The following is a 72,089-nucleotide window of genomic DNA, read 5'->3' as shown; positions in this document are numbered from 1 at the left end:
AATCAGCAGCATCAAAGAAAAAAGTAAGATAAATAAATAGAACTGATCCTTATAAATGGATAATTAAGGAAAGAAAAAGCACATTTTAAAATTGCTAATAAGCATTCCAGAAAGATCTTAGAATATATTATATCCAAAAACTGGTGACTGTTCATCAGGCCCAGAATTCAAACCACTAAAATTAGAATAGGAATCAGTGGACTCTAAGAAGCCTGACTTCAAATAAAGAATGGAATGACCCTAGGCAAAAAATAGAAATAATTAAATGTTAGAAAAAATTTGGAAGAATAATTAAATGTTGAAAGAAATTTCTTCTTAAAGAGAAGGGTATTTAAAAAGAATGTATTATTTACCAAAAACTAAATCTAAAGCAAATTAACGTGCCTCAATTTCAAACAACTGGAGTAGGAGAAAGAAAAATTCATTTAGCTTGATATTTAGACATCAATAGGAAATGGGATCCTAGCAAAATTAAAAATTTTGCAGTAGAATATATATATGATCATTACAATGTAAATACTATTTATTGCTTTCCTACATTTAGGATAAATCTACAGACAAAGCAGAGAAAATAATGTTAATAGCAAAAAGAATATAAATTTATCAATCTTAAGTATTTGTAGTAATTTTCTATTCCTGTATAACAAATTAACTAAAATCTATCAGCTTCTAATAGACCCTCTCACAATATGAGGACCTACGTTTTCAAATCCAGCAGGAGAATTCTCCTCTAGTCTCATAGAGTCCAACAGTCACAGGAGTGACTATCCCATCATATTCAAAAGTCTGGCCCACACGCAAGGGGAAGGGATTACACATGGTATAAGAGGAATGAAACCTTGCTGCCTACCTCCTGGTTTAAAAATGAGTATGGGCTGGACTTAGTGACTTGCTTTAAAAGAATAGCATACGGAAAGGACAAGAATAGTAACTTTAAGATAGAGAAACCTGACAAACACTACCTTAATTAATTGATGAACGTTAACATCAACAGGGATGTCTTACAGCTAACATGTAATCTCTGATACGATATGATGTGAAAGATATTTCACCTCTGATTTTCTTCCCCAAATCCCAATACAAGTAGGAGAAAAATCATGGGACATCCTCCAAAATACCTAACCAGTATGGGAAACTATCATGGTCATTGAAAATAAGACTGAGAAACTTGTAGACTATAGGAGAATTAGGAAATGTGGTAACTAAGTGAATTGTGGTGTCCTGAACTGGAACATAGAACAGAATAGAAAAGAGACATAGCAGAAAAACCAGTGAAATACAATGAAAGTCTGGAGTCCAGTTAATAGTAATGTACCAATGTTGGTTTCTTAGTTTTGACAAATGTACCACAGCTATATAAGATGTTAAAAGAGAAAACTGTACCATCTTTGCAGTGTTTCTGTAAATCTAGTTATTTCAAAATAAAAAAGGTTATTTTGAAGAATTTGATGTTTTAAGTAATAGAAGTTAAGAACAGGGAGAGGTCGAGAGTCACTTGTATTTACATCTAACATAGTAAAGAGGAAAGGAGAACTGCTCAAACCTGGCAGAGCAAGAAGTTAGACACAAAAGAATATCATGTTGTTATGAATATTTTATTGGTTATACAAATATAACCAATAAAAGAGATCATTTAACCACATTTTTGGAGGAAGATGAGAAGAGAGAAGCTGAAGAGCAGGGTATGTGCATATAGCAAGAAGTCGGTAATATTTTAAAGCTTTTATACATACATAATATAAATATATATATATATATTACTTACAGAAGTAAACTACCAGAAGTGAAAGCAAACTGTTCAAAATAACTGGTTCTTCTCATATGTTGCTGATGGGAATGTAAAGTGGTATGACTGCTTTGGAAATCTGTCTGGTAATCTCCACTAGACTTCTATACACATATAACTTATGATTCAGTAACTCCACTCTTACTTATATTTCTAAAAGAAATGTCTGCATATGTTCACCAAAAAGATATCTACAAGATTGTTCATAGCAGCACTATTCACCACAGCCCAAAGCTGAAACCACCACACAGATGTCCATTAATAGTAGAGTGGATAAGAAATTTTATCATGTCCAAAAGCAGACAAAACTAGTCTACGGTGTTAGAAGTCAAGACAGAATGAGAGGAGATAGAAATGGGAAATGGTAAAAGGGGGGTTTCTGAGGAACTACAATATTCTACTTCTTGATGTGTTACTTACCTGACTAAGAGTGTGTGTGTTCATCGAGATGTTCAGGTATGATTTGTGTACTTTCCTGGATATAGTTATAATAAAAAGTTAAAAAAAATATTTTTAAGAGGTTAACATTTAGGAATGGGAAGGAGTAGGGCAGGCACATTGCGGCTTTTTTATTATAGATACTTTACACTAGTATTTTACTTTAAAAATACACATGTATTTATTCATTTGAATTTTAAACTGAAGCCAAGAATTATCTGGTTTACTCTTGTATATCCAGTATAAAATATTGTGCCTACCACGTCGTAGACACTCCATAAAATATATATGGAATGAATGAATGAATGCATGAATAAGTGGCAGCTTGCGAATTACTGGAGATTCTGCAAACAAAGAGCTGGAGAAGAACATGAAAAAGTTTCAACAAAGAGTGAAAAATTATACATATGTATAATTATCTTGGAAATTAAACACATAAACACATATGTATTAGACTTAAAGATATGAGGGGAAATTTAGGAATGGCATTAAAGCATAAGATTAACAGAATACATGAGTGTAATACACCCTGATTTAATGGCTTATGCCTTATCATGCGATATTTTGGGTTTAAAAATTCCTACAGTTCGTGTGTGGTCAAACATTGGAGCAAGTTATCAAAGTAACTCCTTTCCGGGGATCTTTAAAAGAGTAGAAATTCCTTTTTGCCATCAGAGGTTTAAAAGTGGCTCTACTTCCCTGGGTAAATAGACCACAGAGACTTCATCTTGTATTTGTTTAAAACTGTTCCTCTAATTACCATTTGGTTTAAAAATTTAGGAAAATATTTTTGAAGACATATTACTAAATTCACCTTAAAACACTGTGTCGCACTTGCTGCTCCTAAAGCTGGCTTGTTAGCTACCTAGACTGAAAATTCCACCTTCATTTTCCAGGTTTCCGTTCCAGCATATCTTGTCCTAACAACTGTTAAGTAATACTTATATCCTGGTTGATTGTGTACTTGTGATTTTTTGGCAGAAATGCAGCTTTGTCCATTCTGCACATGTCCTTGCGAAATTCTTCCAAACATTTGCCCACTGTCTCCTGATTATCTTTTCGATAAGCACAGTTTATTTTAGTAACATGGAAGCCCAGGGAGAGAGACAGGGAACCAGGATTGGCACTGGCTTGGCATTTGTGCATAAAAGCTTGACTAAGGTACCTCATCTTCCTAAGCCTTTATTTCCCCAGCAGTAAGATGAGTACTGACTCAATACCTTCCTTTTCTGAATTTCAATTCCGTGGAAAATCTTGTCATCATAAAGGGTGAAACATGATCTTCTTTGGCATATGTATCTGGGTATCATCACATAATTAGCTAATGCCCCACCACTCATGTAAAACAGCTTCTTATGCATTGTTATGAGAGAATCTCTGTTCTGCTTCTTGGTGGCTTGGAGTCTTCATATTTTGGGAGGGGGATGTGTAATGCCTTTTTCTCTTCCAAAGTCATCCAGCTACTCCTGGCCTTATTTTTCTCCCCACTAAGACCTGTGGTCCCACAGTACATTTTTTGAAGAGGAAGAAAAAATGTTCCCTGAAACTGAAAATTAGTCTTACTTTCAGAGCTGACTACTTCCTTTCAACACTTTGGCTTGTCAAATCTGGCCTATATTTTCTGAAACTATTTTTCCTTTTTATTCTTCTAAGTAACCTATTGGAAGTTTTAAAACTCATCTACTCAGCTTTTTGTCCACAGAAAAACATTGCTTGATAGTTTATGAGATTACACTCAAACTTTAAAATGTCAGATTTTAAAAATCCCAGAGTGGTAAAGCCTATTAATTTTAACTACTGGGAATACACGTATATTTGTTTTGCTTTGTTTAGTTGACTGGTTTTAAATAAAGAACTCAACTTTCAGAACTAGATGGAAGTTCATCTTATTTTTTAAAAGATTAAAAGGAAAATCTAGATACTTCCAACTACACTGACTTTAACAATAGTTCAGGCTATGACCTAGGAGCATGGCTCACTCCACAACTACAGGTAACACCATAAAGAGCAAAGGGGAAAGTGCTTCTCCTTCTACAAAGCATATGTCCTTGCATGAGTCACCTAACTTCCTGAGTTTTCACATCCATCAAGTGGGGATATTATTAAATTCCATCTACACAGACATGTTGAAGGATAAATATAGGTTCATAAGTATTAGAATGGTGTTTCACACTATAGAAATATAAGGGCTGTACTGAAAGGGTACAATAAGAGCATTGATGAGAACCAGGAGCATAGTTTTGTTCCTAATTACTTAAACAGCAATTTTTCTGACCCCTCTGGGCCTCAGATTCCTCATCTGAAAGGAGAGGGCTAAATTAGACAATCTCTGATTTCTCTATCAGCTATGAAGTTTTATGACTGAATAACTGCAAGCTGGGCAAATTTACAATTTGATAAGTGTGTGAATCTGGGTGAAATGACTATCCTGGTATTACATAGCTGGCTAGGGGCAGGGCTTAACGGAATGTACTTTCCACTTGGCCATTGTGGATAGCTTGTCGATACCTAACACTTCCTAAATCAGTCAACATATATCTAGTAAGGCCTTACTACATGTCATGCAATATGCTAAGCTCTAAATTATATTTAAAACTTGCTAAAAGTGACATATCTCTTCCATTTCTCTCTCATCAATACAGACTTTCAAAGTAAAGCAAAAGCAAAACCATTTGAGGAATAAAAATCACTAAGTACATCTAAGTGCACCTATATCTGATGAGTTTAAAACCCAATTCCCTGATATTTCATTAGCTAGCACAGATGTTTTCTTGCTTTTTAATCCTAGTACATTTATTCAACATGATACATATTTCTTCACTGTTATACGTCTCCGTCAAACAATACAAGTGCAATTCTTGCACAGTAACTTAAATAGAGCAAAAACAATTATTTAAAAGTAATCTCCAATTTTATAGCAATTTACAGGAAATATGGGAATATATACACACACACATTACCTATTCATATAAATTTATATTCATGTGTTTAATTTGCTTTACGAAACTAATGGAAAAACAAAAGTAACAAATGTGTTCAGAGACACATTTTAGTGTCTACCTATGAGTAGAATAGCTTTTTTTGTGATTTCTATATTATAAAAATATTAAGGAAGAAATATTAAATGTCAAGGTTGGTTTCATAGGAAATAGAATAGACTCAGGTAGCTTGATATCAGAGGAAACCCCTTAGTCCCCCATAAATGTTTTCCAAACTCTTGCTAAGATCTGACATTCCTTCTGAATAGAACCAAACCATCTATCCACAAAATGCAAAACTTTCAGGAAGAAGTAAAGCACTTCTATTTTTAAGTTGCTGTTAGAAGCTAAGAAAGGCAGGGTTGCGAGCAGATAGCCAGCAGAACTCCCATAGGCCCTGGTGCCAAAGAAAGGTGGAAATGGACACTTTCCCACATAGAGCAGAATCAGGAAGAAGTGAAAAGCTTCATAATTTTATCCAAGATTAGGTCATAAAATGCTTGCAGTATCAACATTTAAATAGATTTAAAATGTACCTCAAACTTGCAAATCAGGATCTACAGTGATTTGCATACATATATTTGGGGATTGCTAAACTCTGTGAGAATTTAATTTTCATGTTTTCATGTTGATGCTGAATGTGAGGAATATTTGTTTTGCAAATTAAAAGCCAAAAATTGTCTTTTGTAGTGATACTTCTAATTGGAAGACATTTTCAGAGTTCCTCAGGTTAGTATTTGTTAAATATGGGTGTTTAGAGATCTGTTAATAGCCTGAAAGGTTTTTGTCCCACCTTAACACAGATCGCTCAAATTTGACAATGAATAAATAGGAAAACTTAAGAAAACAACTGCTAGAGGTGACCTAGCTATTTCCATTCAATCAGAATCTACTAGACTCAGAAAAAGAGAGGCCAGAGGGTTTCTAAACCTCCACAAGTAGACCTTCAAGAAATACTCAGCATTAAAAAAAGAAAGAAAGGAATGTTCAGCATAGGATTGTGCAGAGGACTTAGAAACCCACCTCAGAAATGTGATAGGATCGGAAAGCTAGGCTAAAGGGAAAGGCTTCTTTGGAGAATAGTTTGGAGACCATAATTTAACATCCTAAAGTTTACCGGGATATATGCTTCAAGACCCAAAGATGCTTATTCGCAGTGCTAATACATGACCACTTAACAGAATCATTTGAGACAGCTGTATGAAAATACAGAGGCTTAACCCAGCCCCAGACCTACTGAATCACAATTTCTTGGGCAGGGACCTGAAAATAAACTTTTAAAAATTAAGCTCTCTAAGTGATTCTGATGCACATAAGAGATTAAGAACTACCACTCAGGTTTAACAGGTAATAATACGACAACATGCACTTGTCCCTGAATAACCCCATTTCTTCTTCCTCATTACCATTGCTTTTAAAATGACCTACAAAATAGGTGCAATTCAGGATAGTTAAGAAAGAATAGTTTCTTTAATAAATGGGCTGGGAAAACTGGATATTCATATGCGAAATGAAATTGGACCCTTACTTCCCTATATATAAAACAATTCAATATAGATTAAAGACTTAAACATAAGACCTGAAGCTGTTAAGACTACTAGAAAAACAAAAGGGAAAAGCTCTATGACATTGATATGGACAACAGTTTTGGAGGGAAAAGCTTCATGACGTTGTTCTGAGCAATATTTTTGAGATATGACCTTAAAAGCCAGGCAACAAAAGCAAAAATAGAAAAATGGGATTATACCAAACTTATAAGGTTCTGCACAACAAAGGAAAAGCCCAACAGAGTACAGAAATAACCTACAGAATGGAAGAGAATATTTGCAAACCATACATCCAATAAGGGGTTAATATCCAAAGTATATAAGGAACTCCAACAACTCTATAGCAAGAAATCAAAAAACCTAATTAAAAAATACGCAAAGTACCCAAATAGACATTTTTCAAATTAAGACACATAAATGGTCAACAGACAGATGAAAAAATGCTCAACATCTGTACTAATCAGGGAAAAACAAATTAAACCACAATGAGATATCACCTTATATCTGTTAAAATGGTTAGTATAAAAAATATGAAAGATAAGTGTTGGTAAGGGTGTGGAGAAAAGGAAACCCTTGCACATTGTTGGTGGGAATGTAAATTAGTACAGCCATTAGGGAAAACAGTATGGAAGTTCCTCAAAAAATTAAAAATAGAACTACCATTTGATCCAGAAATTCACTGCTGGGTATATATCCAAAGGAAATGAAATCGGTATGTCCAGGAGGTATCTGCACTCTCATGTGCACTAGCACTATTCACATTAGCCAAGTTATGGAATCAGCTGAGGTGTCCAGCAACAGATGAATGAATAAAGAAAATGTGGTATATATACACAATGGAGTAAAAAAGAATGAAATCCTGTCATTTACAGTAATATAGATGAGCCTGGAGGACATTATGTTAAGTTAAATAAGCCAGGCACAGAAAGACAAATTCCACATGTTCTCACTTATGTGTGGAATCTAGAAAAGTTTAACTCATAGAAGCAAAGAGTAAAATGATGGTTACCAGGGGCTGGACGGAGGGAAAGAGGTATGTGGATATCTTGGTCAAGAGATTAATTGTACAACATGGTGACTACAGTCAGTAACAATGTATTGTATCTTTCAAAATTGTTGAGAGTAGATTTTTTTTATTTTTTATTTTTATTTTTTTTTAAATTTTATTTTGTCGATATACATTGTGGCTGATTATTGCTCCCCATCACAAAAACCTCCCTCCCTTCTCCCTCCCCCCCCCCAACAATGTCCTGTTTGCTTGTCATATCAACTTCAAGTAATTGTGGTTGTTATATCTTCTCCCCCCCACCCCGGTTTTGTGTGTGTGTGTGTGTGAATTTATTTATTAATTTTTAGCTCCCACCAATAAGTGAGAACATGTGGTATTTCTCTTTCTGTGCCTGACTTGTTTCACTTAATATAATTCTCTCAAGGTCCATCCATGTTGTTGCAAATGGCAGTATTTCATTCGTTTTTATAGCTGAGTAGTATTCCATTGTGTAGATGTACCACATTTTCCGTATCCACTCATCTGATGATGGACATTTGGGCTGGTTCCAACTCTTGGCTATTGTAAAGAGTGCTGCGATGAACATTGGGGAACAGGTATACCTTCGACTTGATGATTTCCATTCCTCTGGGTATATTCCCAACAGTGGGATAGCTGGGTAGTATGGTAGATCTATCTGCAATTGCTTGAGGAACCTCCATACCATTTTCCATAGAGGCTGCACCATTTTGCAGTCCCACCAACAATGTCTGAGAGTTCCTTTTTCTCCGCAACCTCGCCAGCATTTATCGTTCAGAGTCTTTTGGATTTTAGCCATCCTAACTGGGGTTAGATGCTATCTCAGTGTGGTTTTGATTTGCATTTCTCAGATGCTGAGTGACGTTGAGCATTTTTTCATATGTCTGTTGGCCATTTGTATATCTTCCTTAGAGAAATGCCTACTTAGCTCTTTTGCCCATTTTTTAATTGGGTTGCTTGTTTTCTTCTTGTAAAGTTGTTTGAGTTCCTTATATATTCTGGATATTAATCCTTTGTCAGATGTATATTTTGCAAATATTTTCTCCCACTCTGTTGGTTGTCTTTTAACTCTGTTAATTGTTTCTTTTGCTGTGCAGAAGCTTTTTAGTTTGATATAATCCCATTTGTTTATTTTTCCTTTGGTTGCCCGTGCTTTTGGGGTCGTATTCATGAAGTCTGTGTCCAGTCCTATTTCCTGAAGTGTTTCTCCTATGTTTTCTTTAAGAAGTTTTATTGTTTCAGGGTGTATATTTAAATCCTTAATCCATTTTGAGTTGATTTTAGTATACGGCGAGAGGTATGGATCTAGTTTCATTCTCCTGCATATGGATATCCAGTTATCCCAGCACCATTTGCTGAAGAGGCAGTCCCTTCCCCAGTGAATAGGCTTGGTGCCTTTGTCAAAGATCAGATGGCAGTAAGTGTGTGGGTTGATTTCTGGATTCTCTGTTCTATTCCATTGGTCAGTGTGTCTGTTTTTATGCCAGTACCATACTATTTTGGTTATTATAGCTTTGTAGTATAGCTTAAAGTCAGGTAGTGTTATGCCTCCAGCTTTATTTCTTTTGCTCAGCATTTCTTTGGCTATGCGTGGTCTTTTATTGTTCCATTTAAATGTCTGGATAGTTTTTTCCATTTCTGAGAAAAATGTCTTTGGAATTTTGATGGGGATTGCATTGAATTTGTATATCACTTTGGGTAGTATGGACATTTTCACTATGTTGATTCTTCCAATCCAAGAGCATGGGATATCTTTCCATCTTCTTGTATCCTCTCTAATTTCTCTCAGCAGTGGTTTGTAGTTCTCATTATAGAGATTTTTCACCTCCTTGGTTAACTCAATTCCTAAGTATTTTATTTTTTTGGTGGCTATTGTAAATAGGCAGGCTTTCTTGATTTCTCGTTCTGCATGTTCACTATTGGAGAAAAGAAATGCTACTGATTTTTGTGTGTTGATTTTGTATCCTGCTACTGTGCTGAAATCATTTATCAATTCCAAGAGTTTTTTTGTAGAGGTTTTAGGCTGTTCGATATATAGGATCATGTCATCTGCAAACAGGGACAGTTTGACTTCATCTTTTCCAATCTGGATGCCCTTTATTTCCTTCTCTTCTCTGATTGTTCTGGCTAGTACTTCCAACACTATGTTGAATAGGAGTGGTGAGAGTGGGCATCCTTGTCTAGTTCCTGTTCTTAAAGGAAAAGCTTTCAGCTTTTGCCCATTCAGGATGATATTGGCAGTGGGTTTGGCATATATGGCTTTAATTATGTTGAGATACTTTCCCTCTATACCTAACTTATAGAGGGTCTTTGTCATGAATGAGTGCTGAACTTTATCAAATGCTTTTTCAGCATCTATAGAGATGATCATATGGTCCTTGTGTTTGAGTTTATTAATATGGTGTATCACATTTATTGATTTGCGTATGTTGAACCAACCTTGCATCCCTGGGATGAATCCCACTTGATCGTGATGAATAATTTTTCGTATGTGTTGCTGTATTCTGTTTGCTAGTATTTTAGTGAGGATTTTTGCATCTATATTCATCAAGGATATCGGCCTGTAGTTTTCTTTTTTGGTTATATCTTTACCTGGTTTTGGTATCAGGATGATGTTTGCTTCATAGAATGAGTTTGGGAGATTTGCGTCCGTTTCAATCTTTTGGAATAGTTTGTAAAGAATCGGTGTCAATTCTTCTTTGAATGTTTGGTAAAATTCTGCTGTGAATCCATCTGGTCCTGCGCTTTTCTTTGTTGGGAGCCTTCTGATAACAGCTTCAATCTCCTTTATTGTTATTGGTCTGTTCAAACTTTCTACGTCTTCACGGTTCAGTTTTGGGAGCTTGTGTGTGTCCAGAAATTTATCCATTTCCTCCAGATTTTCAAACTTGTTGGCGTATAGTTGTTTATAGTAGTCTAGAATGGTTCCTTGTATTTCAGATGAATCAGTTGTAATATCGCCTTTTTCATTTCTAATTTTTGTTATTTGAGTCTTCTCTCTTCTTTTTTTTGTTAGCCATGCTAATGGTTTGTCAATTTTATTTATCTTTTCAAAAAACCAACTTTTTGATTCGTTGATCTTTTGAATTGTTTTTTGGTTTTCAATTTCATTCAGTTCTGCTCTGATCTTAATGATTTCTTTCCGTCTGCTAACTTTAGGTTTGGATTGTTCTTGTTTTTCTAGTTCTTTAAGGTGAAGTGTTAGGTTGTTCACTTGCCATCTTTCCATTCTTCTGAAGTGAGCGTTTAATGCAATAAATTTCCCCCTCAATACTGCTTTTGCAGTATCCCACAGGTTTTGGTATGATGTATCATTGTTTTCATTAGTTTCAATAAATTTTTTGATTTCCTGCTTGATTTCTTCTTGGACCCATATGTCATTAAGTAGAATGCTGTTTAATTTCCATGTGTTTGTATAGTCTCCAGAGTTTCATTTATTATTAATTTCTAGTTTTAATCCATTGTGGTCTGAGAAGATACATGGGATAATTCCAATTTTTTTGAATTTATTGAGACTTGATTTGTGACCTAATATGTGATCTATCCTGGAGAATGATCCATGTGCTGATGAGAAGAATGAATATTCTGAGGTTGTTGGGTGGAATGTTCTGTAGATATCTGCCAATTCCAATTGGTCTAGAGTCTTGTTTAGATCTTGTGTTTCTCTACTGATTCTTTGCCTTGATGATCTGTCTAATATTGACGGTGTGTTGTTCAGGTCCCCTGCTATTATGGTATTAGTGTCTATTTCCTTCTTTAGGTCTAATAGAGTTTGTTTTATAAATCTGGCTGCTCCAACATTGGGTGCGTACATATTTATGATTGTTATGTCTTCTTGATGGATCAGTCCTTTTATCATTAAGTAGTGTCCCTCATTGTCTCTTTTTATGGTTTTTAGTTTAAAGTCTATTTTGTCAGATATAAGAATAGCTACTCCAGCTCGTTTTTCTTTTCTGTTTGCATGGTAAATCTTTTTCCATCCTTTCACTCTTTATGGGTGAGGTGGGTCTCTTGTAGGCAGCATATAGTTGGGTCCTCCTTTTTGATCCAGTCAGCCAGTCTGTGTCTTTTGATTGGGGAGTTTAAGCCTTTTACATTAAGAGTTGTTATTGAAAGCTGTGGATTTATTCCTAGCATTTTATTGGTTGTTTGGTTGTCTTAGGTGTCTTTTGTTCCTTGCTTTCTGATTTACTGTTTGGTTTCTGTGTTTGTTGGTTCCTTAGATTGTAGATAGTGTTTTTGTTTGCTTGTTTTCTCTTCATGAATGCCATTTTTATTATACTAGTGGGTATTGATTTTTCTTGGGTTTTTATGGCAGTAGTAGTTGTTTTTCAGGAACCAAACCCAGTACTCCCTTGAGAATTTCTTGTAAGAGTGGTCGTGTGGTAGTGAACTCCCGCAGTTTTTGTTTGTCTGAGAAATATACTATTTGCCCTTCATTTCGGAAGGATAGCCTTGCAGGGTAGAGTATTCTTGGCTGGCAATCTTTGTCTTTTAGTATTTTGAAAATATCATCCCATTCCTTTCTAGCTTTTAGGGTTTGTGATGAGAAGTCTGATGTTAGCCTGATTGAGGCTCCCTTATACGTAATTTGACGCTTCTCTATTGCAGCTTTTAAGATTCTCTCTTTGTCTCTGAGTTTTGCCAATTTGACTATGACATGTCTTGGAGAAGGCCTTTTTGGGTTGAATACGTTTGGAGATCGTTGAGCTTCCTGGGATCTGAAGATCTGTGATTTTTCCTATACCTGGGAAGTTTTCTGCCACTATTTTTTTGAATATGTTTTCAATGGAATCTCCATTTTCCTCCCCTTCTGGAATACCCATGACTCGGATATTTGAGCGCTTGAGGTTGTCTGATATCTCTCTCAGATTTTCTTCAATGTCCTTGATTCTTTTTTCTTTCTTTTTGTCTGCTTGTGTTATTTCAAACAGCCCATCTTCAAGTTCAGAGGTTCTCTCTTCAACTTCGACAAGCCTGCTGGTTAAACTCTCTGTTGTGTTTTTTATTTTGCTGAATAACTTCTTCAGTTCAGCAAGTTCTGCTACATTTTTTTTCAGGACATTGATTTCCTTGTACATTTCCTCTTTCAGATCCTGTATACTTTTCCTCATTTCATCATGATGTCTAGCTGTGTTTTCTTGTATCTCATTCAGTTTCCTTAGAATTATCACTCGAAATTCCTTGTCAGTTATTTCAAGGGCTTCTTGTTCTATAGGATCTAGAGTTTGAGATTTATTAACTTTTGGTGGTGTACTTTCTTGATTTTTTGTATTTCTGGTATCTTTTTTTTGATGTTTATTCATTGTGGCAGGGCGTTTCACAGTCCACCAGTTTGAGACTAATGACTAACTAGTATGTTGCTGTGGTTGCCAATTTCATATGGCTACCTCCGGGGCTGCTCAGTTGGCCTCTAGTGCCTTGTGTGTGTGGTTGCCTCGGGTCTTGGGCTTTTCCGGGTAGCCACCTTTCTGGTTCAGCTTGGACTCTGCTGGGCTGGTGGATCACGTACCACAGGGTGTGTGATCTCTGTTGAGCTTTCACTTCCTGTGCAGGACTTCTCCCTGTTCCTGTGCTATGGCCCAGGCTGTTGGATCGTGCAGTGGCGACCCCACAGGGTGTGTGGTTTCTGTTGAGTCTCCGCCTCCCTGGCCGCACATCTGCCCACTCTGTGCGCACTGTGCTGGCCTGGGGCGTGTCTTCTGCACCCCTCGTCTATCAGCTGGGCCTTCAATACCCTGCTCGGCACTGCCTTGCCCAGGAAGTCTACCAGGTTTCTGCTAGGCACAGACGACCGGTCGCTCTGGGTGCCTTTGTAGCACTGTGTAGGTCTTTCTCGGTACTTGTTCACCTTTGTATCCCCCTGGTATAAATCGAGTCTAGCGCCCTCCTGCAGCCAGCTCTCCGGCAGGTTCAAGTGGACCTGGGAACTCTCCTACCACACTATTCCCAACCAGAAATTGGTTAGGCTTTTTTCCGAACTGGTGGCCGCAGAGATGGTATCTGCCTCCCAGTAACAGGAAGTTTACCGGGGGCGGAGTCCAGGGTGTGGTGGAGTGACAGTTGGCCCGCCCATACTTCCTTGCCCTCCCGACACTGGCCAGGGATGCCCCACGCCACCAACCCTCCAGAGAACCACGGAGGGAGTGGGAGGGGAGGCCGGCCCGCAGGCTCCGGAAAGCCCCGCGCCAGGCCAAGCAAGTGGGAAGGCTCAGTGACGGCTGAGCCGGGCGGAGCTGCCAGGACCTGGGAAAATGGAGGCAGCCCTGGGGCGGTGAGTGGCCTCGTGATGCAGGCAGGAGCCAGGTGGGTGTCAGCCCCCAAACAGAGCTGGTCCAGGGGTCACTCACAGTGCTGTGCCAGGTCGGGTGCTCACTCTCTGCCTCTGGTTTGCGCCTTCCCCATTCTCAGCTGCTGCCGCCTCGGGCTGTTCAGTCGCAGCGCGGCTCGGGCGCTCCCAGGAATCTTCTTTAATGCTGACCTGAAACCTTGAATCCTGAATAGGGCAGCTGGCCGCCTTCAGCGCGGCCCCGGCCTCCGGGATCCTGTCTGCATCCACAGCAGCCCTGGCGCCGTGTTCCCTGTTTCAAGACTCGCTTTTGCAGCTAAGAAACAGTTCTTTTCCTGCTCCACACTTCAAAGCTGTTGCCTGTAAATGAGGGAGCCTCTCCTGCCGAGGGCAAAGTGGTGGTCACCCCCCACGACCGGCCACCAGCAACGGTCCTCCCTTAAGAGATGGCAAGAGGAAGGTCCACAAGTTTCCCGGCTGCCTGAGGCCCAGTGGCCGCCTTTTCCACCTCAGCTACTCCGCGCCAGCTGCCGCAGCCTCCGCCATCTTGAAACTGAGAGTAGATTTTAAGTGTTCTCACCACAAAAAAAAAAAAAATATGTGAGGTAATGCATATATGTTAATTAACTAGGTTCAGCCATTTCACAATGTATTCATATATATCAAAACACCACGTTTTGTTCCATATATACATATACACACGTTTTATTTGTTGATTAAAAAATAAAAATTAACGATTAAAGAAAACCCACTTTAGTTTTGATATTTAGGTAAAATAATGATAAACTAATTTGTTATAAAGGGAATTTATAGAATGCTCTGAGAATATTCTAAATTTTGCATGAAAAGGAATTGTATTTCTTTGTTCTTAATAATCTGAGATCATAGAACTACCCTAGAATTCACCAGAAGGAAAATAAACAAACACATCATCATATATGATGTTGCCAAAAGTCTTTAATTACATTTGTTGTTTCCTAGCATTTTATATACTGATACAGTCTCTAACTCCATTTTTTAAAAAAGTGATAATTGTTTCAGAATATCTAAAGCTAAGAAATATTTTTTGAATAGAAAACTGTTTATTGTTTATTTTTAAATTTTATTTTATTTTACTTCTCAAAATACATTTTACTTGATTTTCATGCCCATATACCTGTTCCTCTCCACCCTTTCCTCTCCCCCTCATCGTATCTGTGCACCTGGCTTAAGCAGTTCAAGGAATTTTTGTGGTTGTTCTGTCTTCTTCCCCCACCCTTTATTTGTTTGTGTTCATTAATTTTTAGCTCCCACAAATAAGTGAGAACATGTTATTTCTCTGTGCCTGACTTGTTTCACTTAATATAATTTTCTCTAAGTCCATCCATGTTGTTGCAAATGGTAGTATTTCATTCTTTTTTAAAGCAGAATAGTATTCCATTGTGCAGATGTACCACAGTTTTCTTATCCACTCATCAGATGATGGACATTTGGGCTGGTTCCACCTCTTGGCTATTGTATATAGAGCTGCAATAAACATTGGAGTACAGGTATCCCTTCGGCATGATGATTTCCATTCCTCTGGGTATATTCCCAGCAGTGGGAAAGCTGGGTCATATGGTAGATCTATCTGTAATTGTTTGCGGAACCTCCATACCATTTTCCATAAAAGCTGCACCATTTTGCAGCCCCACCAACACTGTGTGAGAGATCCTTTTTCACCATAACCTCACCAGCATTTATCATTCACAGTCTTTTGGATATTAGCCATCCTAACTGGACTGAGATGGTATCTCAGTGTGGTTTTGATTTGCATTTCCCAGATGGTGAGTGATATTGAGCACTTTTTCATGTGTCTGTTGGCCATTTGTATATCTTTCTTTGAGAAATGCCTGTTCAGCTCCCACTCTGTTGGTTTTTTATTCTGGTGGTTGTTTCTTTTGCCGTGCAGAAGCTTTTTAGTTTGATATAATCCCATTTGTTTATTTTACCTTTAGTTGCCTGTGCTTTTTGGGTCCTATTCATGAATTCTATACCCACTCCTACGTCCTGGAGTGTTTCCCCTATGTTTTCTTTAAGGAGTTTTATTGTTTCAGGGTGTATAATTAATTCTTTAACCCATTTTGAGTTGATTTTGGTATATGGTGAAAGCTACAGGTCTAGTTTTGTTCTCCTACATATGATTATCCAGTTTCCCAGCACCACTTGTTGAAAAGGCAGTCTCTTCTCCAGTATATAGCTTTGCTGCCTTTGTCAAAGATCCGATGGCTGTAGGTGTGTGGATTGATTTCTGGGTTCTCTATTCTATTCCATTGATCCATGTGTCTGTTTTTATACCAGTACCATGTTGTTTTGGTTATTATAGCTTTGTAATATAAAGTCAGGTAGTGTTATGCCTCCAGCTTTATTTATTTATTTACTTATTTGCTCAGGATTGCTTTGGCTATGTGTGGTCTTTTGATGTTCCATATAAATGTCTGGATAGCTTTTTCCATCTCAGAGAAAAATGTCATTGGAATTTTGATGGGGATTTCATTGAATTTGTAGATCACTATGGGTAATACGGACATTTTCACAATGTTAATTCTTCCAATCCAAGAGCATGGGATATCTTTCCATCTTCTTGTGTTCTCTTTAATTTCTCTCAACAGTGGTTTGTAGTTATCTTTGTAGAGATTTTTCACATCCTTGGTCAGCTTTATTCTTAAGTATTTTATTTTTTTGTTGGCTATTATAAATTGGCTAGCTTTCTTGATTTCTTTTTCTACATGTTCACTGGTGGAGTATAGAAATGATACTTTTTTGTGTGTTGATTTTGTACCCTGCAACTTTGCTGAAATCATTTACCAACTCTAGGAGTTTTTTTATGGAAGATTTAGGCTGTTCAATATATAGGATCATATCATCTGCGAAAAGGGACAGCTTGACTTCATCCTTTCCAATCTGGATGCCCTTTATTTCCTTCTCTTCTCTGATTGCTCTGGCTAATACTTCCAACACTATACTGAATAGGAGTGGTGAGAGTGGGCATCTTTGTCTAGTTCCTGTTTTTAAGGCCTAACTTGTAGAGAGTCTTTATCGTGAAAGGATGTTGAATTTTGTCAAATGCTTTTTCAGCATCAGTAGAGATGATCACATGGTTTTTGCCTTTGCTTTTATTAATGTGGTGTATCGCATTTATTGATTTGCATATGTTGAACCAACTTTGTATCCCTGGGATGAATCCCACTTGATCATGGTGTATAATTTTCTGTATGTGTTGCTGTATTCTGTTAGCTAGTATTTTATTGAGGATTTTTGCATCTATGTTCATCAAGGATATTGGCCTGTAGTTTTCTGTTTTTGATTCATCTTTTTTAAAAAATTTATTTTATTGAATCAAAATCGATTGTACACATTTTGGGGGTTGAACATTGAGATATGTTGATTAAGTCAATATTACTAGCATATATATTGTTACAAATCGTAATTATTCTTTATGCCTCTTGTCCAATCTCTCCCTTTCCTCTATTCCCTCCTCCTCCCCCTTCTAATTACCCTAGATGTCTTCTCTCCTGAAAGAATAATGGTTACTCTGTTAATTTGTTGCCTAGATTATCTGTCCAATGCTGAGAGATGTGATCAGGTCCCCCAATATTATAATAGAGCAGGGGCTTCTTCTGTCACTCTGAAGTGGGTTTTGTGAAAAGAGATATCGTCTTCTTTTCTTTGTCTCTGCTGGTAACTCTTGTGTGAATGCACTCCAGTGGTTGGCAGACCATCTGTGGGGTGGTTGTGGTATCTAGCCGCTTTTGCAGCCACCATGGTTATTGTGGTAGGCCACCTACGTGGAGGGGCTTTTTTTGGTATGCTCCTTGGCACTGGCAGTAGGCCTGGTTGTGAGAGGGGTGGCTGGTCCCCTTCTCCATGCCTTGGGTCACCAGGAGAGACCCAAGGAGCTGGCTTGGTGTACCTGGTTGTGGGAGAGGGATCTGGTTCCCTTCTCCATGCCCTGAGGCACTGGGGCCATGTGCGTGGTTGTGGAGAGAGGTCTGGTCCTCTTCTCCTTGCCTTGGGTCCCCAGGTGGGCTGCAAGGTGCTGGCATGGTGTGCCTGGTTGTGGGAGGGGGGATCCAGCCCTTCTCCATGACTCAGGTCCCTAGGTGGGCCCTGAGGCACTGGTGTGGTGTGCCTGGTTGTAGTAGAGAGGTCCCCTTCTCCATGCCCTGGGTCCCTGGCTGGGCCTTGAGGTGCTGGTGCGGTGTGCCTGGTTGTGGGAGAGAGGTCTGGTCCCCTTCTTCATGCCTCGGGTCCCTGGGTGGGTCCTGAAGAGCTGGCACAGTGTGCCTGGTTGTGGGAGGAGGGTACAGTCCCCAGCTCCATGCCTTGGGTCACTGCGCAGAACCCAAGATGCTGGCTTGGTGTGCCTGGTTGTGGGAGGAGTATCCAGTCCCCTTCTTTGTGCCTCTGGTTCCCAGGCAGGCCCCAAGGTGCTGGTGGTGTGCCTGGGCTGAAACTAATTTTTTGTTCTTTTCTTCTAACATGGGGAACTTCCTGTGTGAACCAGTACTTGAGCTGTGTGGTTCTTTAAATTGATACTTTGCTGTTTCCCTAGGGAAGGCTTTTTTGCAGATCAGGGTTTAATGGTCGATCTTATAGGTACTTTCGGATCTCCAGAGACCCGGTGGATCTGTGTTCTGTAGAATCTCTGATCTAGGCATGAGTTTTTTCATCAAACTGCACCCCATGCAATTCTGCATTCCTAACCATTCTCCTGAGTGGTCCTGTGCTGATTGGGGGGCAGGTTGGCTGTCCTTGCTGTGTCCCAGTGTGCTCCCAGTATTCCCATCTCACCCACTGCCCAGGCTCCAAGCACTTCCCATGGGGCAGGCCCTGTGCTGGTCCCTTGTGATGACTCACTGGTCTCTGAATGGCTCTCTTTTTTCGGCTGTTCTGACTCCTCACTCCTGCATGGGTCCCTGAGAAACCTATTAGTGGTCTTGCTGTCCTGGGGGGCCACCACGGCCCTCTTCTCTCCTGCTGTCTCCAAGTAATCCCATCTGAAGGGCACAGCTGCAGCTTCTGCCAGCTCCTGCTCCATGTGCTCATCAGCTCGAGCCTTAAAGCAGCTGTGGCCCAAAATGCTCAGAGCAGCTTTTTCTTTCTCTCATCATAGTTTCTCCTGCCTTCATGAACTCCGTAGGTCTCTCCTCCTCTTCCCCTGAGCTCCAGTGGCCCTAGCTTGGCTGATGTTACATTTTTATAGTTGTAAATTTGGTTGATTTGTGGGAGAGAGTGATGCTGGGAACCGTCTATTCTGCCATCTTGACTGGAACCTCTTTGATGATTCTTTGTCTGGTTTTGGTATCAGGGTGTTATTTGCCTTATAGAATGAGTTTGGGAGAATGGGCTCTGTTTCAATCTTTTGGAACAGTTTGTAGAGAATTGGTATCAGTTCCTCTGTGAAGATTTGGTAGAAATCTGCAGTGAACCCATCCAGTCCTGGGCTTTTCTTTGTTGGGAGCCTTTTGATAACAGCTTCAATCTCTTTTATTGTTATTGGTCTGTTCAGATTTTCTATATCTTCTTGCTACAGTTTTGGTAGCTTGTATGCATCCAGAAATTTGTCCATTTCCTCCAGATTTTCAAATTTGTTGGCATATAGATGTTTATAGTAGTCTCTAATGATTCCTTGTATTTCGGAGGTTTCAGTTTTAATATCACCTTTTTCATTTCTAATTTTTGTTATTTGGGTCTTCTCTCAGTTAGTCTTGCTATAGATTTGTCAATGTTATTAATCTTTTCAAAAAACCAACTTTTTGTTTCATTATCTTTTGTGTTGTTTTTTGTGTTTCTATCTCATTTAGCTCTGCTTTGATCTTAATTATTTCTTTCTATCTACTAACTTTAGGTTTGGATTGTTCTTGTTTTCCTAGATCTTTAAGGTGAAGTGTTAGGTTATTTATTTGCCATCTTTCCATTCTTCTGAAGTAAGCATTTAATGTGATAAATTTCCATCTTAAAACTGGTTTTGCAGTATTCCATAGGTTTTGGTATGATGTGTCATTACTTTCAAGAAATTTTTTGATTTCCTGTTTAATTTCTTCTTGGACTCACATGTCATTAAGTAGAATGTTGTTTAATTTCCAGATTTGTATAGTTTTCAGAGTTTCATTTATTATTGATTTCTAAGTTTAATCCATTGTGATCAGAAAAAATAAATGGAATAATTCCAATTTTTTTGAATTTGATAAGACTTGCTTTGTGACCTAACGTGTGGTCTATCCTGGAGAATGTTCCATGTGCTGATGAGAAGAATGAATATTCTGAGGTTGTTGGATGGAATGTTTTGTAGATATATGCCAAATCCAATTGGTCTAAAGTATTGTTTAGATCTTATGTTTCTCTTTTGATTTTTTGCCTAGATGATCTGTCCAATAATGAGGGTGGGGTGTTCAGATCCCCTGCTATTACGGTGTTAGTGTCTTTCTCTTTCTTTAGATCTAATAGTGTTTGCTTTATAAATCTGGCTGCTCCGACATTAGGTGCATATATGTTTATGATTGTTATGTCTTCTTGATGGATAGATCCTTTTATCATTATATATTAGCCATCTTTATCTCTTTTAATGGTTTTTGCTTTAAAGTCTATTTTATCTGATATAAGAATAGCTACTCCCGCTTGTTTTTCATTTCTATTTGCATGATATATCTTTTTCCATTCTTTCACTCTTAGTCTCTGTGTGTCTTTACAGGTCAAGTGAGTCTCTTGGAGACAGCATATTGTTGGGTCCATCTTTTTAATCCAGTCAGTCAGTCTGTGTCTTTTGAATGGGGAATTTAGTCCCTTTACATTCAGAGTTATTATTGAAAAGTGTTGACTTACTCCTAGCATTATATTGATTTTTTTTTTTTTTTAAGATGTCTTAAGTATCTTTTCCTTTCTTTCAAATTTTCTGTTTGTCTTCTGTGTTTGTTGGTTTCTTGGGGTGGTAAACTTTTTTTTTTTTTCCATTTTGTTAGCATTTTTGTTTTGCTGGTAGATATTGCTCTTTCTTGTATATTCATGGTAGTGATGGTTGTTTTTGTGTCATCAAACCCAGTACTTCCTTGAGAATTTCTTGTAGGGCTGGTTGTGTGGTAGTGAACTCCCAGTTTTTATTTATCTGAGAAATATACTATTTGCCCCTCATTTTGGAAAGATAGCCTTGCTGGATAAAGTATTCTGGGATGGCAATTTTTGTCCTTTAGTGTTTTGAATATATCATCCCGTTCTTTTCATTAGAAACTCTAAAAGCCAGAAGAGTCTGATGTTATTCTGATTGGGGCTCCCGTACAGGTGACTTGCTGCTTCTCTCTTGCACCTTTTAAGATTCTCTTTTTGTCTTTGAGTTTTGTCAGTTTGATTATCACATGTCTTGGAGAGGACCCTTTTGGGCTGAATGTGTTTGGTGATCTTTGGGTTTCCTGAATCTGGGGATCTGTGACTTTCCCTATGTTGGGTCTGCCACCAGCTGACCCACACAGCCCTTGCCTTGCTATCGGTCCCTCCCCTGGTGTCCCTTCTGGTGGGCAGGCGGATTGCCCAGATTCCTCTTTCCCCGGTCCCCGTTGGGAGGAGACGGAGGAAGATGAGCCGTGGAGAGTGGTGAGCACAGCCCCTGGCCCCAACCAACCCATTAAAGAACACTCAGACGTGGCGGGGGTTCTGTCAAGCAGTTCCATTTAATACCACACAAGCACTTGTTTTTATAAGCATATGGCAAAGGGGGGTGCGAAGGGGATTTCATATCTGTAGCCTATCATTTTAAAGGTTAAGCAATCATGCGCCTGGATCCAATGCTTTGCTGTAGCAATCAGGCAGTGAGCACAAGCGCGGAAGTGCATCTGGGCCAATAAGGGCTATGGCAAAGTTCCCGCTGACACTCCCACCTTACTTCCTCCTGGCGCCATCTTAGGCTGCCACGTTAATGCACCCTTGTGGGCCCATAATGGCACCGCTTGTAATGTCACTTAAGGTGGCGTTAGTTTTTAAGGCCTGACATCCCTATACCTGGGAAGTAGAAAACTAAGTTTTTATTATATATGGCATTATTGATTACTGGCAAGGATTATGGTTTAAGTTTTACTTTTAAATTTTTGGATGGATTAGAATTTCCCTCATGAGTTGATAAGTTTCTTAAGGTACAATCATTCCTTATTATGTTTTTGCATACTCAGAATTTGTCTGACATGTATAAGACACAAAAATTGACGTTGAAAGAATAAGTCGTAAGAGGAAATCATAGTTTAAGAATGCAGCCAAGAGAAAAAAAAAGTTAACGCTGTGTAATCCAGTTTTAGTCAGATTTCTGACTATTTATAACAAGTGGACGTAAACAATCATGTTGGTATACACCACCAAATATCATCAGTTTGATCTGTTTAGCAAAACCCTCCACAGAGAGATGGGATTGTATTGTAGTTATTTACTTACCAACCTCTCTCCCGTACAATGAAAATTCCTTTTTCAGACTTCATTGTATTCACAGTGCAGAGTAGACACTAAATATAAATGTTCATCAAATGTATGCATTTATAAAAAAACACAAATAGTTTAAAATCCTCTTAGGACTTTGTATCAAATAGTATATGCTTCTTGTTAGCTAAAAAACAGAGCCATGCTAATTTAAAAATAGTTCCTTACTAATAAATAGTTTTATAAATGATAATGAGTCCTTTTTTTAACATGGTTCAGCTTGTCTATAATTGAGGCCATCAGATCTCACAACTCCAATTACCAAATAAGCAATGCCACCTCAGAGATGTGAGGGAATCTGAAAGGCTTTGATGGAGCTGATTACCAAGACACTGAAGCCAGCTGAACAGATTGGTAGCTGAGAAGGTAAGTCTGTATCTCAGCATTTCATTTCTAAAGGAAATCGTATGAGATAACTTCTAAGTTTGCATTTGCTAAAAAGTCTTTAGATTTTTAAGTGTAGTGGAATGAATTATGTCCCCCCAAAACTCACTGAAGCTTGAATTGCATCCCCCAAGTTTTATGTATTAGAAACTTGGCCCCCACTGTGGCTGTTAGGAGGGTGGCAAATACTGTTATGGTAATTGAAAGGTGGAACCTCGAAGAAGAAAATGGTGGTCGGGGTGTGGTTCTGAGGGCTTTAAAAGAAGAGAGGAGAGTCTGACTTTCTCTCTCTCTGCTCTCTCTCCTCCCACCATCTTGCAATGTGAGACCCCTGGGTCACTGTCACCACCACCAGATGGACTTTGGACTTTCCAGCCTCAGAAACTGTAAGCAATAAATTTTGTTTTCTTTATAAATTACCCAGTTTCAAGTATTTTGTTATAAACAACAGAAACAGACTAATACATTAAGTATTCATAATCTCACCATCCAAGAGTTATTACAAGAAACACAAAAGATATATGCCTTTCCACAAGCAATAGAAGAACAGAAAGCAAGGAGGAAAATTAATAAGAATCTGTTATTTAAAACAAATTCCAAATGGACTTTTGGAAATACCTCAGTGAGAGGAGAGTCAGTATTTTCAGTTTTTTTCAAATGGTTTCTAGGTTACGTGAGCTCCTGTGGATGAAGCAGTATTGAGAGCCTTGTTCTCATGGCAGCCCAGAGGGGTTGCCATAGAGCAGCTGGCACAGGTGTTCCATGAATAGGCTGTAAACATGTCTGGATACAGGTATGCTTGTACTGAGCTATGAATCTTCTTGGGTCGCTGCAGCATTGGATCATGTTGCCTTTACCGGTCAAGCTTTATCTGTTTATCCCAAAGTGCCCTAGAGATGTTAGCTTTTCTTTTTTCCTCCTGCCATGACAAAAAGAATGAAAAACACTATAGCACATGGCACAGATAAATGAGCCTGTTAAACCTGAGTAACAGATGTGACTTGCTGTCTACTTTGATCAAAGAATCTTCGTACGAATTTTCAGGTACATCTGATTGCAGATTCATCCACATAAATTAGCTTTCCATCATGCCCCACAAAGCTGAACAAATTGAATTGCTTAGTTGTTTGGGGAAAAGAAAAGAAAACCACTTAATTTTCATGACAATTAGGGTCCTTTTGCTTACTGGGGATACTTCTGGTTCTTCATTGTAAAGCCATGCCATCTTCATAGAGGAAGGTAGTTATTTTTATACGATCGAAAGGCATACAACATAAAAAATAAAAACTGCTTTAATTTGGATAGAAGAAAGGAAAGCCAAAGTTCTTGATATACACCACCTGAAATGACTGTCTTCTGTCTGGAAAAGACCTGCACTGTCAGATTAGGCTTTAAGTGTTGAGAGTTGACACTGTGCTAAGTGCTTTATGAACACTGTATGAATTTTTCTCACAAAGAGTAACAGAAGAGGTGTCATCTCCTTTGTACAGATGAAGGAGCTGGAGTTCACAAGACTAATTTGATATAATTTGATTTATTCTGAGTGGTCTCTAAATTCCCTCAGGTACAACACCTGGTTGATCGAGCCATTCCTGTAGCTTATTATGGGTCCATGTCTGTAGGACTAGAGCAGTGATTCTGCCCCCTACCCCATCAGAATTATCTCTTGAGCTCTGAAAATACAGTGAATGTGAACATGCTCAAGCATCTTTATTTTTTGAAAAGGTCCCCAGGTGGGCTGCCTGTTTAAAAACTAGGGCAGTCCATCATCAAGAGTGGTAGCTGAAGAGTTAATTAAGATGAATAATCAGAAAGTATTCACAGTCAGATATAAGAGCTAACACGGTTTTGGTAGCAGGCAAAATTCTCCCAGTGATTTTTTTAATATGGAGTAATTATCAGAATACTCCATAGTAGAAAGATTCATGAGTGAAGACAAGTTCATAAGACTGTGAAATGAGGAAAATAAAACTAAGGTAGTTAGTTGTTTTTTAATCCTGCTGGCATATTAGACTTACTTTGGGACAGTTTTTTAAAACATTAATGTCCAGGACTCACCACAGATCAATTAAATTAGAATCTCCTGGGGTAAGCATGGATGTGGGTACGTTTTTTAAGCTCTTTGGTGATTCTAATGTATAGCTGTGGTTAAGAATCACTATCCTAAGGCCTAAAAGTGAGGTCCCACCTGTCACTTGATAATTATTAGGCAATTCTTCTCTAACTTTAGCCTGTATAGGAATCCCCTAGGAATTTTGTTAAAATTTTTAAAAACAAAACTGTAAAAAATGTACTGGGTTGGGCTTCAGATTCTGCACTTGCCACAAGCATGATGATTGGTTTGAGGGGCATCCTTAGCAGCAAGATTTTAGAACACTGGTTCTCAATCTTGGCTGCACATTGGAATCAGCCAGGGAGTTTTAAAAAATAAACCAACCATATCTGGGTCCCACCCATGGGGATTCTGATTCTACTGATATGGGGCATGGTCTGTGTCTCACTACGTGACTATGACAAGTGTATGTCTATGGGCAACTGTAAGAACCCTGCCGACTTAGCCAATTGTTGGGTTAGGGTCATAGCTACGCTAATTGTATGGTTGGGGTTACTGTTGGACTGCTGCCAACGTACCCAATTGTCTGGCTATGCCAATTGTATTGTTAAAACAATCCATAACTGAAGCCAAATCATTTCATTATTTTAGTTATACTAAGTTTCCATTTGTATTGTCAGGGCTAGGGCTCACAGACCCTACAAACCCATTGTACAGACTGGGTCACCAGACCCCTCACATGCCAGGCTGGGTCATAGACCCCTCACATGCAGGTCCACACTAGGTAATTGGGAAAGATCCTGGGAGCCATTGACAGACAACACAAGCTCAGTCCTCAGCTTCCTCAGCAGCGGCAGCTTAGAGCAGATCCAGCAGCAGCGGAGGTGGCGGTTTCCCTGTGGCGCACCTGGGGACATCCTGGGGGACAGGGGGCTCTGTGGATAAGAGTGTTTGTCCTTTATACTCAAGTCCATAACCCAGGACGCCTAGGTGCACATGCACAATTACATTAGACAATAACCAAGGAATACCTAGGTGCACATGAATAATTACATCAAATGCCTGGCAAGATTCTAAATATCTGAGGGGCCCTGACCATTTTCCTTCATTTTTCCTACAATCCACCCCTTCAGTGTCTCTCACTGTGCAATCTACACATTCAGAATCTTCCATGATGTTCCCTCAGTGAGGATATCTGACCCTTGTATTCACATATTACATATTCCATCCCAAAAATATTTAGCTTGTTGCAGCATCAACTTAAAAGTCCAAAGTCTCATCTGAGATTAAAGGCAGAACTCCAATCAGCTGTAAACCTGTAAAGGTCAAAAATTTATCTACTTCCATGATACAGTGGGACAGACACTGGGTACACATTCCTATTCCAAAAGGGAGGAATAGAAAGGAAAAACAGGCCCCAAACAAATCCGAAACCCAACAGGATGGACATTAAGCACAGTGGGGCATCTGGGCCCCCAAAGCACTGGGCAGACTCGCTCATACAGATCCACCAGGTGCAGCCCACTGAGCTGCCCTGGTGCCTGTGGTTTTTCCAGGCTGGTGCTTCACGTTGCCAACAGCTCCACAGTTCTGGGCTCCTGGCGGCAGTCCCGCCGTCCTGGCTCCGCTAGACATATCCCCAGTGGAAGACCTCTGCAGCAGCTCCACCCCTGCATCAAGTCTCTGCCTGAGTCACCCAGCTTTTCATGCATCTTCTGAGAACTGGGTGGAGGCTGCCAAACCTCAACTTCTCTCACATTCTGCCGGCCAGCCTGCAAACTTAACACAACACGAACACCACCAAGGTTTCCAGCTTCTGCTCTTCAAACCTGCTGCATGAATCACACTTTCAGCTGTCCGAGGCAGGGTTGCTCCAGCCAGAGCAACTGGAATGCAGGGAGCAATTTCCAGAGGGCAGCAGCCCCCTAGGACTGTCCTCTGGAAAAACTCATTTCTCCTAGGCCTCAGGCTTGTGATGGGAGGAGCATTCTCCCAAACTTCTGAAATGCTCTCAGGGCCTTTCTCCCATTGTCTTGGCTATTAGCATCTAGTTGCCCCATCCCTGGCTCCTGAATTACTTGAATCAGCTCATCATACACCCGCCATTTACTCAGTCTTGGGCAGTTCAGCATTTGCCCACACAGTTTGAACAGCTGCATTCACCCATTTCTTCAAGGAGTGGCTGCCCTGCCCCTGTGCATATCTGTGGCTATTCTGTAACCACTGTCACAGAGACAGGAACGTAGTAATGGAGGCTAACTTTACCAGGTGAAAACATACTTGAAATTCTGCAGGGGCACCCATCCTTGGGTCCTCTGCCAGTCTGCACGTGGCACTCCTTTCTCAGGTTTATATGGCACCTAGTGAGCCATCTGCTTTCTCAGGTTTATACAGCACCCAGCAAGCCATTGGGTTTATGCAGCACCCCGTGAGCCTTCTCTGGTTTAAGTGGTACCCAGTAAGCCATCTGTCTTTGGACAAACACAACGTGTTTACTACATCTTCTCCAGAGCACATCACACCATCCACCCCTAGGTCCCATAACTGCAGCAGCCAGGCAGCGAGGGGCTCTCCGTTTCTGCCACTTTACTGTTTCCCCAAGCCAACCAATTCAACCTGGGTGTGTGGGATATAGGTAGTGAACTGGGTCAACTGTGCATTGCCTACCGGTCCACCCGGTCCCATAGGCTGCTCATGCTTCACTTTCTGATGAACAACAGGTTGTTCCAGGAGTCACACAGTCTCCCCCAATTCACCATCAGGTTCATCATTGTCCCCGGTGTCGGACCCGTTGCTGTACTTCAGCCTCCAGGGCATGTACTCGCATTTCCAACCTGTTTGCTTTCTGCTGTGAATCTCAAAACGGTGCCACTTCATGGGCCTTCTGGTCCATGTTGGCTCACAATACAGCAAGCAACAGCCAGAACCTGGTCAACAGGAAAGCGGCCACCAGGCACCAAATACTCAAGGATGGACATATTTCCTTCTCCTCCTCCCAAGGGGCTAATGGCTCCTTTATACCTGCTTGGCATCCTACCCATGATGCCAATTGCCAGCCTCTTTTACCTGCCCAGAATCCTGCCAACTATACCAATTGTCTCGCTATGTGATTATGCCAATTGTATGTCTATGGGCAACTGTAAGAACCCTGTTGACTTAGCCAATTGTCTGGTTAGGGCCATAGTGATGCTAATTGTCTGGTTGGGGTTACTGCTGGACTCCTGCCGATGTAGCCAATTGCCTGGCTATGCCAACTATATTATTAAAGCAATTCATAACTAAAGCCAAAATGTTTCATTATTTTAGTTATACTAAGTTTCCATTTGTTTTAGTCAGGGCTAGGGCTCAGACCCTTCAAACCCATTGTACAGACTGGATCACCAGACCCCTCACATGCCAGGCTAGATCAGACCCCTCACATGCAGGTCCACACTAGGTAATTGCGAAAGATCCTGGGAGCCGTTGGCAGACGACAGGAGCTCAGTCCTCAGCTTCCCTGACAGCAGTAGCAGTGGCTTACAGCAGATCCAGCAGCAGTAGTAGCCTCCCCAGGGGCATCCCGGGGGCAGGGGGCATGGTGGGTCAGAGCCGTTTGTCCTTTATCCTCAAGCCCATAGACTAGAACACCTGGGTGCACATGCGCAATTACATTCGACAATTACCAAGGAACACCTGGGCACACGTGAATATTTACATCAAATACATAGCAAGATTCTGAACATCGGAGGGGCCCTGACCATTTTCCTTCACTTATAGTCTGGGTTTCAGATTTTTAAAACTCCTCACGTGATTCTAATAGGTAGCCAAACTTGAGGCCACTGTCTTAGAGAGCTTACAATAGTGTAGATTAAAACAACAAAGAGCAATTAGTAAGCTATGAATGAAGAATTAGAAAAGCACCACCTACAGCTGACAGGCTGCCTCTACAGACAGGACCTCATGGCCTACAGACTAACATCTAAAAGTCGGGATTTTGATTTTTTTTTTGTTTTAGATTTGGAAGCTCTGCCACCACTGGGTCTGTGTTCCCCTATGGTAGCAACCACAGGTGGAGCTGAGTAGGACCTGCTCCTCTAGAAGGTATGTGAATTTTTCATTGTGCCAGGCACTACCTGTCCCATTTCTGTTATTTGTAATACCTGCCTTGCCCTGTGGGCAATCGAGTTGGAGAGGTCTGTGTTATGCAATGCCTACTGCACATTGACTCCAGGTCACTTGGCAGCATCTCCCCAACATAGTTGCCTCTAATCAAAAGTGACTGTACATAAAGTGAATAATTAGCCTCCCCAATTTTTAGACATTGCCCTGGTATATGTATTAATGAGCTGCCCTTCCCCATAGCTGATACTCAGGAATATTCAAGGGCACACAGCTAGTATGGGAGCCTATGAAACAGTTTGTACACTGCAGCTTCCAGCCCAGTCCCCTACATTCTTAACTTCTGTGTTTGAGGATAATAGGAACTATCTGACAAGGTTATGAAAATAAAATTAGATAGTATACATTCAGTATTTGTCAAAGTGCCTAGCTCACAGTTGAGTGTTAGATCAATATCAAGCTATTATGGCCCATTTTGCACCTATGCCCTTCACTTGTGCACAGGAGCCGGGTATACCCAGTGAAGGTGGAAAAGCTCTCTTTAGACAGCTAGACTGTAAGCTTCTTTAAGAGATTATAAACTTGGAGCAAAATTTTCTATCCTACTAAAGTCCAGGAAATATTTTATGCATTAAACGAATGAACCAAAAACAAAAAGAAAGTGAAAAGGTTCTGAACTTAGGGCCGACCCCGTGGCTCACTCGGGAGAGTGCAGCGCTGGGAGTGCAGCGGCGCTCCCGCCGCGGGTTCGGATCCTATATAGGGATGGCCAGTGAGCTCGCTGGCTGAGCGCGGTGTGGACGACACCACGCCAAGGGTTGCCCCTAATCCATCTGGGGAGAATTTGTCATCTGGCATTTCCTAATTGTGTCCAGTACCTCATCTTTGCACTGACCGCCCTCTGTGGCCTTTGTTTGTCTCTCACTAGAGTGAATTCCCTCAGAAACAGTAGCTCTCTTTTCTCTAGACTCCCAGTAGATGGGCTTTCACTAAGTAATCAATAAAGCAGAACTGAAAGAATGAACAAATGAACCCATACACACTCATTCCAGAAAACACTCGGTAATAGGGGCCGGCCCATGGCTCACTTGGGAGGGTGCGGTGCTGATAACACCAAGGTCACGGGTTCGGATCCCTATATAGGGATGGCCGGTTAGCTCACTTCAGAGAGCATGGTGCTGACAACCCTTACCGGTCATCTTAAAAAAAAAAAAAAAAAAAAAAAAAAAAAACACTCGGTAACTAAGGATTGCTTGCTTTATATTTCTCATGTGGTAAAATCCTCCAAAACCTATGTCACGGCAGTTTATCAATGACAGAGGATGTTGTGTTATTGGTTAATGTTAATATAAATAAATCCCTGTGCATGTGGAACTACATCTTTCCACGTTCCAGTTAGCCAAAATAGAGTTTATTTGTGTAGAACCCAAAATTTATCAGTAACAACAGTAAGCTTCTTGATTTTTCCAGAACTGTGCTTTGCAATTTTGCAACTTAGTGGATTTAAATCACTTTACACTTTCCCTTTCCAAGCATCTTTCGTTTCCATCTTTCTTAGGTCTTTCAAGAGAGTAGACATTTTCATAAGTTTCTGAAGAGGAGAGGCTGAACCTATTTTGAGAAGTATCAACCAACCAAGCTGATCTAAACAGAGTACTATTTAGCCAGTTAATATTTTCACAGAAATTATTCCAATATCAAAATAAAAATCTATAGAATGTATTTCAAAAAAAAGCAATGAGCTTTCCATTCATTTGATCATAAAAAAGAAATTATCTCAAACTACGCAGCCAGTCTAAATTATCTCTAAGCTGGTCTGGGCATTCCAAAAAGATATTTTTAAAATGCTCACGACATCCTCATGCCTTGTCTAATCATTGGATTTTTTACCCTATGGTTATCAAATAAAAAGAAAATAAGCTAAAATTTCTTAGCCATACATTTACAATTGTGTTTGCATTTTCTAAAATATCTCTTAGAATTATAAAGGATATTCTTCTTGATCAATTACAATGATTCCTTTTCTCTCCTAAGAGTCCATTAAACACTTGAGGGCAATCAGCCATATTGTGTTTGTGTTGATTGATTATGTGAAAATTCTCCGAGGCCCCATTTTTAGCCCTAGGCAAGCTGTAAGTCTTACTTTAAATGAAGGTTTTCAGAAGAATGTAACACTAACAGTTTTTAGATGAAAGAGTAGATATTTTGTCATCTCATCCAACTCCATTTTCTGTATGAGAGAGCCTGAAGATATCTCAGGAGGGCCTGTTGAAGGCTGCTACAGAGAGAACTAGAGCAAGACCCCAGAGCCCTGCCACAGCCCTTGCCCTTTCCACTCCAGTACACTGCATCTATCGGTTGGGAGAAAGTTCTCCCTGGGCTTCTTGTGCTCCTACTTGTCTTGGTGAGTGTGTCAAGACTTTAAGACCCTGAAAACTCTCTAACCCGGGCTATTTTTTTGTGTTGTTTATGCAGCTGGTAACCACAAGAAATGAGGTAACAGCTCTTTTTGAACAAAGACCAGCCTTGCTTATTGCTTGCTACAAAAGCTCAGTGGGTGCACGGCATCCATCTGGCACACAATGCATCACCCCTGTGGGACTGGGGCCAGGGGCAGGCAGTGCAAGTGCCGATGCGATGCTCATGCTGCTTGCACTGCCGTGAGTAACAGAGTCCTTTGGTTCTGATCCAGGAATCTCATGTCTGCTGCCAGTATCCATGAAACAGCAACAGGCTAATTTAGTAACCCATAAGAAGAGTAAAATCAAATCCCAGGCCTGACACTGTCTGATTTTAGCTTGAAAATTCATGTTTAGAGTTTATCATCATAGCAACTGATTTGATTATAATTACTCAGAACATATAAGTTGGTCAGTATGAAAACAAAACTAGGGTAACAGTATATGTTCCACTCCTCTTAATTCTAATAAACTCTTATGCTAATTGGTCATAATCATTCATGTCACTGAAGAATTTATATTTCACTGAGCTTAAAGCTAACCAATATATTCAGATACTTAAGAGTTAAAGATTTTTGGTTACAGGTAAGTACAGAGTTAATAAGAAAAAATAAAATATGCTGAAAGTAATTTGTCAAGTCAATGAGTATAAACCATAGATAAAATAAGCTTCAATTTATCTCTCAAAGACTTGAATACAGAAGTTGGGTGAGTTGACAAAAAGTTTCTGGCTAAGAAAATTGCATTTTTAAATGCAAATCTAAAGCAATTTAATAGAGGTTTAAAGGAAATTTAAAAAGAAAGCAAGATAGTTTGTATTTAGTGGAACTTGTATGTTTCTCAATGAGCTCTCTAAAGAAATTATTTAAAGTAAAATAAGTGAAAAAAAAAAAAAGAATCCAGCTATTTATAGCATATCTGAGATTACAGAGAGGGCTGTCTATATATCAAGAAAAAAAAAAAAAAAAAAAACCTTGTGAATAAAGAACTCCCAATTTGCTATCCATGCTTCCTGCCTCATCATGATTTCTTGCAGAGGTTTCCCTAGTGCCTAGCTAGCACGGTGTCTGGTTCACAGGATGGCAAGAAAGAGCTTAATATAACAGGTACAGGCACAGTTTCTAAATTCCACGTTAACATCTGGAGTTAAAATTTCAGCCTCTCCATTTCCAATCAGCTAGATGACCTTGGGCAGGTTACTTATTCATTCCGTTCTTCAAGTACAGCACAGGGTTACGAGGATTATTGTGTTAACAGATATGAAGCACTTAGGTACCTGGCACATACACATAGTAAATAACTAATGAACAATTCCTAATATGCTGGCCACTCAAACAAATCTTAAAATTAGTTTTATTCAGTTTAAAAGTTTGAAGCATAGAATTTAAAAGTGCAGTGAGCCTCAGACATAATGAGATTTAGTCTAAACTCTTCATCTTGTAGATAAAAAATTTGCCCCATGGGTCAGCTGTTAAGAATGAGGCCAGGTCTGCTCCTTCAATACTTTGATTATACAGGGCATCACATAACCACTGGCTCTGTCTTCAGTATGAAAAGGGAAATCCCCCATTTTTCTTGCCTTCTCTGCCAACTGCCCCAACCATTTTTTATTTGAAAAGATATGTGTGTGCATATATGCCCACACACACGTTTTATCTGAACCATGCTGTCTACCTGCAGGTATAAAGTGCTGAATCCAACACTGACATTTTAAGACACAGGGTATTTAAGTTTTAAGTTTTGCCACGCTTTCTGTAAAGCTAGGGCTAATGCCGAAATCCTGCCGACGTAGCCAATTGTAAAGCTACCCAACTACGTCAGTTGTCGAGTAAGGCAAATGATAACTAAAGCCAAAATAGTTCATTATTTTAGTTATACTAAGTTTCCATTTGTATTGTCATGGCTAGGGCTCAGACCCTTCAAACCCATTGTACAGGCTGGGTCACCAGACCCCTCACATGCAGTTCCACACTAGGTAATTGTGAAAGACCCCAGGAGCTGGCAGCAGATGACATGAGCTCAGCAGCAGCGGCAGCCTCCCCATGCCCCCCCCGGGGGGGGCATCTCAGGGGTGCGGGGTGTGGGGGGCCAGTGTGGATCAGAGCCACTGGTCCTTTATACTTAAGTCATAACCCAAGACACCTGGGTGCACATGTGCAATTACATCACACAATTACCAAGGAACACCTGGGCGCACGTGCATATTTACATCAAATGCTCGGCAAGATTCTGAACATCTGAGGGGCCCTGACCATTTTCCTTCACTTTCCCAACACTCTCCAAAAGGAAAAAGCACTTACATATTGGGATACAAATAATAAAATGAAGGAGATGCTAAAATTTCAGTACTGACTAGCAATTTATACTTGTATTCTTCATTCATGTTTCATGTATTCTTTCTAGCGTCTTAATTTCTTGAAAAAATATCTACATTTCCAACATTTTAACTTCTAAAGCATATCACATTTTTAGTTGGGGCTGCCAAACAGGCTATTTTAAAAGCACAATATGCATTTTTCCAGAAGCCAAATTCAAAGCTGCATGTATTCAATGTACATTAACAATGAATGCCTGTGTATTAACTATAGGTTCTGAGACACATCACCTCTCATTTCTTGCATTTACTGTCTGAAGTGGGAGGAATGATTTACCAAGGAAGCAGCTGTGAGAACAATGAACAAATCTGAAGCCAAGTGACTTCAGGAGTTGAGCAGTAAAATATGCTGTGTAACTAACAATTATATCAAGAAATGAAACTTCATATATGACAGGTGTGCTCCAAGTTGATTATTACAATGAAAAATAAAAAAACCTAACCGAAATGAAAAATGCTATATTATTAACAAAATACACTACAGGACATACATTCTCCTCTCCCCCTACTTTTCTGGAAACAAATTAAGAGATAACTGAGACATAAAAACCTCATTTTATTCTCTTGATGGCATCCTGCTTGTTTCCTTCTTCACTTTCTTCATTGTTAGAGAATGACCATATGAAAGTATCCAAATAACAATGTTAGTACATTCATGAGTCAATCTGCTTGGCTATTCTTCTTTGTGTCAATGATTCCACAGTAGATGTTCTTACAATAATTGCATATGCTTGGCTATCAGAGAACAAAGAATGCATGGATTTATTTAATAAGTCTGACTGACACAAAAACTTGTACCATTAGGGAAAAAAATGCAGATCAATGTCTTGCTGATGAAGAGTAAGCAATCTTTCTATTATTGGATTCAAGACATTTGGCACAAAAGCATTTCCTTCTTCCTTGTGACCTAATGCGTGTTTAGAGAAAAAATCATAATTAGGTGCTCTTCATTACTCAAAAACAAATTAGGTATTTATTTCTGAAATAAAACTTTTAAGCCAAGACGGAAGCAAGCTTTAAGAGTCTACTTGAATCTTCTCATTCACTCAAAAAAATTTGAGTGATACCTTCATGATAAATGCAAGTTCTAGGAGCTGAGGATATAATCATAGATACAGCAGTGAAGAAAACATACAAAAATCCTCACCCACATGAAACTTATTTGGTAAGACAGAAAATTTTTAAATAAAATGTTAAATATCACCAAAAGGTATGGAATAATTGAAACAGAGAAGGCAGCAGGGATTGTATATGTAGTGGTGGGGAGAAGAAATTAATTTTAAATAGGGTAGTCTAGAAAGGTCTCACTGAAATGATATTTGAGTAAAAACATGAAGGAGGTGAGCATGTGGAGATGTGGGAGAAGACAGGGTCAGGCAGAATACAGCGAGAATGTGCCTGAGATGTTCACAAACAGCAGAGACTGGAGTGTGTCTTGGATAATATGAACAAGGAAGGAAAGTATTAAAAATAAGATATGACTAAAAATTCATATCAAAAACTGGGGACTATGTCCCTTCCCTTGACTCTGGACTAGCCTATAACTGCTGTGACCATTACATCATGGGGAAAATGACACCATGCCAGCTGGCCTCCTCTTTAAGAGAACTGGCAGCTTCTGCTTTGGTTTCCTAGAGCCCTGGGCCACCACATAAGAAAGTCCAGCTCCCCTGTAGCAGAAAACATGTGGGGAAGCCCTGAGACCAAATGGGGGTGGGGGAGAGGGAGACAGAGAGAGAGGCCCAGTTGAGCACTGCTTTCCAGCCTTCCCTGCCAAGGCACCAGACATGTAAGTAAAGCCAGCTATGACCCTCCAGACCTGCCCAGCTATCAGCTGAACACCATCAAGCAACCCGAGTCAATGCCATGCAGAGAGGAATCAGAAAGCTCTATCCCAGTTCCTGACTCACAAAATCATGTGCTATAAATTCTTGTTTTAAGCTACTAAGTTTCATATTAATCTGTTCCACAGTAACAGATAACAGAATCAGTCAAACAGGTAAGGGGAAGGACAGATGGTGTAGGGTCTACCACAATCAGAAGGCCACAAATGCTGTAAAGAGAAAGGTTACTATTGAGGACAAAAACTAAGTAGATGGATGTTACCAATTTGGAAGATGGTACAGATTCACAAAGGAGAAAATGACTTATTAAGCACAGGAGTAGAACCTAAACTTTTCTGTCAAAATGTTTACTATGGTCTAAACATTTGTGTCTCCCCCCTCCCCCATCCAGATGTTGAACCATAATCACTAATGTCATGGTATCAGGAGGCAGAGACCTTTGGGAGGTGATAAGATCATGAGAGATGCCCTCTTGAATGGGATTAGTACCCTAACAAGAGGATCCAGAGAGCTGCCTTGCCTCTTCTACCATGTGAAGACACAGCAAGAAGGTGCCGTCTATGAACCAGACTCCAGCCTTCACCAGACACCAAATCTGTTAGCATCTTGATTTTGAACTTTCCAGCCTCCAGAACTCTGAGAAATAAATTTCTGTTGTTCATAAGCTACCCAGTTTATCGTATTTTGTTATATAGCATCCCAAGTAGACTAAGACAATGACATCTTACCCTAATATCTCAGGCTAAGATTGCTACTGAGTAATAATCCCTTTAAAGATCAGCTTTATATGTCAACTTGGCTACACTCTAAGTCCCCAGCTACTGAAACACTACTATAGGTGATACTGTGAAGATAGTTAGTGGATGTGATAAAAGTTCATAATCGGTTGACTTGACATAATGGAGATTATCCTTAATATCTGTGTGAGCCTGATTTAGTCAGTTGGAAGTTCTGAAGACTAGAACTGAGGTTTTCTAGAAGAAGAAATTCCATCTATGGACTGCGGTGTCAACTCCTACCAGAGTTCCAGCCTGCACTTCCAACTGACCTGCCCTATAGATTCAGGCTTATCTAGTCAGAGCCCAAAATTGGATAAGCCAATTCTTTGCAATGAATCCCTTAATATATATCTCCTACTGGTTTTGTTTCTCTTTTTGAATCCTGATTGATACCTAATGGACAAGTGGAAAAAGAGACAGAGAAAACCCCTGAGAATGCAGGGAAGCTTAAGTAATAAGATTCATGCTTCAATCCTCACTGGAGTCCCTTCAAAAAGATGGCCTAGCCCAGAGCCATTACTCTACCAGACAGTAACTGACATCTGCCTAAAGCTTCAGGTCCCAAGCCCTTTCCTCACATGCTTCCCCTCTCCAGGCTCATCTCCTGCGGTATTGCTAGGGATCACAGACCCTACAAACCCCTCACTTCCCAGTCCACGAGCTAGGTAATAAGAAAAGATCCTGGGAGCTTTGGGTAAAAAATTAATAGGCTTTATTCAGATGCAAGCTCAGGTAGTTAGCAGCAGCCGCCCTAGTGGTCTCCTGGGGCGTCTCGAGAGTCCTGTGGATCAGAGCCTTTATACTTAAGTCCGATAACCCAAGACACCTGGGTGCACATACACAGTTACATTAGACAACCAAGAAACACCTGGGCACATGTGCATATTTACATCAAATGCTTGACAAGATTCTGAACATCTAAGGGGCCCTGACCATTTTCCTTTACTTTCCCTACACCTGCCTTCCTCAGCTCCAGGTTGGTTTAGGACACAATTGCAAGTCTTTCCAAGTTCCTAAGTTTAAATATAGCTGAGAAAAGTCTATAGGCTCTACAGAGGTGTTATAGTTAAGATAAGAAGGGGCAGAGTGCACCGTGAAGAAACTGGGGAGCCCAGAGGGATATACACTTCAAGCAGTATGACAAGGTGACCAGAAACCCTTTGAGGCTGGACACTCAGGGAAAAGCCAAAGACCAAGGACCAATCATCAAATAAGTCTCTGAATAACTTATTTCTCCCAAAAGAAAATGAAAAAAAAAAAATCCTTAAATGATTAGTTATATCTACCACCATCAGAAACACAGGGCTAGAGAGTGAAGTTGAATTATACAAAAGTTTGATTTTGCACACCTGAGACTTCAATTTTCCTCTTTAAGGGAGATTTCTGCTCTTTCTTGTTCTGGAGTCATATATCACCTGTGCTGTGACAATTCTCTCATCCTTCGAATCCAGGAATTCAGGAAGAAAGGAAAGTGGAGCCCAGGCCTGGAAGCCAGTGATGAGGAGCACAGCTTGAGACCTGAAGCTTTAGGCCAACTTCAGTTGCCATCTGTGGGAGGAAGATTAATAACCCACCAAGATGTACATGTCCAGAACAAGGAAGATAGTAGACTCTGCCAAGTAACAGAGAGAATCAGTAGAAATGAAAATACCACTATTAATTATGGTAGAGGGAGAAGCAACGTGGAGATGGGATACAATGTAAGTAAGCTAAAATCCTCATCTTCCACAGGAAACAACTAGTAAAAATGATCTAAAACTTAAATGAAGTTTTACAAGGATAATAGAGTTATGGAGGCAATCAGCAGGAGAGGGGGAAACTGTTAGATGGTTTCTTCTAGGGAGGAATGATAAGGATAGGGAGGGGAAAGAGTAGGAAAGTTGCTTTTCAGAATGCAGTTCTACACTTCTTGATCTCTTTTTAAAACAACACACACGCCTGTTGTGCTATTAAAATGTAAAAATAACGAATGAGTAAACCCAGTTTTCTAGCAAGACTAATTTCAAAAACAATGCTTTTATTTCATTTATTTGGGAATAAAGTCCATTACAAACACGAAGTGAGGCCTAATAATGTCCACCTGATACCATGTGTGTTTAATAAGAAGGCTCGAAGTTAACATGATTGCAAAATTTAAAACAAAAAAAGCAAGTGTATTAGTTCTCTATTGCTGTGTAGAAAGTTACCACAAGTTTATCAGCTTGAAACAAATTTATTAACTTACAGTTCTGTAGGTCCGAAGTCCAGGCACAGCATGACTAATTTCTTTGCTCAGGGTCTTACAAGGTTCAGCTGGATTTCTTCCTTATCTGGAGGCTCCGAGGAAGAATCTGCTTCCAAGCTCCTGAAGTTGTTTGCTGAATTCAGTTCTTGTGGTTGTACAACTTAGGCCCGTTTCTTTGCTGGCTGTCAGTGGGAACTGATTTCAACTCCTAGAGGCCACCTACATCTTTGCCATGTGGTCTCCATCTTCAAAGTCAGCAATGGAGAATCTCCCTAATGCTAAATCCCTCTCACATTTTGAATCTCTTTCACCAGGAAGAGTCCAGTGCCTTTTAAGTGCTCACCTGATTGGATCAGGACCACTGAGGTAGTCTCCCTATTGTAAGGTCTTCTTTGAGACCTTAATTACCTCGAAAATTCTTCACAGCTGTACCTAAGTACCTGGACTAGTGTTTGACTGCATAAATAAGAGGAGGTGTGTGTACATCAGGGAAGTGGGACTTTTGGGGCTATTTCATAATTCTGTTTCCTACAGCAAGCAAACTAGCATTATAATCTCTTCAATGGGAATTAACAGGTTATTTATATACTACAAATACAAAAAATCTTTATTTTAAGCATATAAATGCAAAGCTGAATTTTCTCCATCTTTAGTGAGATATAATTGAAATACAAAAATTGTATATTTAGGCTGTACAATGTGTTTTGATAAAAATACAAGGTGAAATAATTACCTCAGTAAGCTAATTAACATATCCATCATCTCTCACTGTTACTTTCATGTGCATGTGTGTGGTGAGGACATTTAAAAACTCTCTTAGCAAATTTTAAGTATATTATCTTCTAAAAATAAACATTCTTGATAGATGGTCTGGTGTTCAGACACAATAAGTAGAACTTAAGAACAACTTATAAGATAAAGAAAAGCAACAGGACATAAGAATTCTAAGAATCAATTCCAAGTATTTTAAAAATCCATCTCAATCACATATAAGTAATTGATATATGTCATTATGGTAGTCTAGTGACTTTTAAAAACATTTTACCTCAACGGCTAAACAGTAATAATGCTACATGGAAGATTAAGGAAGCACTAATCCATTTAATGATGGAGAGAAATTAATTTAGTTATTTGATAACAAAAATGGTGACTATTTTCATATTGTCAGCCATTCCCAATTAGTTAGAAAATGTGATTTAGAGAAAACCATCCAGGAAGAAATAAGACTAGATTGAAGGTTATGGCCAGGCAAAGCTATCAGCAGTTAGGAGTATATCCCATTCGCTTTGCTGATCCAAACAGCATGCTCTCTTACAGACTGTAAAATGTCTCCTTCTCTGTACATTTTTATTCTTTCTCCTTTCCTTCTGATAATCCTCAGCTTTATCAATTAATATAAGTACAGGGAGACAGTTAGCCTCGATTTTCATCCGCTGTGCAACTGTGGAAAAGTCATTTCCCTACGGGCTTCACTAGCTGTGTCTGTAAAATAAAACCATTTTAGGATTTTAGAGCTGAAACGGACCTTTGAGATCATGATCTTTATAGTTCCACACAGCTCTAAAGTCATATTTACCCAAATATCAAGTTTTAAAAAGAGAAAATATTCTACCTCAGTAGAGAAATGTGATACTTTAATGGATATAACAGGGTATTTGGTTTCCTGGTTGGAATAGTTATCACTTTTAATTTTGATTCAGTTTCTACAGATGTTTTTAGCATTTCATTCAGTGAAGCTTCTAGATCTGTTCCTAGCCCCCTTTCAACTCAATGCACTGGACTACTCTTTTTGCTTATATTCTCAAGTTTGTTATTTACATCAGTTAAAAGAATTTATCCTACAAAGTTATAGATACTTCTAATATCAAGGCCTAATGTATTAAAATCAATTCAGTTCTCCCATAAAAATAAGACCTTGTCACCTTGTTTGGCATGATCTACAAAAATGGCAGAATTCACATTTAAATTATTCTGAAGTTTAATGTTATAGTATTGACATTCCTGGACTTTTGACATAATTTAACTCAACTCACATTTACTGAGAGGTTATGATATGTCTGATTTGTGCCAAACTGTATGTTTCCTAAGGGCATCTTTTTATCCCCAGCACATATCATAATGTTTAAAACTTAGAGGGTTCTCCAAATGTCTCTAAAATGGGTATAGATAATTCACAGGCCCTGCTTTCAAGAGTTTATAATCTAGTGGGAAAGATGGAAATATGACAAATGACAGATAAAATAAAACACTAAATCACATGGTGGTGTCTGTGTAAAGCTACACAACTACCAACAGGGCTAGGGCTCAGACCCTTCAAACCCATTGTACGGACTGCGTCCCCACACCACTCACACACCAGGCTGGGTCCCCCAGACCCCTCCTCAAATGCAGGTCCCATGCTAGGTAATTGGGAAAGATCCCTGGAGCTGTTGGCAGACGACATGAGCTCAGTCCTCAACAGCAGCAGCTTACAGCAACAGCAACAGCAGTGACGGTGACAGCAGCGACGGTGACAGCAGCAGCCTTCCAGGGCACCCCAGGGGCACTGGAAGCAGCACAGCAACAGCCTCCAGCAGTAGTTGCCTCCCTGTGACCCCCCCCCCCCAGGGGGGTGGAAGGCCCCCTGGATCAGAGCCACTCATCCTTTATACTCAAGTCATAACCCAGGACACCTGGGTGCACATGCACAATTACATTAGACAATAACCAAGGAACACCTGGGCACATGTGCATATTTACATCAAATGTTCAGGAAGATTCTGAACATCTGAGGGGCCCTGACTATTTTCCTATATTTTCCCAACAGTCTGTTATATGGAATGGTCCCCAAAGAGGTTCATGTCCTAATCCGTCTGAATATGCTGTTCTGTGGCAAAAGGGAATTAAGGTTGCAGATGGAATAAAGCTGACTTAAAATCACTGAGCTTCTAGCCAGGAAGAGGGAGGCAGAAGGGTGAGTCAGACAGATGTGACATAAGAAGGACAGGATGCACCTTTGTAGTCTTAGAAGATGGAGGAATTGGGCCACAAAAGCGAAAAGCTGTGGGCGGATTCTGGAAGCGTGGAACACCAACTAAACGGATCCTCCCCTACAGCCCCCAGAAAAACACAGCCCTGCCAATATCTTGATTTTAGCACAGTGAGACCCATTTCAGACTTCTAACCTACAGAACTGTAAGATAATACAGTTGTTTTAAGACACTAAGATTGTGGTAATTTGTTATGGCAGCCGTAGGAAACTACTTCAGGGTCACAGAATCGGTTTCAGCTGTGGGAAGGCTTCACTGTGATGGCATTTCACTGTGATGGCACTTCACTGAGATGTGGAAAGCCTGGGTACAGTGGAGGAGGACCCTTGTTTGTGAATTAACCCTTGCTACTCCCTGTGGTCCCTTCTGAGCAGCTCTGGTGGAAACTGCAAAATATCAGGCTCTTCTAAAGACCTACTGAACTCAGTATTTTAACAAGGTCCTCAGATAATTTGCACTCATATTAAAGTTTGAGAAGCACTATGTTAAATTTACTAAAAACTATTTTAAAATGTGGAAACATCTGATTCTTCTTTTCTGACACACGAATGTCTGTGAAAAAAATATTTAAACACACCGACAGAAAGAATGTTTGTTACCATTAACAAAAGGAAAAAAATATTTCTACTGCTCTTAAATAACGAAGAAGGCCCTTCAGTAAAATCCCTCTGTCCCCACCTGAAAAGGATTTTCCTTCTTTGAAAATTCCCAAGTTGAAAGATTATAAATGTCAAAATTTTATTATCTTTAAATAGATATTAGAATCCCTGGGATAGTACTCAGAGCCATCTTGTGGGGGATAAAAATAATTTCATTCACATAATCCATTTTCTTTAGTTACTTTAATATAAAAGACAGCAATGTTCCACATTTCACATAATATTTTTTAAAAGTTTTTAAACCCTCCACTAAGTACTTAATGAAAATTAATTTATTGAAGGGTAACAATGACCACAAAATTACTACTACCAAATCATTACTGATGCTTTTTTCATTAACAGTATTTGGAGGATAGGTAGAGAAAATATGAAACAGAACATGAGCATTTTATAACTATATTTTACCCAGCCTTTCTTTTGCTAAATCTCTTACATACTAGAAGATGTATTCAAGACGATTGTAAAGATATTCAGTTAAAGTCATACTTTAAAGACGTTAAGACAGGCCTCCACCAATTACATGGTATTGCAAATCTTTCCATCTGTTTACAAAATTAAAATAAGCAATGACCCACTGAGTCTTTCTAGGTAAAAGATACAGCTAAGAAGCCAAACAGAAAATAAGTGATGGTGACCAGAATAAGAAATCAGTATAATTAAGAAAGATATGGGGCCGGCCCGTGGCTCACTTGGGAGAGTGTGGTGCTGATAACACCAAAGCCACAGGTTCAGATCCCTATACAGCTGGTTAACTCACTTGTGAGAGCATGGTGCTGACAACACCAAGTCAAGGGTTTAGATCCCCTTACTGGTCATCTTTTAAAAGCAAAAAAAGATATATAATTATTCAACATAATTTGGTCTGGTTACGTCAATGCAACTCACTCAATAAGTCAGTCAACGACATCAACGGGGAAGGGGGTATCATGACCCAGAGTCCTGTTTTTAAATTCACATATAATAATTCTATTTCAATCAACCTGTAAAGTATAAGCACTGAATCCACATTAACATTATAACATATATCTTATGATAATAGAAAAGTCAAATCACTGGTACACTTTTTTTAAGTGCACAACTTAAGAAAACTTCACGATTGAGTACTTTGAAAGTTAAGATCGGTGTATACAGTAGAGACAAAACAGGCACCTCCATTGTAATTTATTTTTAATAAATAAAAGCACATTAACGAAAAAAGGTAAGCAGCACCTGAAGGCTTTGACATTTGTAACTAAACGCTGGTACCCCAATGGTCTAGCCAGGTAAGTTTTACTAAGAGACGCAAAAAAGGAGCCGTTTTTGACTTAACATTTTATTTCTAACAGAGACGAGAGCTTGTCTGGGCTTACAGTCCTGTCCCTCATGGTGAGCAGCATATCAGTCCTTCAAATGTCCTATACTTTGGAAAGCAGACCCGACTCTGGGGCACTTGCCTTAATAAGATTCTGAATTTCTTTGAATTTTGGATGGTCTTTATCAGCCACCAGCTGTAGCAGAATAGCCTCACTCGTGGTCACTATAATCCCAGTTCGAGCAAGACGCTTAAAAAGAAAAAGATAAAGACAAATCAAGAAGTAAGCATAAGAATGAACACTATTTTAAAACAACAAACACATGCTGGAACACAATTAGTGTCCTTTACTAAAATCATAGTCCTCGGTCATACCGTCAGATTTGGTGATGCAGATAGATTTCAAAACTAGCCATACCACAAACTCATGATTATTCTCAGTATTAGTAAAATGGTCTAGAAACAAGTAAAAGAAAACAGGTAGCCAATGTTATGACCTACATTTGCCATGGACTGGAGGGTAATCAAGGCTAATGATTATAAAACATGAGATGAGAAAGGAAAGGTATAAACTGTATTCCATCACTGAACGTTTGGACACTTTTAATTGCTGCTGTTTCCTACTTGCAGATTTGAGCTTCATCTCTATTCATTCACTCAAGTGAGGGCTGCTTTTGACTCACTCCAAAATGTATTAGTCTTTTATTTCTATTTCTACTATTGAGATCAAAAAAGGTGCCTTTGTCCACATTTCCCCCTCTGTAGTTTAACTGAGATAATATATGAGATTATGATGTATACTGATATGTGTACACACACACACACACACACACACACACACACACACACACCCTGGCATTTCTGGCATTTAATAGCTAGTTATTTTTTTTTAAATGGGGGGGTACTTCTAAAGCTCCGATATCTATGCAATGGATATAATTGTAGCTATATACAATATTTCACTACTATTTTATTGTCCAATTTCATATAACTAAAGTTTTTAATTGCATTAAAACTACTAGAAGAATTAAAACGATGATTCTTCAGTTTTTTCTTCTGCCCCCAAACATATGACATATAACATGTGAGTCCTTCCCACAAAAGTTCTGCTGTCTAGAAGTGACTGACGGTAGGGAAAAGTGTCTTGTGTGAGGTTTAAGAATGTGCCCCCTGAGAAGCCACCACCACTGCCAAATCATGAACTTTTTAGAATCTCTAAATAAGATTATAACATTTAAGGTTGTGCAAAGTTTCACTGACAGGTCAAAGAATGTCCCGGCCAAATGCTTCAGTGGAATCGCAATAACTAAGGACAGAAATCTGAAGGAGGGGAAGCAAGAGACGGAGGAGTAGGGAAAGGAGAATGAAGGGAGGGAGGAAGACAAAGAACAGAAAAGTGAGAGAAAAAGAGAGAAGAAGGAGAGAAGGAAGAAGAAAAGAGAATTCTACAGCAGAGATTCATTTCCTGGATATATTTGTCATCAGAAACCTTGGGGGAAAAATGGGAAAACTGTTATCACAAAAAGCATCCACTGTAAGAGCCACAGAAGAGGAAGTGATTAGAAACAACCTCTAGGCAAGTCGGAGCAAAAGACCCAAGAGGTACTGGAGTAGCCTGTGGGGCAGAAGTAAATGTTCCTTTAGCTGGCTGTACATCCGCAGACCCAACCTTTCCACTGGCAGACTCTTCCTTTGCATCCATCAGGAGGTAGAGGGAGTGTGAGCCATAACCTATTCATCAGAAAGCAAGCATGGACCTCAACAACCAGTACAGAAAAGGGTGCAGAGCAGCTGACCAGGGCTCTCAAGAAATGAAAACACAGCAGGACGTTATGTAGACAGGGGCGGGGGAGCAAGGCTGTTAGTGTCCTTTATGTCTGGACACAGACCAGGGGTGCACTTACCTCTGAGGTTTTTTTTTTTTTTTAAAGACTTTTGGAAACTAATTTCCTCGTCCTTGCTTTTTAGTCAACTGACCATCACATCAAAACACTTTAAAAATGTCAAAAGATCATGTGCTCACTTCAGACAGAAGGACAGGGAACAGATACAAGACTGGCTGCAGTCCAGTGTATGAAAACTGCACTGCACGTCCTGTCATTCAAGCCCAGCTCCTGCCCTTACCAGCTGCCCGCTCTGCCCTGCCTTCCCTACTGCTCACTGTGGAATCAACGGTCTTTCAATGATTCGGTCTGAATTTGAATCATAGACTTTCAGTGTCTGTGAAAGTGCTTTGACCCAACAAGGGTCAGTTGTCACTAATCTTTCTAGTTCCTTGGTAAGGCATGAAGGACAGAAAACTATTCGCAGGTCAAAGGAAGAAATATGGTGACCCAGGAAGAAGCCTGTCTACAATGGTCAGTTTTCCCTAGTGTTCTACTGACCAGCACCGGGTCCATTCTACCCCAATGCTAAGAGGCTACCACAGCAGGGACAGGCTGGGACGCTTACATTCAGAAATACATTTTACTAAGCTGAGGTCTATACAATATTACCTAGCTTCAAGATTGACATGTGGCCAATACTGATTGGGTTTAAGCATAACCCAGCCCAGAGTGGGTGTTGGGGAAGGCATTTTAACAAAACGCAAAGTGTTTAGATCTGGCTTGTAGACCATCCCCATGCCTGCCCTGTCCTGCTCTAGCTGGAAACGGTGCCTAAGCAGAGAGAACAGAAGCATCATTGCCAGACATATACGTGGCAGGTTCCTGCCCACCACCCTGAGCTATGAGGACACCTAAATACTGATACCAAGCCCATTTCTCTCCTCGTTTAAAAAGGGGTAATTAAAACTCTGGCTGTTCAATGCACTCAGGTTCATGTCTTAATAAGCTTCTGAAGTTCTTCCCTTTCACTTGCAAAACCAGTCCAACTAGGTCAAAGGAAAAGAAAGGTTGCTGTGACCTACAAACCTAAAAATGCAAGAGCACAAAGTCACAAAGGCCTCTGAGGGGTGGGGGTGGAAGGGATTAAACCCATTAAATTTCCAAGCCACACTAAAACCCCAAAAGTGCAAAAACATCAACTTCAAGAGAAGGCTTTGTTCTAGTTTATTCTGCATTTACTGTACCATTGTTAATTGAAGGAAACAATATCTGGCAGATGATAGGTGCCCAGAAAACATTATTGAATAAAGCATTTACTACAGATCCCGGCACAATGTAGTTTCAGTAATGTGAACTATAAATCTTATTATATAGTAATAGGCAATATGGATAGTCTTTGGAATTATCTTAAGTAGTTACGTTCTAAAGGAACAGAGAAGAAAGGGAGCTGGCTACATTGCTAATTGAACTTTTACAGCCATAGTTAAAAAAGAGAAAACATTTCTCCCCACAATAGAGGGACAAACTAAATCACCTCCATAGCAAATTAAGACTAAGGGGAAAAAAATCTGCCATATGGCAAGTCTTTCCACCTGACCAGATTCACCACCTGACTGATCTACAATGTTTTTCCCTTTCAATCTCAACACTTCAAACCCAGGCAACACGGGCTGCTCCAGGCCCTTCCACCCACCCCAGACCGTCAGTTCTTTCCACCCCTTCTTACAACTTCTCCAGACTAGTCCCTTCTGGGTCTTGGAGGTTATATGTTTATACATTTCTGGTAAGACTAATCTCATGAAGACAAAAACAAATAATAAAAACAAAAGGCAGCAGCGAACACTTGAGCATTTACTACGTCAGGCACTGTACTAACTGCCATCACTACATTATCTCATTTAATTCTCACAAAAATCCTATGATGTAGTTGCTATTATTATTTCATCAAGAGAAATCTGAGGCATCAAAGTTACATAAATTGCTCAAGGACAGACTCATGAAACACCAGAACCCGCACTCAAACCCACATTATTGTCACTCCCCGGCTGTGTAGACTCCAGTCACTGAGAGTGCAGACTGCCTCTCAAACACTGACCTTCAGATGGTAATCAGCTGACTGTGTTTTTAGTCTGAGTCTTGTGGGAAGACAGAATTGCCACCAATCAAAATTCTCTGTGATAAAGGCTATAACAAAGACATGTCTAAGAATTTTTATGAATGTAGGAGAAAAATCCTTGAAATGTTTTACAAGCAAGAAAAGTTCTGTTGTTTGTATGTTTTTAGTTTTTTTACTTCCTTGAAAATACTTCAAGTTCTGGACCTCAGCATTACCATAAAGGTTTATCCACAAATGAAAAGAGCTGCTTGCTGAGGTGGTGAGGACCTGACAGTGGAAGTGTTTCAACTCAGGTTACTAAAGAAACTTGAAAAGTGGAAGTTGATTAATTCATTAATTCATTTAAGAATCTGCTTAAAGATCTTTGCTAAGACTGGAAGAAACAACACTTAGTGCCTAACTACCAGAGAATCCAATAGAACTAGACCATCCAAATGGGCTAGAAAATAGTTTAACAAAATAAATAAAACTATTTCCACGAGTAACTTGCAAGATAGGACTCACTGCCTCAGGAACAAGAGACTGGATGACCAACCCGGGCCTGAGAACAATGCTGTCGCCAGCTCCCCGCCTGCTTCTGCGAGGGCCCTCCCCACTGCCCTTTGCTCTTCTCCTTTCTTTCCCCTGACTAGCCCTTCCCCTTTCTTGTTTGCACTACCTTACCACCCTGGAGAACACTTTAGGCTAAAGAGATAATTTAGCAATCTTCCAGAGAAAGCAGTTTGTAAGGCCAGTTTGTACACAGAACACTGGAAGATCTAAAAAAAAAAAAAATCTATATTTCCCATTCACAATAAAAATAGAGACCTCAGCAATTAAATCCAAATGTACATTACTCTAAAATTATTACAGAATTAGAATTAAATATGAAAGAGAGAAATCTACAATATGAAGTGAATGTTTCCCAGGATCATGCAGTAGTTTGCTTTTCAACAGTCCTGTAATAGAAAATGTTTAAACAAGACTACTGTTAGGCAATGTTGACGGAGAATCACTGACTCCCTGACTATGCAACAGCATGACAAGCTAGTGCCAGGGAGCCAGGAAACACTGTAGGTGACTGGAGTCCACAGTTGGTGACACATCTTCTAGTTTCAGATATTCGAGTCTGAGGAAACCTAATATAAGGCTGAACCAGGGTTAGGCCCACTCTCCCCAATTTTTTGTCCATATCTTGGCTGAGTTAAACCCAGATGAGCTGTTTTTAATTTGCAAATCTCTAAACAGTTCAGGTTAGGCTTCTTGGAATATCTCTTAGTCTATGTATACAACAAAAGATGTAAAAGAGCTTTTGGCATCACCAGCAAGCTAGATCTGAGGAGGAGATGAGATATAAAATACAACATGGTGGTGAGGCCTTAAAGGTCAGTCTGTGCCATCAAGTCTCTGGAAATCAATGAATCTGATGTTGTCAGACCAAGCTCAAATTTAAGAGGTAAATCTTTCATTATTGTTAAATATTCAATACTCTCCTAATTTACTTGGAAAACTTGATAAGTGATTTATTTGCAAGCAGGACAATTACCTCAAGAGCAAACATCCTGTCCATCATGCTTCTCGATGAGGTGGCATCAGCAACAATATGAACCTCAATTCCTCGGCCAACTAGCTCCAGAGCGGTTTGTTGGATGCATACATGTGTCTAGAAGGAAAGTAAAAAGTCACACATAATAATATGATATACTAAAAGTATTTTACAAATGTACAACAACATGACAAAGCAGAAAGAGCACTGCAAATCTAACAACCTTGTTCTACACTCGTCTTGCCTCTAATTAGCTAGGTGATCTTGACCATAAAACAGCATCTCTGACTTTGGTTTATTCATTGTAAAATCAGGATCACATCAATGTTTCTCATACTAGGAACTTTGAACACATTCTTAGAGTTCTGTAAGAATTATTAAAAGATTTTCATCTGGGTCATCTCGATGACTTTCATATAGCTGACTACTACGACTGCTTTGGTTGCACTTGTATTAGGATTTATTTCTACAAACACATCAAGTGGCCAACACAAAGAATGAATTTGAAGTATTGAATACTGAGACAGTAGTGGGAAACTGAGTCATTACAAGGCACCCAGTAGCAAAGGTAGACCAAGTTAAAAATAACTTATGACACAGGCAAAAAATACCCAGTTCATAGCAACAGCAAATATATCATGTGGATTCCATCTTTGTAAGCCCTAACTTGTAAAACAATTCATTAGCAGAGAATATAAAGTAAAAACACACTTCAACAATAACTGAATAATATTTACAACCAAAGAGAACAGATTTCAATAATGCTCCAATATCAACTTTATCTTCACATAAAAAGAGAGCTTTGGAGAATTATCAATGATACCTCATTAAAATTAGCATTGGAGGACTGCTCAAAAATAATTGTGATTAAGCATGATGTCTAATTACGACGAACAAGCAAAAAAAGTGCAAAGCCAGCAGCAGCATGAGATATGACATAGGTATACAAAATAGCTTCCTCTACACTGTCATTATTGAACTCAAAATACAGTAATATTTAATGTGCCTCTAAATCTAAGGCAATAGCCTTCTACCATTAAAACCTACTACTATAAAACCTACTATCAAAATATCACAACCATATTAAATTAATATTATTTTGATTTCATTGTTTTTATAGTTTTGGTCATAATTTTTTAAATTTTAGTTTAATAGCTGTTTAAAAGCTAGTAATAAACCAATTGAAGTCAGCATTAAGAATCCATAAGTATTTTTTTCCTCTAAAAGGGAACATACATGATTCAAATGAAGGACAATGAACTACATGACCCCTGAAGTTTTTCTAGCACAAAAATATGACCAAAGTAAAATCCTATATCACATAACTAAAAACGATGCCTCTGGTGAAAAAGTGTTCCAAAGGTAGTAGTTAAAACATAGGCTCAAGAATCAGTGAGCCTAGGTCCAAACCCAGCTCCATCCCTTACTAGCTGTCAGACCTTGGACAAGTTATATAAGCTCTCTGTATTTTAGTTTCTTCATTTGTAATATGAGAAGGCTAAGTACATAGAAGGCTCATAGGGTGGTTGTGAGGGCCTGACGAATGAATAGCTATAAAGCATTTAGATCAGTGCCATGCAAATAGTGTATACTTAATAAATGGTAGCTATTTTTCATCATTATTATTATTACCCACATGGCATTCTATATACAAAACTACATTCTGAAAATATCAAGTTTTCTACAAATGATATTGTGCCCAAAATATAATAACAGGTACTTACTTCTACTCCAAACAATACAACACTCCTGACTCCAGGAATCTCTGCTAATGCCGCCTCTACTTCTGGTAATACCATTGAAAACTTGGTCTTTGGAAGTACCAGTTTTACCCCTGTTAAGTCAATTTCTTGAACAGTGCTTCCAAGACCTTTAGGGTACTGTTCTGTTACAATAACTGGAATTCCTAAAATCCGGGCCCCTTGCAACTGAAAAAAATAACCAAACACAGAAACAATTAGCAATACACATATGTATATGGAATGTATATCATGCTTCTGAAAATTGGAACAAATAAACAAACAAGCATACCAGTCTTTGTCCCACACTAATAATATCCCCAAAATATTTGATGGCTGGTCTGAACCTTTCTTGCATATCACAGCAGAAAAACACGGTGCTGGAAGATGTAAGATTTCCCAGGGTAGTGAGCTGAGGAGAAAAAGGAAAAGGAATCATTTAGCACTTGTTACACAGTGACATTTATTTTCAGTGGAGGTCAATAAAGAAAGGAAAATGTTCTTATTGTTTGACTCATTAAGTCAATTACTACACCTATTATCAAAAAGAAATTATCTGAATTGCAGAAAAAAGTTACCCACAAAGGTGTTCTCTGAATTGCTTTTGATAATGAAAATTAGAACTAAACCGAGGGCCAACCACACAGAAATGGCTTAACAAATTTTAACATATTTACATGGCAAGACATTTTTTAGCCAATTAAAAAAATACATGTGTATATTCCTCAAAGAATTTGTACCATCTAAGGAAAAAATCTCATAATATAATGTTAATTTAAAAAGAGCACAGTTCAATAGTATTTTAATAATGTAAAAATACTGATAAAAAGTAGAAGCAAATATATAAAAATAATAACAAGTGACTATATAATTAGAGTTGGTAATTTTGTTTCCTTATACCTTTCTTATATTTTCCAAGTACTATTAAAACACATTTCCTAAATTTTATTTTAAAATGTTTCTTTTATAATTAGAAAAAGAATGTTACATTAGTAAAAAACTTAAATTTGTTGATGGTGTTGCTTACAAGTACAAAAAGTAAAATTTAAAATCATCTCTGGCAGACAATACAGAAGACAAAAACTAAAAAAAACAAAAACAAAAAAACAAAAAAAACCCCCAATACACAGCATATCCAGAATTACTGCTAGCACATCAAGATAGAAATATTAAGATGCTATTCTCAAGAATAATTTTTAGAGTTCCAAAAAAGTAATGAAATTATGCTAAGTACATAATCACTATTAAATGAACTGTCCTGAACTTTGAGAGAAACAGACCTAAGTTTGACATCTGCATTCTTAAATGTATTTATCACAATCAGGAAAGTCAATGAATTAAGATGAAAATTGGGTATTAGCTTCACACTAATTGCTACAGGTGTTCTACTTTAACAACTTGGGCCCAATATGGATCTACCAAAAAGCAAAAATCACAGGCCGACCCATGGCTCACTCGGAAAAGCGTGGTGCTGACAACACCAAGTCAAGGGTTAAGATCCCCTTACCAGGCATCTTTATTTATTTATTTATTTTTTAAAAAAGCAAAAATCACTGTTGAATATAAAAATTAATCCCACTGGATTCTTAAAAGTCCATGGTGCTTCCCAAATTACAGAAAGCTCTGTAAATGATACATTCTGGTCCCAAATGAACCAATATTAGTACTCTTACTAGCCACCTCTTAAGTCTTCCCTCTAATTATCCTGTTTGTTCACCCTAAAACCACCCACAGATAACAATTAATAATTTTCTAGAGGAGTCTGTGTCTTGATCACTATGGTGGTGGTTTCACCACCAGCACAGCATTTGACTCTGTCTTAGTATCTCTGCAGCTGGCAAACTCTTGAGAAACAACTACCAGATGAAGTAAACGAATCACTAAAAGAAATCTTTTATCCTTTATGATACAACTGTTCAGTTCGGTTTGCACTTTGTCTATGTCCTGGTCTGAGAGACTGTGGCATTTAATTTCCCTCTGGTACTGACTCGACAGATGTGTACTGATTACCCATGTGTTAGAATGTGAGAGCCATCTGTAATTCCAACACTATGTGTAGGGTTTTTCTACTTTGCCAGTAAAGTATGATTCAAATAAATATACAAGCATCTTAAATTATATATTCTGACTTTGGTTATTTCCTTACTTAATCTCTTAATGCAAGCATCATACCTCCACTTTGGTCATTTTCAAAAGCAGTGAGTCAGGAATTGGCCAGGAAGGCCAATTTTTGTGTATTTAGGATACTATTTTAAAAAATCATTGTTTATGACTACATATTTTAAATTCTCAGTACACATTAAATCTTGGCTCAATAGTCTCAAAATCTACATATTTTCTTTTTAGAAATGTGAATCGTAGGTTCCTAATCATCCACAGTGTGTTTAGGGAACCTGATTCAAAGCAGTTTGCCTGTAACTGACCTATTTGAAATGACAGCAATGTGACTAAGCCAAGCTTGCCCTTCCACAACAGGTGAGAAACAGCAGGTATCCATAGAACTCCTGGACGGTTATGTAAGTGTGCTGGTGCCGTTCAGTGACATACTTAGAGCTTACAATTGCTTAGAATACCAGCTGACAGAGCCTATCTCAGACTGTATTGATTAACGTTGTATATAATCCTAACAAGTTTGGCTGTCTGGATTCTCAGTTCACAGAAGGTTATAAACATCAAATCAGAAAGGAAACTGCTGGAGGCTGGCAAACTGACAGCAGCAAGAAATAATGGCTAACAGAAAAAGATTCAAAATACAATAAAAACAAATCAAAACTCAAATGGTTCTACAGTCTAGGCCTCTGGTGAAGAAATAAAATTAGGAAAATATCATTCTAGCACTCTCATTAAGAAAATATTAAATACAGAATTTCAGAAAGTCAAAATATTTTTAAGTTGGGATATTTGAAGGAGAACATCCTCACCTACCCAGAAATCCTAAATATTCGGAGTTGCGGCCTCTGGGAGTTCTTGTTACTTGGTGCTTCCCTGTACCTCATTTTAGCTATGAGGTATCCTGTTCTGGACAGAGGACCATATCAGATGTATGTTATATTAGACGCAGATTGAGGAAGTCAGAAAATGCAGCCCTGAAATCCTCAGCACCCTGATAAACCTTTCTAGTAGAGGAACCATCATCTATAAACTTTCAGTAATCAAGGAAATAAACCACAGAGAATAAAGTGTCAAGGCACATTTTTATGCAGATGACTAGTTATAATTTAGGGAATCAAAAATTCTCTGCCTTACACAGATCCTCTCCATCTCCTCTTGAATATGACATAGAGAGGATCTGTGTAAGGAGTTTAACTCCCCACATCCCCCTGACTGTGATTGTACTTAATGATTTGCTCTTAAGAGTACAGTACAGACGGGAAAGAGTAACTTTACAGTGGAGAAATGTGGCAAACATGCCTCAGTCAGGCAATCAAGATTAATGTAATTAAGGATGTCATGTTGATAATATATCCCCTGGCTGTGATGCGATGAGAATGACCTTCATGAGCTTTCTCTCAAAATCCCATGACCACAGTCTAACTATGAAAATAACACCAGAAAACCAAAATTGAGGGACATTCTACCAAAATACCAATATTCTGCAAAGCTGTCAAGGTCATTAAAAACAAAGAAAGTCTGAGAAACTGTCAAATCCAGAGGAGCCAAAGGAGACATGACAACTAAATGTAATTGGTGTACTGTGGATTGGATCTTGAAACAGAAAAAGGACATTAGCAGAAAGCTAGTGAAATCCAAATAAAGTTTACTTTAGTTAACAGTAACCTATCCACGTTGGTTCCTTGGTTGTGACAAATGTTATCAGAGTGATGTAAGATGTTAACAATGGGGGAATCTGGGTACAGGACCATAGACACTCTCTGTACCACCTTTTCAACTTTGCTGAAAATCTAAAACTATTTTAAAATGAAAAGGTTATTTAAATTCTTAAAAAAGTCTCCGTATGCTATGGTAGTTGGGGGAAAAAATGCTACTTTGTGAATAACCTCCATACCAAGCCAGAAAGGAGGTTTTGAGGTTACCAAAAATAAACTGAAAAACTCTAACCATGTCTAACTAATCCTCCCCAGGACCCACCCCAAATACACATGAATTCCAACAGTCTGTTAAAACTATAATTTAGTAGTATACTACTCTCTATAATTCAAGAATTTCTTATTTTGACTCATGAATCTCTCTTAAACCCCCAAATCTTTTAGACAACTAAAAATATTGCCAGTACTCAAACATTTACATGTTGCAACTTCAAGACAGCCAATCCTGCCACAGCAAATTAAAAGTGGACTTGACCAAATATTATCATGAGTAAAAGTGTAGCAATCACAGATAAGTGCATACTCAAGAAGCATGAAGAAATCACATAGAAAAATATAAGCAGGTACTTTAAAAAGTTCATGGAAAAATAAAATTATAAGATAATACAAATCCTTCCATTACACTCGTATATGGTTGTATATCTACATACCTTCATTTATCTATATAACTATGTATATTCCTACATATACATACACCCATAAATTATACGTATATAAATATATACATTTAAATATAAAATGTTGATCACAGCCAATGGCTTCCTCAAGCAAGATTTTAAGAGATCAAATTCAAACATCAATTTTTTTTTCTACTTTCTTAAGAATTGTCACAACTGGGATTTGCCCTTAGATTTCATATTCAAAAGACTTTCATCCCCACGCACCATTATTTCTATTATCATGACAGTATTTACCCTTCTTCACGACCACGTATGCTCTGACCATTTCCCAATAATGACTGCTACATCTGCAAGGAATCTGCCCCTCCCTTGCTCAGTCCCCTTGATTCCTCAGGACAGGCTTGTACAGCATAGCTGGCCTAGCTTAGTGATGCACTGTGCACCAGTTCTGTTCTCGCCATAAAATTAATGCATGTGTGTTATGTTCAATTGTGTCTCCCAAAACTCACATGTACAAGTTCTAACCCCCAGTACCTCAGAAAGTGACCTTATTTGGAAATAGGGCATTGCAGATATAATTATTTAAGGTAAGGTCATACTGAAGTAGGTTGGTTGCCTAATCCAATATGACTGATGTCCTTATAAAAGGGGGGAATTTGGACATAGAGACAGACATGCACATGGCCAGTTAGCTCAGCTGGTTAGAGCATGGTGTTATACCACTAAGGTTGAGGGTTTGGATCCCCATACCAGCCAGCTACCAAAAGAAAAAAGAGAGACATGCACACAGGGAGAATGCCTGTGAACATGAAGGCAGAGATTGGTTGGGGTGGTCTATGGTGTACCCTAGAAGCCAAGGAATGTTAAAGATTGCCAGCAAAATACCAGAAGCTGAGAAGCATAAAACATTCTCCCTCACAGCCCTCAGAAGGAACCAACCCTGCTGATCAAGTCTAACCTTGATCTTAGACTTCTAGCCTCCAGAACTGAGAAAATTTGTTATTTAATCCACACAGTTTGCAGTACGTACTTTGTCAACAGCAATCACCCAGCAAACTACTACAGTAAGCAATCTATATATCTTTGGAAATGATTAAAGTTTAGATCTCTAAATGTGATGTTTTCAAAAATTTGGTAATCTATTTGAGTCACAAAATAAGCATGATCTGCTTGAGAGAAAGTCCAGAAGTGGATCTGGGTTATCATTATTTCACTCTGAAGTGTTTCCAAGAAAATTCGATTACCACAGCTAGAGTAAGGCCTTGCTGCAACATCGACTCACATAAAACAGAAGTCTGTGATGTGACTCTCTATACAGCAGAGGCTGGGAGCATTAGAATCTGAGTCCAAATCTCTAATTTCAATTATGTGAATTAGATAAATCATTAACACCTCCAAACACAGTTTCCTTATCTTTAACACAGCAAGAAACATAGTGTCTACCTCATAGGGCTATTTCAAGGATTAAATGAGCTTCATGTAATCAATCAACAAATGTAGCAGGCTACATTTTGACATCCCTTATATGTGAAACACTACACTCTAAAGTTCAGCATATGTTGAAGCACTTACTTTCTAGTGAGGTTAAATATTTACTATCATGATCCCTTTAGAAACGTATAAATATAGAAATACTAATATTGCATAACTTGTTATGTTAACATAGTCTGCAGAATCAGGAAAGTGATTCATAAAATGGATTTCCAGATGTCACCAAAAGACTCACCATTACATTATTTGTTCTTGGCAAAGCAGATTTGGGGCTTTTTAATTTAGGCTGCAAGAGAATATTCGGCTCTTGTTTTTACAACACATTCACCTATTATGAACACTGATGTTATTGTCATAACATCACAACTCTAGCTTATTAGTATTAAAGTATGAGCTTTCTAACCCTCCAAGGGAGGGCAGCTGTCTCCACCTACCTCAGACCTGAGGATTGAGGGATTTCTTAAAGACTGTGCCTCAGAATGGGGTGCAGGTGAAGCTGGACAGAGCCCAAGAACACCGTGACATCTGAATCTACATTAGGATTCCCCTTGGCCAACTAAATGAAAGAAAAATATTTCCAAATGCAGATCACAGCTCTCACTCTTAAACAGTTTATTTATAGGTAACCTCTAATGTATTCACAGGGAGCAAAAAGTTTACAGAGCTTTGGGCATTATTCTGGAATGTTAATTTTTTAAAAAAATGACACGCATATTGCCATCAAACGAATGGGGTGGAGACAATACCACAACCTCAGGATCCAGCTGTCTCCTCTCAGTACCCCTGGTCAGCCCACCTGTCCCCAAGATATATCGTGCTTGCTTCTCTACTCAGACTTCTGGGCATCGGCTCATCTACCTGTTCTTCCTGACATGTTCTTATGGCAAAAGTCCTGTAATCAAAAATCACCACCTTCAAACTAGCAAGCCAGAGGCGCACCAGATTCCCTTCCCTCTTCTTCCCAAACCCTGCCTTCCTTACATGAACTCTACAGTATCTTCTAGCTACGAAATATCCATGCTCCTGTCTAAAATAATAATACTAGTAATAAACTTCCAAGAAAATGAAAGCTGGAGCCGAACTACTTCCCAATTAACCAATTCAGGAAAAGGTCAAAATAACCTTCCCAGGGAAGCCCTTATCTTCCGCTCACACAAAGCAGCCAGTGCCTTCCCTCCTATGTGCAGAAGCAAAATCTCCTCCCTAGCACCTCTCACAACATCCATTTCCTTCTCTCTTCTGCCTGGCCTCTGCCTTCCCTGTTCACAGGCTGGAAAATGCACTGGTGGTGATATAACATCAAATTTACATGAGTTTCCAGAGTTAAATGTTTCCATTAGTTAAAACTTGGAAATCATCTTTTGAAAAATTAAAACTTGTAAGTCACAAAAATGACCTAAATTCCCACTGTATAATCCTCTCATTTACATTCTTTTCCCTTTGTCTCAAAATTCATCAGACTTGAAGCATTTGACAATGCTGCAGACATACAAACCATGCATGAAACACGAGCCATCTTTAGCTACCTGAGCTGTCGGCAGACATTCAGTCACTTTGACAGAATATTTAAGAAAACAAGATACTAAAAGTTGCCACAGCCTAGTACTGATAATGGGAGTCTTAAAGATCAGTTTCCATAGAACCGCTAACCACCCAAAAGTGCAGTGTGGCACGAGCAACCACTGTGTTTCACAAGGTCACTAGCCATAGCAGTCAGAACAAGCATGAAGGCAAACTCAGATTCCCGTGTGTGTGTGCAAATTAAGAATACATTCTAGAATAGCAGTATGTGAGCCAGGGCCACCGAAGCTCCAAGGCCTAAGTTTGGAGAAATACTAAATCACACTATTTAAGCAATAAACTGCTTTTGGCTGAAGTTGTGCTCTTTGTCCCTGCCTCAGAAGACCAGGGCCTGACCACTCCTGGTAGCATGACCTTACCAATGGCCACCTTGAGTCTTCCTAAGTGACAGGCATTTATTCTCAAGAACAATGAGCAGTATCAAGGCAAATGAACAAACTAAAGCTCAAGTCTGTGGCTTGTTTTCCAGACTGCTCAATATTCTCACTGCACATGAAAAGTAAACAGGAATGCTAGGGTTGGCTATAAGTGAGGATCTACACATGCTTTACTATCTCTACCACACAAAGCCATGTTACGCTGGGCAATTTCCTAACCTATCTACCTTTATATGTTCTATTCTTCTGCAAAAGGAAAGAGGCAGATTATTAGGTAAACGAGAATTGAATCCAGGTTTACATCCACTGTGCCAGGCACTTAAAGTTGCCACTCACATGTTTGTGGAATGAACCCTACGGTCTATTCTAGCCATAAAACATCCATGTCTCTAGGATTAAACAGTTGAGTTCCAAAACTACATAGTATAGTAGTCATGAAAAGAAATCTTTCCTTTCTCTTCTGAGAGTACACACACACACACACACACACACACACACACACACACACACACACACACACACACACACACACACACATAAAACTATGCATGTGTATATACATATATGTCCTCATATAAATATAAATAGGTGTCAGAAGGTATATATGATATATGGTGTATATATGTATATCTATGTATAAATCCCTTTACATTATCTACTTCTAAGCTGGGAGAGCAACCTGGCTGAAGAAGTTGAAGTATTATAATTACTGAAACAAGGTAATAAAAGAGCTGGACTGTGGCTCACTTGGGAGAGTGTGGTGCTAACACCAAGTCAAGGGTTAAGATCCCCTTACCGGTCATTTAAAAAAAAAAAAAAAAATGAGATTAAAAAAAAGAAAACTATTTCACTGTTGTAGGTAAGAGCCCATCCTTCCTCCTGACCATAACAGGAAGTGCTTCACAAAGAAGCCTGCATCCACAGCATAGCTCCAGACCTCCTCAGTATTTGGATTCTCGCCTTTATAAATGGATTTGTCAAAAGTGCATCCAACATCCTGGGTATTTTGACAGCAGTAACCTAAACTGACAAAGAAGGCCACAGAGAGGTGTCAGCCATGAAAACTCTTGAAGACTTTAAAAAATGGGGGGTGGGGGGGAGTCTTAAGCACCTAAGAACAGAAATTCTCCATGTGGGCAGTAGGTATCAGATCACTCTGCCCCACCCCCACTCCATAGGCTCTCCAGGGGTAGATAGTGGAATCTCACAGACTATCCTATGAACATAGGAACTTTATCCAGGTTAAAGCACCTGCTTTGGACGCTTCAGTCATGGGTGCTGGGGTGACAGGGGGACACCACCAATTCAGCCACCAACTACAGCTGAAAAAAAAAAACAAACTGGCGAATAATTGTCAGAAAATGACACCTGAATATTAAAGTCCCCTCTAACCTCAAATCTCACATATCAATTTGGTCTTCTGAAAAAATGGCTTATCAGTTTCTCTGCTAAAAAAAAAAAAAAAAAAAAATGCTGACGTTGCAGTACCTAAATTATACCTTGTGTTCTTTCCTTTCAAAAACACATACCCTCCAGTGAATCCTCTAATTGTAAAAAGAGAACAGGAGAGCCACCTGTGCAGTATTAGAGCACGGTTTTTATAAAAACAAAAACAAAAAACTATTAAATAATCCTCAGGTATAACAAATTTCTCAGCCAGCGAGACCAGGAACTCACGGTTTAGCTTGAGTATTTAAGAGGGTATTGCAGTGTCGGGCTCCAACGACTTTTTCAAAGCAGGCGACACAAATGTCATCAACAGAATCAGTTGACACTTTACTAGGAGGCGGCTAAGCAAATGATTTTTCACTTAAGGTTAGGGGTCGCTTAACACCAAGGACCTGAGAGACGGGAAGAGGAGGGACAAACGGTCTGACTCCTAAAGTTTGCGTTTTCGCAAGTGGTTAATATGACTTCGGAGAATAAACCCTAAGATCAATACTCCCCACAATCTCTTCTTCCGCGTTCTGCATAACCCATCACCCCAAAATAAAAATTACAGCTGAAAAAAAAAATGCAAGTGCACAGCTCTTTGGTTACGCAGGAGGCTGGAACCCGCTCCTGGCACACAAAGCGGATGCGGGCGGCCGAGGACCACACGCGTGGAGGCGTTCGCGGGCGCTGCGACCAGCTAGGAGGCCCACGCCCCCGCTCCGGCCAGGGACAGCTGGAGACCGTCCCCTTCGGAGCGGCGCATTCTCCGAGCCGGCCCGAGGCTTGCGATCGCGGCGCGGCCCGTCCAACCCGGCCGGGCGCCCGGGCGGCTCCGGGCACCTGAGGAGTGCGGCGGAGGCGGGGACGACACCGGGACCCGGAGGGGCGGCGGCGCGCGCGGCCCGCCCGCGGGACCCACCTGGATCTGCAGCGGCACGAGGCGCACCTTGCAGCGCTCGTTCACCGCGAAGCCCTTGGGCAGGTCCACGTACTGGCCCCACTCCTCCGCGAAGAGCTGCACCACGAATTTGCGGTGCATGTCGATCTGGTCGCCATACAGGCTGAGGAACTTCTGGATGAGCAGCTCGTAGCCCGCGCCGTGCGGCACCGACGAGGGCCGCGCGAACACCGAGAAGCAGAAGAGCACCGGGACTGTGCCCGACGGCACCCCCGCGCCCACGCCGCCACTGTTGGGGAGCGCCGGGACCGCCGGCTCCGCCGCCGCCATGTTCCCCCGAGCGTCTGCGAGCTCCGAGGCCGCCGAGGCGCAGACACCGCCGGCCGCCGCGGCCCCGCCTCCCCGCGCCGCCCGCCCGCCCGCCGGCTGGGGAGGGCGAAGGGGCGGGTCCTGCTGGCCGCGGCTCGCGCGCTCCCCTCTCCGCCCCAGCCGAGGGCGGACCTCCTCGGAGAGCAGGGTGGTGGAGCCGCGGCGCGCGCGAGCCGGCGAACGAACGCCTGCGCCCGCCGCCCGGACCGCCCCCTCCAGCCTTCCCGCCGCCGGGCTGCCTCAGCTCCCCGCGCGCGGCCTCCTCCCGCCGCCCCGCGGACAGTCGACAGGGAGCCGATCGCTTGTCAGAACCTTGGCCGGCCTCGGCTGCCCGCGTTGTTCTTGGCCGAGTGCTCCATTTAACGCAGGGGGTGCGCCCCGCCCTTCCCCATTCCCTTCCACCAGCTCCTCCCGCCTTCGAACAGCGGTGTTCTCGTGGAGTTTAGGGTTGTGGTTGGGGACACGGGGCTGCCGGCACGAGCCTGCCAGGACGAGTTACCTGTTGGCCTGTGCAGAGGCGTGCAGTCCTCCTCGAGGTGGCGTCTGTATCTTATAAGCAATCAAACAGACTGACAGGTACCCTGAAAAGAGCAGCAAATTGAATACTTCCTTAAAGGGCCAGTCAATGCTCAAAATTCCTTGTTTTCTCAGCCCCTATAGAACTCAATATCTCTAATAATGCGTTTGAAACTTATTTTGACCTCCCCTTTTATTTCAATCTAATGTCTGGGAGGACTAGAATTGAGAACTGCAAAATATAAAAAGGTTAAGAACAAATATCTGAACTATTATATTCAAATTGAGGATTTCTGGTTTTTAGTGAGTAAAAGTGGTCATCTTGAATGAAATAATGTTCTGCCTTATGCACAGTGTAAGGCACTATAATTAACTGGAATTGGAAAAGGATACACTGCGAACAAAGTTTCCTTAACATCAGGTCCTGGGAAGATAGGCTCATGGACCTAAACATAAAATTAGAGTTTAGTTATTAGGAATTTCCTCTTAGAAAGTGATAACCTTTAAGGCAGGGTTCCTCAACTGCCACTGTTGACATTTGGAATGGTTATTTCTTTTTCCTGGGAGGCATTTGTAGGATGTTTAACAGCGTCCTTGGCCTCCACTCCCACTAGATGACAATCAAAAATGTTTCCAGAGATATCCAAATATCCCCTAGGGAGCAAATTCGTCCCCAGTTGAGAACGCACATTGCTTTAAAGTAATGCTAAAACCATCCTTTGGCCCTTTTTGCTCACTTGTAACCCAAGCTACTGAAAATATCCTATCTGGATTCTCATCAAACTTTGAGAGATTCCATTTAAAACTGTTGTCTCAACTTATCAGACCCAAAGTGATATTTTTGCAAATATCACTCCTCACAAGGTCTTCCATATGCAGATGTGCTAGTTTGTGCTAATAAATGAAAGCTGCCTGCTCTAGGCTGATTCCGAAAAGGTACTTATTCTGGGTGGACTAATAAAAGTGTTCTTTCCACCCCACCCTTCTAGGACAGAGCAGGTTGTAGATTAGAGATTGGCCTGGACTTCAGACCCCCTCAATAAGTATCTTTGGTCTATCTGCACAATTTTCTGTGGTGGTCATGAGTCAACATTCATTTTACTTTCAGATTTTTTAATCAGGTTTCTGACTTTCAGTAAGGAAACCAATTTTCATATCCACTGTGCTATTTGAGATTGGCCTCTAGCAACCTAATTTAATGGTGCAGTCTCTGTGGTAATAGCACATCAAATAGCATTAATAAAATAGATATTGATGGATACATTCACATTTACTGAGTGTCAGCTGTGTGTCAAGCAGTGCATCACTGTGCTAGAAAAGGAGCATGAGTGCACATTGCACTGATGTTACTCTTCTCAGGAATCTAATTATTATAGTAATAACTTTTATAAATGTTATTGAAAACAGTCAGTGAATAAGAACCCATAAGTGGATATTCCAATGACAAGTGGAAAATAACTATCCTAATTGACAAAATCAATGTTATGGGTAAAATACCTCAAATTATCTCATATTGGACTCTCAGCTTTACTAGTTAAAGTTAAGTGCTTACTTTCAGAATTTAAATTCTAAGCAATTCAAGAAGTTAGATTATACATTATTGATTACTATGTTAATATATTACAGAAACAAACCCCAGATCTCAGTGTACTGACACAACAAAGGCTTATTTCTCAGTTTTTCTAGTTAACAGCAACATTTGACACACTGTTCCCTCCCTTTATTTTGAGCCATGTTCTTCACTTCGTCTCTTAAATACCACTTTCTCATTTCTCCTTCTCTCTGATCTTCAGACCATTCTCTTATGTTTTCCTCATTCTCTAAGCCTCTAAACATTTGAGTACACCAGGGCTCAGTTCTTAACACTTATTCTCTTAAGAGCCATGGTTTTAAATATCAATCATATACATCTCCCTTCCAAATTTATATTATCTAGGACCTCATCCCTGAACTCCAGACTTATTTACAAGTTTCTATGCAATATCTCCACTTGAATATCTAACAGATGTCTCATATTTAATGTGACCAAACAGAACTCTTGGTTTTGCCCCCCTCCAAATATTTTCCCTCCTTGTTAACATCTAAGCAAATAGGAACCCCATTTTATTCACTGAGTACAATTGCCATGGAATTATGTTTTAATTTACTCCTCTTTCTCTCCTTCATCAATCTATAAGCAAGACCTGATGGTCAGAATCCAATGCCTTTCATCCACACTGATGCTACCACCCAATATGGAACCATCATTATCCTTCATCTGACTATCAATCACCATAAACAGTGCCCATTATTTTACTTTTGTACCTCTATTTACTCCATTTACCCCATTTACATTGCCTTTTGCACTCAATTTACCACATGGCAATAAAAGTCGTGACTTAAAAGCATACTTTTAGAGCATCTTACTGCTTTTTCAAAATCTCCAGTATATAGAAATAGACCTCAAGAGGATCCAGATGTTGGAAATAAGAGAAAAGAACTTTAAGGAAGTTATTATAAGCATATTCATGGTCTTAAAGGAAAAGGTGATCATAAGAATGAGCAGCTGGGGAATATCAATGGAGAAACAGAAATGACAAAAAGTAACCGAATGTAACTTTTAAAACTAAAAAGTACATTTGAATGAAAAGCTCACTGGATAGCCTAAACATCAGATTATAGGTTGCAGAAAAAATGATTAGTGCATTGTAAAGAGATTAATAGAAATTAACTAATGTGAAGAACAGAAAGAGATTGAAAAAAGTATGAAGACAGTTTTAGTAACTTGTAGGACAACATCAAATGATCTAACATATGCATAATTGGAGTCCAAGAGGGTGAGGTGAGACAGAGTGAAGCAGAAAGAATATTTGAAGAAATAATAGTCAAAAATAGCACTTCCTGTTAAGTTTTTAGTGTGTTGAATTTTATCTCAGGGTCTGCTTTCACAGGAAACTAATCTATGACATTTGGTGCCAAGAATGGCCTAAGAAAGCCATTGTGGATAGGATTTTGGAGCTATTATCACCCACTGTCAGGCTAGTAATGAATATTTCACCACCAATATCTGTGGAGCAGAGATAGCTTCTGGTAATTGTAAAAACTTTCACCAGTATTGAACTGGGATCATATACTGGTAGAAAGGAATGCCTTAGCTGTATCAAGTATTTAAAAATATATGAGGAAAATACTAATTATAAGAATAAAGGAATTGGGTGACGATTGAAAAGATTGATTGATGCTCTAGGAAAAAAATAATGAAAAGATAATTGGCAATTAAAAGCTAAGTTTGAAAGCCAGAATAGTAGAAAGGGTTTTGCAGTAGATCTGAGTAGTGGTGCAAGCAGCCCTACCTCTCAGGCCATATAACCTGACAGAACCTATAGTACTGGAGATACCAGTGGTACAAAAAGATGCCATTAGATTTGTGGAGAGCCCTAATGCAAGAATAATAATGTAGACACCATTGGTTTTGAATCTTCAAATCTTCAGCAGAAATTTATATTGTTCTTATAGACCATAAAGTGACCATGGAGGTGGCACTGCCCATCCTGAGCTGATTTCTGTCAGACCCACCAAGATAGAATATGGAGCAGTCTCAGAAGAAATCCATAGGAAGATGGAAGTGATACATCTGAGATCCTGCACAGGCAAGACAGGACAGAACATACAATCTGTGTGACATTATATTTTTGTTAAAGAGTTATTATATTGAATATATCTTCAAGCTAACAACATTGAAAAATCAAAAGTATAGGGCCAGCCCGTGGCTCACTCGGGAGAGTGTGGTGCTGATAACACCAAGGCCACGTGTTCGGATCCTATATAGGGATGGCCAGTTGGCTCACTGGCTGAGTGTGGTGCTGACAACACCAAGCCGAGGGTTGAGATCCCCTTACCGGTCATCTTAAAAAAAAAAAAAAAAAATCAAAAGTATAGCCAAAGATGATATTTTTAGGTGAATTCTTAGACTACATTGTGAGACTTAGACTAATTGTGAGATAGCTATTATTAGAGGATTACTCGGTTTCCCCGGGAGGCTCTAAACAAGATTACCTGACTCCATTCGGATTTTCTGAAACTTTGTGATAAGGCAGGCAAGTATGGAAACAACTTTTACACCCTTTGCCATGAGGTATTCTGACAATATTCTGAAAAGGAAGAAAAGAGTGTTAAGATAAAATTTTATACATAGATGGAGTATGGTACCATCAAGTACCATTTGAAGAGGTACCAGATACACTTGAGAACCAGAAAAGACCTTATATATCATCTAATAAAGATCATCTAGCAGAAAATTATCAGGAATTTTTTATTATAATTTTATTATATTATTTTATCATAACATCACGAAATATCTTACAGTTGATTGCTAGCACAACCAGCTGTGACTGCTACTCATAATGTTATTCAAACTCCTCGCATTAATATACAAGTGAATTGCTTGAATTTTTCATCTATTCATTCAATCAATAAATACACGCCTTAAGGATTCTGTGGTGAACAAGAAAAATAATACCCTTGATCTTATGGGGCATACAGTCTACTGGGGTAGGTAGACAATAGACATGTAAATAAATAAATGTATGAGATAACCCTACTTAGTGATAAGGTTAAAAAGAAAATGTCAGAGAGCACAGCTGGAAATGATATAGGATGCAAAATATTTTAATAGGTTATCTGTGATCTGCTCTCTTCAGGAGGAAACATTTAAGCTGAGTTCTGAGTGGTAAGAAAGAACATCCAGACAGAGGGAAGAACGTGTGCAGAGTCTCAGAGAGTAACAAGCCTAGCACATTGGGGGAATTGTGTGGTTGGAACATGGTGAATTGCATGAGAGATCAGAGATGTGAGCAATTGCTATATCATGTAGAGCCTTGAAGTTCACATAAAGAATTTGGTTCAATTCTGAGTAAAATGTTTTAATCAGGGAAATGACATAAACTAACTTATGATGTTAAAAACTCATCATATTACTATGTGGAGAATTTTATGTAGGGGGTCAAAAATAGGGAAATCTGCTTTGGTTAGTTATTACAACAATCCAGGCAAGAGGTGATAGCAGATTGCTGTAGGGCAGTGGACCTCAGCCAGAGGCTATTTTCCCCAGGGCATATTTGGCATTGTCTAGAGACATTTTTGATTATCACAATTGGAAACAGGAGTGTTACTGACATCTAATAGGTAGAGGCCAGGCATGGTGCTAAACACCCAGTAATGCGTAGGACAGCTACCTACAGCAAAAAATGATTCAGCCCCAAATGTCAATTGTGCCAAGGCTGAGAAACTACTCTAGGCTATTAGTACTGTAAATGGAAATGAGTAGATGAATATGCCATTAATTTAGAGTCAAAAGCAAGAAGAGGGCTTTTTGTAGAATAGATGTGGGAGATCAGGAAAAGGCAGAAATCCAGAACGGCTCCTAGCTTTTGTACTTCAGTATTTAGAAATACCATTGTACCATTACTGAGATGAAGAAGACTAGGAGAGAAGCGTGTGGAAGTGAAAACTAAGAATTCTATTTTGGCCATCTTAAGTGGGAGTTGCTAATTAGGCATCAAAAGTAGATGATGCATAGGTAGTTGCAAATGTGAACCTCGATCTCATAGGATAGGAGGCCCACAATATAAATATAAGAGACATCAGCACAAAGAAGACACTTAAACCATAAAATAGATGAACTCATCTGGAGGGAGATTATAGGCAGAGTAGAAAATAGGACCTATGACAGAGAGAGTTGAATAAATGAGGTGAAAGTAGGGATGAGATTGATAAGGGATCAATACTGAGGTAGGGAAAAAACCCAGACTCTGGAATTTTGGAATTTAAGAAAAAAATATTACTATTAAACTGAGCCAAATGAAATTGCCTAAATAATTTTAGACTTATAAAAATATAAATTTCATGTTTCAACCTAATAGTAAAAAAGAATGACCAACTATTTCAAATGCTGCTGAGAGATCAAGTATAATGAGGATGAGCATAGAAAATATGGTGACATAAAGGCTCTTGGTGACTTTGACAAGAGCAGTTCCAGTGGAATAGAAGGGATAAAAGCCTGATTTTATTGAGTTGAAAGAGAAATTGCTAGTCAGAAATGATTCAATCAATTCTTTAGATTAAGGAGTAATGGGTTTAGAAGAGTTTTTTTAATGACAGGAACTGCTAGATAGAAATGTTAGATTATTGTTCTATGCTGGTAAGAATTAACCAAAAGAAAGGGAGAGAGTTTTGGTGCATCAGGAGAGAGGATAATTGAAAGAGTGCAGTCTTTGAATGATAAAAAAGATAAAATCTAGAGCACAGAAGAGGATTTGAATTTCTCATAGTATCAGGGACTTGTAACACTGAAAATGAAAGTCAGAGAATGTGAGTACAGGAAGGTTAATAACTTTCGAATAGGAAGATGAAGGAGTTAATTGTCTAATTATATTTTCTTTTTTGTTATATGTAATTTGTACACCATTTTTAAATCTATTATCCTTATTTCTTAGTATAGTTAAGATCTATGTTGCTGTATTCAAGGCAGCTGTAATTTTGACCTGGTCTGGTATTCCTAGCTCAGTCTTACTTTCTTTTCAAAGAGTAGACTTTCAGAGATACATTTCTATTTCTTTACATTCACCTCACTATGACTCTCATTTGATAATAGAAAGATGTTTACAGTTTATTATATTTTGTATTTCAAAATCTCCATGTATCTCATCAGGAAGTTTCTGCCAGGGCTGAGTCTGGTTCATTTTTTAATGAATGGGCTCTTGTAGTAGAAAGCAAAAAGCAAAATTATAAAGTCTTTCCCTAACCCAGAACTCCCATTGTCTCTAAAATTTATCTTATGGTCTTAAAATCATACACCCCGAGACCATTTAGCAACATCTTTACTAATCCTATTTTGTACGGCTTTAATTTTCCGAAGTTCATCGGCGACTGGTTTGGAATCCTTGGTCACCTTGCTGCTCTCGTCACTGCTCTGCTGCAGGTGGGCATGTCACCTTTGGCAAATGTGGTTCTGTGGTTTGCCATTCTTTGACTGAAAGTTAGCAGAGCCTTGCAGGTCAGCACGGCATTTAGCATTCACATCCTCCCTCCTGATAAGATGAAGGAGGCATCCTTGCTCCTACTGAAGGCTTCACGTGGGCTCTGGATCTCCCGTCCCTCAGAGGCTTCGTTCTGGGATGATCCCCACCCTTCTACATAAGCAATTATTCCCTTTCTCTTAGATCTTTCTCACCGGGCATGATATTTTTTAAGTGAGAAGATAATAAAATAACTCTTTTTCTCCTCTTCACCTACAAACATTAACCCATTTCTCTGTTCTCCATAGAAAAACCTCATGAAAATGTGACTCAACTTCTCTTTCCATGTACTTCTTAACTCACCCCAGTTTGGCTTCTGCCTTCCTTAGTCCACTAATAGTGCTCTTGTCAAGGTCACCAATAATCTCCTTATTGCCGATTCCCATGAGCATGTCTATGGTTAAGGACCATGTCTATGTACTCAACTTACTAGACTTTTCAAATATATTCAGCACATCTCTAATCACTCTCTACTTTTTGAAGCCCTGTTATATCATAGCTGCCATTACATTATATTCCCTGATTTTCCTCCTCACTGTTTTTACCAGACTTTTTTAACTTTTTGTTCTTCCATTATCTGCACTTTTTTTTCTTACAAATTTTATTTTATTTTGTCAATACACAATGTGGTTGATTATTGTGGCCAATTACAGAAACTTCCCTCCCTCCTCTCTCTCCTCCCTCCCTCCCAACAACATCCTTTCTATTTGCTTGTCGTATCAACTTCAAGGAATTGTAATTGTTGTGTCTTCTTCCCTCCCCCCCCCCCCGGTTGTTTGTGTATTTATTTATTTATTTTTAGCTCCCACAAATAAGTGAGAACATGTGATATTTCTCTTTCTGTGCCTGACTTGTTTCACTTAATGTAATTCTCTCTAGGTCCATCCATGTTATTGCAAGTGGCAGTATTTCATTCTTTTTTATAGCAGACTAGTATTCTATTGTGTAGATATAACACATTTTCTGTATCCACTCATCTGATGATGGACATTTGGGCTGGTTCCAACTGTTAGCTATTGTAAATAGTGCTGCAATGAACATTGGGTAACAGGTATACCTTCGACTTGATGATTTCCATTCCTCTGGGTATATTTCCAGCAGTGGGATAGCTGGGTCATATGGTAGATCTATCTGCAAATGTTTGAGGAACCTCCATACCATTTTCCATAGAGGCTGCACCATTTTGCAGTCCCACCAACAATGTATGAGAGTTCCTTTTTCTCCGCAACCTCGCCAGCATTTATCGTTCACAGTCTTTTGGATATTAGTCATTATCTGCATTTTAAATGTCAGAATTCATAGGCCTCAGCCCTGAGTTCTTTTTCTTTTTTTTACCGCCACCTCTCCTAAATGATATGACCTATTCTGATAATTTACATGCTACAAAAACAAATTTATATCTCCAGTGTTGACTTCTCCCTGAGTTTCAGATTCATATATCAGACTACCTATTTGACCTCTCCACTCGGATATCTCCAGTACTTCTCAAACATACCATGATCAAAGAAGAACTCTTGATTTTTATCCTATAAGCATTTTTCTTCAAAGCCTTCTCCCATATTAGAAAGTGGCACCAAGGGCTAGCCCATGGCTCACTTGGGAGAGTGCAGTGCTGATAAAACCAAGGCCACGGGTTCAGATCCCTATATAAGAATGCCCGGTTAGCTCACTTGGGAGAGCGTGGTGCTGACAACACCAAGTCAAGGGTTAAGATCTCCTTACCCATCATCTTTAAACGAAAAAAGAAAGTGGCACCGTCTTTAGCCCAGTGATCAAGCTAGAAATCTCTGAGTCATTCTTGGATTATTCCTCTCCCACACCATGACATTCATTTCATTAGCAACGTTCATTGCTTCTACCACAATTATTCTCAGGCTGTTGATTTTTCTCTACTTCATTGCAGCCGCTCTAGCGGAAGCCCAGCAGCTCCCACCTGGATTATTGCTAGGTGGTTTCCCTACCTTAACTCCTGCCTCGTAGTCCACACTCTACACAGCAGACAATGAACTGCTGAAAACACAAATAAAAACATCTCATTTCTCCACTTAAAACCTCTTTTTTAGCTTCCTACTATATTTAAAATGAAATGGTTCTTTACCTTGTCTTGCAAGGTCTTACAAGGTCTGACCTGCTTTTCCTCTCTTCTCTCATCTTGTATTTTTCTATCCTTAGCTCATACTGCTCCAGCCACACTGCATTTTCTAGAAAATGTTCCTGCTTCAAAGCCTTGCACTTACTCTGCTTGTAAGGCTGTTTCCCCAAATTTTTCCACACTAGGCTCCTTCTTATTCTTAAGGTATGTCTATTTCTAGAGTAAATTCCCTCAGTTGAACCCCTTACTCTTATCATATTATTCTCATTATTTTTCTCTTAGCACTTGATATTCAGTATTCATCTTTTTCACAAGTTTATCTATGAAGTGCACACACTACGTGAAGGCAGAGACTTTGGCCAACTCTTTCAGCAGAGTCTTGCTAGCAGCACAGTGCCTGTCAAATAATACGAACTCAACCAATACTTGTTGAACAAATCAATGAACATCTAAATTTAATTGATTTATCTTTCTCCTGCACAGTTTTCATTCTCTGGTTGAGTAATTTGAAGTCATTTCTCACCCTCTCCCCAAAGATATTGTAATATAGTTACATCTTACTGTGTTCCAGGGACTAAGCCTAAATTATTGCCAATCTGAATTTATTTGTATATATAGTGTCAATTAAGCATAGTTTTTACTTGCAAGAAATAGAATGTCTGACAAATAGGTGTGTATGTTTTGCATATAACTAGAAGGCCAGAGGAGGGAGGTGGCTGCAGTGGGGTCACCAGCTGAATAATGTGATAGTGTAAACTTGGCATCTCTCTAGTTCTACAGATCCTTCCTCTCTTGGTCCCATGACAGCCACTGCAGTTCCAAGCATCACACAATTGTATTCAGAGGCTGGAAGCAAGGGCAGTAAAAGGGAAAGAAATTTTCTCTGCTT

General features: G+C 39.5%; 1 protein-coding gene across 1 annotated transcript; it reads right to left on the bottom strand.

Moving 5' to 3' along the window:
* Positions 1-43,739: 43,739 nt before the first annotated feature.
* ISOC1 (isochorismatase domain containing 1) lies at positions 43,740-61,558 on the bottom strand. The gene is made up of 5 exons (XM_063087170.1): positions 61,190-61,558; positions 51,233-51,352; positions 50,926-51,129; positions 49,202-49,318; positions 43,740-43,984 (listed from the first exon to the last, which is right to left on the bottom strand). The coding sequence occupies exons 1-5, from the start codon at positions 61,496-61,498 to the stop codon at positions 43,838-43,840; spliced, it is 897 nt and encodes a 298-aa protein (XP_062943240.1). The 5' UTR covers positions 61,499-61,558; the 3' UTR covers positions 43,740-43,837.
* Between the last annotated feature and the right edge of the window lie 10,531 nt (positions 61,559-72,089).

This window comes from Cynocephalus volans, chromosome 2, assembly GCF_027409185.1.
Source record: "Cynocephalus volans isolate mCynVol1 chromosome 2, mCynVol1.pri, whole genome shotgun sequence".
Taxonomy (NCBI): Eukaryota; Metazoa; Chordata; class Mammalia; order Dermoptera; family Cynocephalidae; genus Cynocephalus; species Cynocephalus volans.
Note: the sequence above shows the minus strand (reverse complement) of the source record. Positions and strands in the feature narration are given on the sequence as shown.

Bases quoted from the DNA above. Each gene is read 5' to 3' on its own strand.
- ISOC1 (XM_063087170.1), bottom strand. From the start codon at position 61,498: ATGGCGGCGGCGGAGCCGGCGGTCCCGGCGCTCCCCAACAGTGGCGGC. The intron at 51,353-61,189 runs GTGGGTCCCGCG...TTTTCTCCTCAG, and splicing joins TCGTGCCGCTGCAGATCCAG to CTCACTACCCTGGGAAATCT. The intron at 49,319-50,925 runs GTAAGTACCTGT...CTTTCCTTCTAG, and splicing joins TTGTATTGTTTGGAGTAGAA to ACACATGTATGCATCCAACA.